Below are 72,089 nucleotides of genomic sequence, written 5' to 3'. Positions count from 1 at the left end.
AAGTTGTGACCACTCCATTTCTTGCCACACACAAGTGCATTACATAATGCCTGCATGTACTTTCCTGACATGAATGGGTTACATCAAGTCTTGAAACTGCAAAGCATTGCCCCCATCAGTCCTCTCAGTACTTTGATTTATTCGGCGACGCCGTCTGAATTCGTTTTCGTTACCTATGCCACGTGACTTCAGTTTGCAAATCAAACTACTTGATAACGCATTATAGATAATTTATCAAAATGGAAGATTTATGCAACACTCTGCCTGATTGGACGAGAGTGTCAATTTCTTTCACTCTGTTGATTGTGCTAGGCTGAGTGAAATGTAGACAAAGCGTTTATCCTAAACGACGCTGTTCACAGTTTTAAAGCTAACTTTGGCTCAGTATATTTAGCAAGAATATTGATATATCACAAAATGATAACTAAGTTTAATAAATATGATAAAAACATGTTCAAATACCAACATATAGCAAATTAAAGAAAGAGCAGAATACGGTCTGTGTATCACATGAATAAGGGTGTGATAAGAGTCTTTTATGTAGAGAAGTGCTTTTTAAAAGATTAGAATATTTTTCTTTAGTATGGTATGCAAATATTGAACTCAGTTGAAATCTGTTTTATTATATATATGCTATATAATGACTGAATCTCATTACACTGAAATGAAAGTACGCTACAGTTTATCTGTGTGATATGACTACGGTCAAACTTTGCTTATGAAACAGATATATTGAAATAATTACAATTGTATGTTTTGCTTGACCTTCACTTTTTTTTATAGGTGTGACGTCATTGTCCAAAGGTTCATGAAAAGCGAATATGCTATTTGTTAAAGCGGGATCAGTTGGCCTATTTTAGAAATAAAGAAAAATACTAAATAAAAAAAATCCTTTAATTGATTTTTTCTCATGTATTCTAACCAAACTTGATTTGTAGCATCTTTATTAGGCCCGCAGCCAACTTTGTTCAGCTGGGACATTTGACCCCTTTTAGGGGCTGCTAGAGCTAAAACTAGAAATGCCTTTATACAGCGTCTCATGAACAGCTTGGTGGATCTGGTCTGTAGCATCATTATAAGGTCCTCTTCCAAATTTATTTATATAGGAACTTGGGCCCTATTAGGGACCACAATAGCTAAAAGTAGATATGCCTTTCTTCGCATTAAAATGCATAAAAACACTAAAATGTAATGGATTTTTATCAAACTCGATGTGTAACAATATCGTAAGGTCTCCTGCTATTTTGTTACAAATGGGGATAGGGACCAATTTAGCTAAAAATATAAACACGTTTAATGACCTCTTCTCATGAACCGCTTCATGAATCTTCATCAAACTACTGCTGTAATTATTCGTCTAAGGATAAACGAAACAAAATTGCAACCCTACGAAACCTTTGCGAAAAATTAAAAGAGAACCATTTAAATTGTTAAAGTGCGGTGTTTAGTTTTGCAATTTGAAATATGTTAGATGAAAGATGAATGTTAGATGAAAAATTCATAAACTTCTTTCCTTATTACAATTCGCCGACCATAATTTATAAAGATATTTCTTGTTTTTAATGAACGTTCTTGTGGTTAAAGTTCATCAGTAGTCAACGAAATCACATATTTTTATGATGTAACATAGGAAGTTATCTTATTATAGATATAGATATAGATATAGATATATATAGATACAATTTTTTCCAGTCTCCTTTGGTACCAGTCATCATTTAAAATGATGTCTCAACCATAGTAATACATACGTTATGCCAAAGAATATGGTAATGTTTCTGCCGTTTCAGTGTAAAGTAAACATTCACACATGCCTGTTCGTAAATTATATAACTGTTATGCTTGCTCACAAGATGATTCATGCTGTTAATTTGGGTTACATTTTATACCATATCAGCGTGGAAAACCTTACGCTAGAGCGTATTTATAACAGATTGATACATCCGTTACCGTATTGTAGAAATATCACAATCTAATTCATTTTCTTTTTTTGGAATGCTCTTAAAGACAAAGTTCATTGTCATATTTTAATAGCTGATTTCCCTTTAGGTAACAAATATCTATCTATGTATATTCTTTATCAGCATCAAAGAAGGAAATGATGATACGTGATCGATACATACGTTACTGAAATATTTAAACCTAACTCCTACGTCAGCATACGTCATCAGTGACGCAGGGGTTTCAAGTTTACAAGCTTTTTAGGCCGCCAACTTTTAATTTTGATAACCCTTTATCATGCTATATATTTTAAACAAATTCAATTTTGAGAATTGTATGCTATAGATATAATAAGAGAATAATATCACACCATAATAAATTTTCATATCTTATATTTTTTACATATAAGATATGCTTATTATTTTCAAATAAAATCATTACATATACAAAAATATTAATGTATGTAAAAGTAAAGATACAGCTGACGAATACGAGTGATACATACGTAACCAATAGTAACGTATGTATAATTTCAAATAAAAAGCAATTTTTGTGGCATTCGTAATGTAGCAATAAAATTATTTGATTATCATGTTCGGAATATACAGGATATGAACAGATAGAAAAGTATTTTTCGCATTATGTTTAATTTTGAACGAGTGCCATTATTTATCTCCAAAGTTGATTTGACAATGTAATTCAAGTTCCATTTGATCTGTAATTCATTTACATCAATCTTAATGCTTCAATTCATTAGTACAGGATGGATTTTATATCGTTTCGTAGAATTTTGAAGATTACATAATGCAGATTCTTATTTTTGTACAGCAAGAGGTTACATGCCAGTGTAATTGTGCAGTAACGTATGTATTTGCTTTGGAAAAAAAAGCTATTTGTTGTCGCGATATTGTTTATGCTACTTTTCTGCAATTCAAATGATATGCATAACTACCTCGACAGTGTTTAAACATCTTAAAACAATTTCTTTATTATAGTTTTAGACCAATATACTAGTAGAAATTTAGGACGTACATAGATTTCAGGGCAGTGTCATAGATGACTGAATTCAAATAGACCTTTACAACGGACACGGAGTTGTAAATATAAATGTAGATGTACTATGTACTTTTGGTCAAAATCCGGGGGATTTCTCAAAACATAAAATTCAAAACTAGTCAGTTTCAATAAACAGCGGCGTCGCAAATAAAGTCACAAATTGGGTCTTTATATAAGCATGTTATATACCATATTTGGTGGATAATATGTCATTCCATGCTGAAGTTGTTAGCCGAAAACTGTTTTTCATCTATTTGTATTAACCATGTAGTTGAAATTACCTCGAGCGGCCCCAAATATAATCCAAGCTTTTCTATCCTAGTAAGATTCGTGGAAATATTTCAATCTTATTGGGAGTTATTGAACTGATTTTTTCTGTTTTAAATATTACTATTTCAGTGTTTATATCACACCATGATTATATTATACTGTGTTCAAGTCAACTTAATTGAATAACCTTCTTGATTGAATAACCTTCTATTCTGTTCTATTTTAAATATTGGCGACATTGACTAAGCGGTCCCACTAGTTTCTACAAAAGCTTGCTATATACAGAGTTTGGTGACAATTTGTCAATTCGAACTTAAAGGTGCAAAATAAAGACAAATGAATAGACATAAATCTTAAAAAAAAGACTACACATTTTGTAATATAGTACTAAACATCATGATAGCCGTGCAATATTCCCTTGAAATCAACACAAGAACAGAGAAACAAATGATTGTTTCTGTATTTTCTTAGACTGACATGGGGGTCATTTTGTCCTACTTTCAAGTTTATCGTTTTTCTGTAATCGGTCGGAAATTCTTCGGGATCACGTGATTTTAAAATTGTTTCAAACGAATATCCGTTTAAAGACACGCGACAAAATAAATGTATTTCCATGATGGTAATTATACACGACTTGCACGAAAAAGATGAAATGTACACAATTTATGTTTAAAATTGACAGTGACATATATTAGGCCAGGACAATGTGTTTAATGTCTAAAATCTTATTAAATTAATGTAGCCATATGTACATAAATCAGTGTATTTAGGTAAATTTCAATCACATTTTGTTTCGGCAGTGTAAGACAGTTATTCATTTATATTCTTAAAACTATACTGAAAAGAGATTAACTGAAAAAGTTTGCAGACGAAGTTGTAAAAACACTTTTATTCGGGAAGGGCCTGAATTGCCCTCCCGCAAACTTGTAGTATAGCTGTTTATTACCTGTATTATAAGAATGTTTTTCTTGAAGGTTTTGTGAGTTACAAAATTGTTGAATTCCATGTGCTAAGTTTGTAAAAATCACGTTATCGTTTGGGCATATAATATATTTTGCATCTATTTATAAATTATAGCCTCGTTTCGGAGGATTCTTCCGAAAAAATCCGAAGATGCTCGACGGGTTCGTAAGCAGTCGGAAAACATACTTTCGGTTTGACATAGGCAACATTTTTTGTTTATTTGTTAGTTATTCTTGAACATATTCATGACCATTTGGTCAGATCCGATGCAGTGGGCCATATTTTCAGTAAATAGGAAGTCTCAGCTACAGACTCTGGTTTTCATATAATACTCGTTCGGGTTTTAGTAATGGACCTTTAAGCTATAGACTGGACACCATCTGCTCTGCTTGACGATCCGATTATTGAATGATTTTTCTTCTATTTTTTGTGTAACATTTTGACCTTGCAGCATTTACCCTAATGCCATCAACACTGCCAAAACAAAGCAAAGTTCCGATCGTGATTTTAGCCACAACTCTCCAAAATTCCTAAATGTAAAAAGGTATTCTTAGATCACTGCACACAGTGGAGTTTTTCAAGAACACCACATTTAGTAATGAACCTTCTGGTTGCAAACACAATTCGAGCCTTGGTTTTTCTTGAAGCTACCTGTGGGCAAGGTTTCACTCTAATATAAATTCTCTGAGAGCGACACATTTTTTTAAAAATGTTTTTTTTTTAGCGATAGTGATATTGCCATTGACTCTAGCGCCCCAAACACTATCCCAAGCTAGGTCTCCAAATAAATTTGCTATATACTACTTATCGTGAAAATTTGCAAATCTGAAAAGATGTTGACCAGATCTACCTTACCCCAAGCTAGTAATAACCAGGCATTTTCTATAGCGGAACTATTTTTGAAGTCTTGTACGACATGCAACTTTTCTGGGATAAACACAGTTTCATTGAAGTGCATTTCAATACGTAATTATATAAAAATGGCTTAATTCTTGGAGTGCAAGAAAAGAGATAAAATAAAAATTGAGATATTGGTACCATTTTATAACTATGACTTTATCACTAATAACGTCACAATATTTTATAAAATTGCATAGTCCATAGTGCAAATGTAGTACTGTTTTACTATAAACTAAACAGATTAAAGCCACGAAGATATGGCTGGACTGAAGTTCGTGACTGGTTTGCTAAAACGTTATGATTTATAATAAATATTTTGTTAATTATAAGAACGAGGAAGAAACTCTTGCCTTATTTCTTTAAAGATAAAATGCACGTCACGAGTCTCGCTTTTTATTATGTTAATTAAATAGTTGAATAAATTCAGTAAAAAAACTCACTTATGTAAGATTATCTATGTATTTCACCAACATCTGTAAAATTCAAGTATTAAGACCGTCGACATTTCTCTTTCAGATAATTCACTCATATGAACGTTTATCAAAATTATGTAATTCTGTATTACGTTGAAAGAATATACAGAATTTGAAATTTCCACCGTTTCATTGAAATCAATGATAAATAGAATGAAAAGTTGGTTGCTTCGATGAATTCTTAAAAGTTTGTGATTTTGAGCAGTGTAGTTTATAAAACTTCTAGAGTGTATGTTTCATTAAATGGTAATGCATGAAACATCGCTTGTACATCGCTATAGCTAGCAAACTACGGGAACCCACACATATATTTTCTAATTAATGTTGATCTGAAAGCGACACGTGATAAGTAGAGTACATTAGCAATTTTGAAGTTACGTTCAAAATGTTGAATTATATTTTACTCGTCCATAATACTTTAAACCGCCGACCTGTGTAGATCTAATTATTTTACGAATCTGTAGGGACTACACTCTCGTCTCTTATTAATATTCAATAAAGAAATTGTCAATATAGTTATGATATCTCCATATTTTAAAGTGCTGTTGTTAAAAGAACAATAAAATGCATAGAAACTCATTTTGGTAAGATATTTAGCTTCCTCTCACAAGATGTCAGATCTTCGAAATATACTCAGCATTAGCAAGCTGTATACTTTACAAATTTTGTTATGTGATAGAGGTAGCTCTTCCTTCCACATGCCCATGTAAATAATGGAAAGTTTATCCATTGTGAATATTGTTTTATTTTTTTTATAGCAAAAAACACGGTTATTTTAGCGTTATACTGTATTTCACATATAAATGACGTCATCAGTGACGCAACAACTAGAAACGCTAATAACGTTATTTTCAAATACTTGCTTGTAGATGTATAAGCATTATTTATCTATCAAAATATTTAATTACAGAAAACCATACCAAGCCCTTTGAGAGAAATTTACATTCCTAATTTTAATATGCACATTTAATAAATGCAGTTTGTATAATCAGTAGATCTATGTTGTTTAAATGCTGGTATATTTTCAGCTAATCTAATAAACATACTGACACAGTCAACCGCGCAACTGTTCCCGAAAACACTTTGTTTTTTAAACACTGGTGTAGTCACGTATGTATTTTGAAAACCCTCAAGGAAAAAGTGGTGATGTTTTAAACGTATCATAACTTTCTTCAGAGAAAATTTTCTGGTTGATTTTTTTTTTGTGTTTAATCTAGGTATGTTTTATTTTGGAAATGAAAGCACCTCACTTGTATACCTCAAAATTGCTTTTTTTTTTTTTTTTTAGATTTTTTACGACCTATATGCGCCTCATTAGTGATTTTGGGTGTATATCTTCCCCCAAAAAAGCTTTTAAAATGTTTGAATTAGTATATACCATTAGGAGAATGGCTTGTGGAAAATAAGGTGTAGTCCTTATCATAAAAAGATGTTAGGAGTAGTGTTTTCAACTCATAATATTAAGATTTAGATTCGTTTATTTATAAAGCTTATGGACTAGATGTGTTGATAAACGTATTTTATGACACAGCTTCCACCCCTGAAATTAACATGTAGGCATATGCTTTAACACAAAGTGGGAATTCTAAAAACATTAGAAGCATAAGCACCACTTGTCAAAACACAAATGTAAAAGCACATAGTGTAAACCCTCTAATACCAAATAGAAATTTATAGATAGTTAAATGTTCGCGAGGGATACTATATTAAATACTTGTTAAACTTTTGGCTTTCAGTACATCACGTGTCTGAAAGACAGGCGGACACCTTTTAAAATTACTACATTGAGCAAGAGATAATTATAAACGATCACCAAAATATTTTTGTAACAGAATTTTACTTGTCTCTGAAAAGAGCGAAGAAAAAAAATCGCTTGAAGAAGTGAACTGCACCTTATCCTCTTATTTTCGTTCACTGTTCCTTGCCATCAGACAAAAAACTGTGTAATTTAAAATTACGACTTTTAATCAGCTCCAGACTAACCATGATGGAAATATATATTGAAACTTTACTTCTAATCAGAAAAATAGCTCACAACTTTTTGAATAATTAGGAAAAAAGACCATTTTTTGCTAATCGCACTATTCCTTATCCCGTGTTTACCGGAGGATTTTCCATCGATTCAAATCCCATGACCAGCATTCCAGACAAATTACAGCACTGTTTCCAAAGTTAAAGGTACCGATAGATAGAAAAAAAACAGTGGAGCAGCTTGATAGCCATATGTCATTGTCTAGAAATCCTTGAAAAAGATAAAAAGTAAGAAAAACTCACATTTTCAGTTTTGGCCGCCATTTTGTTTCGGTGGTAAGGAGTAGAACGAATACCCCACTTGTATTCATTTTCATGAAAACTTTCGTGAAAAAGAAGGAAGTTTTCACGTTAATAATGGAGGATTTCATGAAAACAGAAACATATCATGAAGACTAGTCAAATATCATAACACGAAATTATGCTAGTTAGTCCACTTAAAGACAAATTGGACAGTTTTCTATAAGTATATAGGCAAAAATTTTCCTACGGACAGAATTTCTTTAAACTTTGTGTATTGACTGAGAATCAAGTGTGTATTAAAATCATAGGTACTCGGACTTGAGCTTGAATTATCTGCCCTTGAAAATAGATTTTTTCAGTATTTTTCGACTTTCAAGGGCAGATAATTCATGACCAAGGTTGGGTACCAATGATTTGTTTTATTTCATGTGGCAAATGTTCTTAACTATGAACATGACAAAATGATACCGCAAAATCCTAGTCCATAATGGTTTTCATGAGACCAGATAAATTTTCATTAAAGCATAATTATATATGGCATAAAATTGCCACTTCTTAACAAAAGTTTTCATGAAAACTTTTCATGATGCGAATATTGCTTTTAACCTTACACACACGTGTTTTACACTCTGAATCAATATATAAGAAATTCATGTAAAAGATAAAGCAACTTTAGAAGTTTTTTTTTATTGAGGCCCATCTGAACTAACTTTAGAGTAGTTCACACAAGAATGTTTCTAAACAAATCAATGCTAATGTATTTTAAGTTCTAGCATCTCAGTCAAGCAAAACCAATATAATTTTTTGATCTGGTTGTCCCTAAAATCAGTCAAGCAGAACCATTTGAACAAATTTGAGCGAGAACCTTACTAGGATGCTACAGACCAAATTTGGTGATGTGTCTTTCCTGAGAAGTCGTTTAAAGGTTTTTTCTATTTTTAGCCTCTAAAATCAGTCAAGCGGAACCATTTGAACAAATATGAGAGAGGACCTTGACAGGATGCTACAAACCAAGTTTGGTGTAATTCTGACAAGTAGTTTCAGACAAGATGTTTATGTAAATTGTGGACGACAGACCATCCTCCTATACTAATAGCTCACCCTGAACCTTTGGTTCAAATGAGCTAAAAATGGGCTCCCAGAAGTACAAGACAGAAGAAGCTTTCCGAATTGTTTGTTTCTATTTTTAGTTAAGTAGACTAGTTTTTGTTTCCATGAAATAAACAACAGCTTTTCTCAGAAATTAAAAAATATCATGAAAAGTTTACATTCATGAAAAGTTGAAATTTTATCTGGTATGTTGTGGCAGTTTGAAGCACTAATTAGCAAATTTTCAGGTAAAGATATTTATCTTGCATTCATGAAAAAATTTTCTGTTTTCACGATATTTTTTAGTTTTCATGAAAACCTTTATTTTCGCGAAAGTTGTGATGAAAACTAATAGTTAAGTGGTGGCAGTTTTATGCCACCATAGTTGTTCATAAAAGTTGCGCATGAATAATGTTGTTATTTCTCCGTACCTTGATAGTTTCACCTGCAGTGCATATTGCATCGTACGTCTTAATTTTTTATTCATACAGGTACTTTTACATCAGTTTGCATATAAACATGTATTGCAAAAGTCTGCCCTAATAGTAGGCCAATATTGTTCATAGATTGCAACTTATGAACATTCATGCAACAGAATAAAAATATGTACTTTATTTATGTCATATATTGTAATAACAAATATTCATACAAACTGAAAAAAAAACTGTAAGAGATCTATGCGTACGTTACATCTGCATAAAGCCATCCCCAAGCTTTATACATCCTTTTCCCGCATAAAGCTCTCCGTTACCTTTATGTAAAAAAATATGTACATATCATTTTGAACCAATCGAAAGACATTCCGCGTACATTTCCTTTACTCCTTTTTCAACGTCATTGTAATAAACAAACAAACCATCACCTCACCAATATCATCACCATCGTCGTCGTCATCGTTATTTGAGAGTGTCTTTATTAACATATTTCCCCTTGAGTTTTCAAAACATACGTTTTATATGCCTTAAGGTTGCAATACATAGTTTGCAGGGCATAGAAAGTACAAAGTCAAGAAAGTCGGCAATTATTTTCAGCTTAAACCTTTTTGTCTTCATTTTTCCCCCAAATAATTGACCAAGCATGTTGTTTTGGCTCAGATAAGTCTTTTTAAGAAACTGATCCGTTAATAATTTTTGTTTTCTGTGAACTTTAATATACAGTAAACTGCAAATGTATTGAATAATATTTTAAATAGTTCCAACTCGAAGGTCGTATTTTAAGGCCCAGTGCCTATAAAGGGGGTTATTGTAAAACACAGGCTACATAATGTTGAACAGTAGCATATTAAAAGGGTCGCTGACCAACTAAAACGAAATGATTACCTTGTAAAACATTCAAAACACGGAGAAAGAAACACAATCTATGCGATTAATATCTATGGTTACAATTAGATTGGTAACAAAAGTTAGTAAATGCGTAATTGATCGTGTGGAATGTCTTCTTCGCTATGCACATAGCATACCTAGGAATATATACATTTAGTTCTTCCTACAATTGACCAATACCTTTCCTCTATGACGAGAAAGTTTCAAAAGTTCATAAAACTGATTCAGCATATTAATCTTTATGACATTCAAGTCAAGTTTGAAGGAATTCCCCATGGGGTCAAAAAGTAGGCCACATGGGTCAATCGTAGAAACACCTTTACTAAAGGTATCTATAGGTTCACTTTTCAGTCAAAACTTCATGAAATTGATCAGTATATTAGTCTTGATAATCTACAGTTACTTTTCGAAAATTTGTCACGTGGCTCCAGAAACAAGGTAAATGTAATTGGGTTAAAATCAAATTTGTTACGAGTATTTTATTTGGTTGGGGTCAGTTCTTTATAGCTTGATGGTAGATAGCATGGCTATAAAAGGGGAAAGTTCCGATGAAGGGATGCTACCGGACATTATTTTTGCACCACTATGCGGATAACTACAGTCCATTGTAGATTTAAATGTTTTTCACATCAAACCTCTCCTGTTTTCGGGTGATGAATCTCTGTCATCCGTTCTACGAATTTTGTCTGCATGTGAACTGTACTTACATGCCGATTTCTATGGCAAGCACACACTCCTAACAGAAGCCAGGAACCACACAGATATCACTAGTATGGACATCAAATTTTTATTCAGTTTCTGGTTGGCGAACCCTTCTGATGAAAGTGCCAATGAAGAGTTTTCTACATGTGTGAAGAGAGAGGCTAAAATGATGTGCGAAAACAGGAAATAGTCGTCTTTCCTTCAAGTACTGACTTTGCCGAATGTGACAAATAGACCTATTTATTCAGCTTATCCCGAGACATCATTCAACATTCGTCTATTATATAATGGACATATTAGAATGCGAAATCCGTCCTCAGATGCCACTAGAAATAATGCTCCTCTCGTGATAATGTGGACTCGGGACGGTAACCTGGACTCAAATACAGGAACTACATTTGTCCCAAACCACTTCTGTGCGTTTGTTGAGGCTAGTAATGAAACAAACCTTAACAAGAAGAGAACATGTTCTGAAATGCCCCAAAAGATATCAGAGAAAAGACATAAACTATCTAGTTTAAAACAGTCGACAGTGTTGTCATTCTTCTCAAAAAGTGATGTGCCAAACATGGACATAAACTGCTCAATAAATTATGACCCCATCAAGCCGGAACAAGACAAGCAGGTTCAGGGTAATACAACTGAGAAACAGTAATTGCTCGAACAACCTAAAATGATAAACACAAGATTTCCAAAGGTCACAACAACAACTGCAAGACATCAAGTAATGTTGTTAATTGTCAAAATAAAGACACTGCCGATGGAAATTGTGTTTTGCAGGGGTCGTTGTTACAGTGCACTCAGTCTGATTCAGTTTGCAACAGACAGTGCTGTAAAACAGACGTTCCGTATCAACCTCTAGACGAGACTTTGCTGGAAGGATCCGTTCGAATTTACAAAAAAAAAAGAAAAAAAAGAGAACATTTCTTCCATAGTGGTTTCAAGAGTTCCCTTGGTTGACCTACTATTGCACTAGAAATCGGATTTTCTGCAGCATTTGTAGAAAAGGTTACAAATTGTCATTATTAACATTTAGCAGTAAATACGAAACAAACTTTATTGTTAAAGGATTTAATAATTGGAAGAAATGTCCGGTTAGCTTCAGAGAACATGAAAGCAGCAGCACACATAGAGAGATAAAAGAAAAGTTTAATTTTATTCACAAGGCAACAAATGTCCAGAAAGATGTAACAAAGCAAAATACAGACGAAAAAGCTATTCACCGGGAGTTTCTGGTACAGCATTTGAGTGCACTTAGATATTTAGCTCGTCAAGGTTTAGCTATTCGTGGTTAAAAGGAGTGAGTGAGTGAGTTGGGTTTTACGTCGAATCGACACAAAATGGTCATATATTGCCGAAAGATGGGAACTTCGAACAATTGCAGTGTGTTTTAGGTGAAACGTGTCCCCAATATCAACAGTGGTTTAAATCAAGAGACTACCAGTCTCCAACAATACTGAACGAACAAATAAAACTGTTAGGCAATACGTTGCTTAGAGAAAAAATAAAACAAATATACGGTGCTAAATGGTTTAGCATCTTAGCAGACGAAACTCGTGATATCGCACATAGGGAACAATTATCAATATCTATTCGTTGGGCTGATGATGATTTTGTAGTTGATACCTCAGCACAGACAATCTATTTGTCCATCAAGGATGTTCTTATACGTCTCTCGTTGTTATTAGAAAACTGTCGTGGTCAAGCATATGATGGAGCACGTAACTTCATGGAAATTAATGGAGTCGCAAGGAAAATTCAAAATGAATTTCCGAAGACAATTCCTGTACACTGGTTTGCGCATTGTTTGAATCTTAGTTTACAAGACTCGTGTCGTGACCTGAGATGTGTGAGAGACGCACTTAATCTGGTAAAGGAAGTGGCATCATTGATAAAATTCTTACCGAAGAGACAAGCGTTATTTGAAGGAATCAAATAAAACCATTATGCCCAACGAGGTGGACAGTAAAAACGTCTGCTATTTCGGCTGTGCTTCAGAACTATAATGAAGTTATAGAGACAATGGACGAAGTGAATGAAACTGGTAACGATGAGTATTCAAGACGTGCAGGTGGTGTAAGCTGTCTGATGCAAACGTTTTCATCTTACTTCGGTTTGAAACTGGCTCATATGTTATTTTCAGCTACAAAACAGTTATCAACATCTTTGCAGTATAAAGACTGTGGTGTCAGCGATGTTGATGCTGGACTTCAAGTTGTTGTCTCATTTTGCGATCGACACCGCACTGACGTCGCCTTTGATACGTTTTATGACCAGGCTGTGTCAGAGTATGCGTCCTTAATAGAGCCCCCGTAACTGCCGAGATACAAACGTGTTCCTAAACGATTAGACCAAGGAATTGAAAGCGTGCGTTTTGATAACACTAGGGCCTATTACAGGCAACAGTATATTGAATCAGTTGAAACTGTAAAAGGCCAGGTCCAGAAGCGCTTGCAAAGTAACGAACTGAATACAATGCAGGGTGTTGAGCAGTTGTTAATAAATGCAGCAAACGGGACATTTACAGGTATTCTGGAGTCTGTTAAGACAAATTACGGAATTGACATTGACATGCAAAAGCTTGAAGCTCAACTTCGTTTGTTAGCTGTTCTTATCAAAGGTTCCTCTGATGTCAAGTGCATAACCATTATCAGAACTATATGCGACGTTCTGCTAATGATTTAAGGTGGAAATTCGTTTATGTCATGTGTTGTCCAGCTTTTAAAATTGTATTTAACTGTTCCTGTGACAACTGCAACTGCAGAAAGATCTTTTTTCAGCGCTGCGCAGATTGAAAACTTATTTTGCGTTCAACCATGACGCAACAGAGACTTAACAATCTAATTCTCTTGAGCTGTCACAAAGAAGACATTGACAAACTCAATTTACGATATGTTGCAAAAATGTTTGTTGGTAGTAGTATGGAACGCATCGCATATTTTAGTTCTTTTGACTAAATGTAAAGATTAATAAAAGTTTTACCCATACATCCATTGTATATTATTCGGCAAGAATCCAGGTATAAAGGGCGGGTTTTATCCCTGCTTGAAACAGCTATACTGTGTGAATTCGAGAAAATAGTTTCCTATTGAAACTGTGCATATGACCGTAGGGATGAAAGGCTCCCTGATTGTACCGGAATTAGGGGCAGCCTACATGTCATTTTCAAAGTTGTTTATCTGTTAATGCTACAATCAATTTCTCATTTCTTAAAATAGGCCTATATTGCAGTTTTAAAACGAACAAAATGGGTCATTAGAAATGCATCAGAATAACTCAATGATTGCTAAAACACAGGGGCTTGAGGGGGCCTATGGCACATTTGACCCCTGGACAAGGCTTTGTCATGAATGCACTGGTGATCCCTTGCCAGCCCTCGGGTCCCCCTGTCGAAAAGGTAATGTTGCGAACGTCAGTGAACGCGACAAAGCTAGCGGGGAATCCTTATGCAAACACTTCGTCATACTTAAGATTTTTCAAAAATATTTAGTGACCTTACACCGCTTCTGCTATCAGGTACATTTCAACACGTTGCTTACCCCGTAAAAGTCTAGTCATTTCAACTTTCCAAATTATTTTGTAGAACTATAAAACGTTTTATTAAAATGCTGTTTTAAGACACACCGCATGACTTTACAGATGGACGCTACACTTGTCCACTTTAGTTTTATCACAGTTCTCATTTTTTTTCCAGTAACATCTGTTATATCTGTCGTCTGTACAGTTTCCTCTAATCCTCAATGGTGTACCCTTTGTTGCTATGTTTCCGGCAAAATCATTGAGTGTATGGTTCATTATGTTGTTTTCTTTTAAATATAATATTTACATGAAAATTTGGCCTTTACGCTCTCCTGTGAAAATGTGTTGTTACTGGCGCATTTAACCTGTTTCACCTGCCGCCAGTGGTTTGTCGATCACTTTTTCCAAGCGGTGTTTCCCATTTGTTTGCTTTGTCCTCGTTTGATGTTTTACCATTTTTGTGTGAACGCATCTTTACAAACGCTGCTGTTGGGTTTTGTATTAAGAGAACTTGTGACGTGGCAGTGCCTATATCACGGACGTTGTCTTAGCTTTTAAATAATAATTTACACTCACATGAAAAGCAGTATGCACATTGTGCATATGTTTTAGAAAAAACACGTTGTTTTAAGTAAGGTTGTGAGTTCATACAGGGTTAAAAGATTTTATTTTATGTGGAATATATCAGTGAAATAAAATTGATATTTCCACTGTTTCAAAACAGTGAAAATATCATTTTTATTTTTCACTGGTAAGGAACTACACTTGAATGTGAAAGAATATGAGTTGTGGAAACTTCTTTGCAAGCTATATTTAAGTAAATATACGGATGTGCATATAAATACTACAGGAACATAAAGATATACGCACCACAAATATAAATTGTACAAGAAATCTGAAAACTTCATAGAACTCTTTGACAATATATCGCCATGACACAATGCACGTGACGTTTCGCAGGTGAATTTGGTATAATATTGTTCAAACCGTTAAAATCACATTTGTTTGTTTTACATGTAAGTTCGAAATATATTTCACCCGTGAACACCATAAATTACATTTTCATATTGCATAATATTATGTTGTTCACTCGGTGATTATTTTTTTCATTTTTCTATGTCAATAGAAAGTTACGACGTAATCACGCCAGTACTGCAGTGTCATCTTTTCCTCCGTATATGCTGACGATAGAAACTTGTCAAAAGAACAATCTGTGATATGATAAATACATTCTAGTTTAACTGATCTTGCCCAAAGTTATTGAAATCTACATAGTGGCAAATATTACGATTTAAAACTTGAAGTTAAGCAACTTTGTAATATATTAGTATATCTATATCGATCTATCATTCAGTCATGAATATGAATGATGATTAGTCCTTGGAACACTTGATCATCACTTTCATGCAATCTTTTGTCGCTGCCTTTTCGAATGCCTCATTAACCTTTTCTAAAGGGAATACGTGCGATACCAGTGGCTTTATGTTTACTTGACCTGAAAATTAGAATAGGTCTAAGTAAAGAACTTAACATCGTAAAATACATGTGTAATTATGCTAAATAGCTTTAGCAAACATTTGTCCTCCTTAAATTTTTAAAAATGAGCCTACAGAATTTTGACCACAAGAAAAGGTCCAGAAGAATTTCTTTCTAATTACAAAGGAAACGAAGACATCCTTCACTAAAATGGGAGGCGTCGGAAGTTACAAATCCATCCACCCAACCAACCAAAAGCCGCATTTTGTTGATGATTTTGTCATTTCATATGTAACTTTAGAAGTATGTGACACTGGAATAATTAGAATAGAGAAATCAAAATTGTAAATACATGTATAAGATATACATCACGGTTGAGTAACTTTCTATTCGGGTCTGTTCAAAGTAAACGTGAAGACTGAAACACACTTTAACCTATGCATGTCATACACAAACTGCCTTAGTATGTAGCTATTGCAAAAGTCTTTGCTACTCTGTACATAGATATGTCAAAACAGCCAGCCTCAAATGCAAAGAAATGGTCAATATCAAAACATGGCGTGCAGGTATTTACATTCCTTATGTTGCTATAGTAAATTCCATCATCAAACTGATGTACAAAATATTATTTATCGAAACAATCTTATTTGACTTAAATGATACGGGAAACAATAAAAAAGTGTGACATAAATGAGCTCCTGTGAGTTTTAAAATGGATGAAAATGCGTCTGTGCACAGTTCATTCTAATGGCAAGTATATCTATGTATAGTATTTATTTATACTTTATCTGAAATAATTTAGTGATATGTGCCGAAAGATAGTTGATATTATTATATATATATTATAATTCATAGAATGAATGTGCTTAACTGTAAGCCGCATGTTTTCAATGCAAACTATTTGGGAAATCATTCAGTCGGAGAAATTTCACACGGTTCGGTGAAATAATCTCGTTATCAAATGAATAAGTAACTTGCATATTTGCATTTCATGCATTAAACTTGTCACAAGGAAGATGTGGTCAACGAGAAATAATTTCAATATTTTTCTTCCAGATTTTCATTTTGTATTTGAAAACTTCATCTTGGTTTTACAGGTTGCAAAGGCTGTTTCAATATTTGCATAGATACGCAACATTAAAACACGATCGTCTCATTTTGAACTTTTAAACATGTATGCACATGACAAAATACTTTATATGGTATAATAATGAAAAAAGAAATTAGACTGTAAAGGCAATTAAGCAGTTTACTAAGGCAATTTAGTATTCCCCTTTACGTCGGACGGTCAAGACCATCTCCATTCTTAATTGTCTTATCCTTACTTAAAACGTAAGCGTGATTATGTCGCAATGTGTATTCTTTATCCCATGACTTACCCGAAGCTTCTCTTGTTTGTTTTTCTTGCTGAGTTTGACGTCATATCGACACAATTTCATATGGCGATTTTCCAGCTTTTGATGGTGGAGGAAGATCCTAAGTACCCCTCCGTGCGTTATTTCATCACAGGCAGGCATCTGGGTAGAACCACCAACCTTCCCTAAGATAGATGGATTGCTTCCTCACATGGAAAATTTAACGCCCCTTGCGATGCTCGAACCCACATCGGTGCGGGGCAAGTGGTTTGAAGTCAGCGACCTTAACCACTCGGCCAAGAAGGCCTTCTTACCTGAGCTACTACTGTAAGTACGGTTCCGTTTAAATGACAATGAATTGAGCTCTGCCCACATTGTACGACTAGATAGTAAGCAAACTTTACAGACGCCCTGTGGCTTACCTGAAGGCTACACTGCAAGCATGAATGGGAAAAATGAGAACCGCTACGTCATGATTTACCTGAACTAATCCATTGAAAGAACAGTTAGGTAACGTTGATAACCAATACGCCATTAGTGGAACCGTAAACACCGTAATTTCCGTCCGTTTTCGTATTCCCCGTAAACGGTATTTCGGCATTCTCCGTTAGCCATGAAAAATGTTTCTATTATGGCCGAAGGATGCCGAAATCGTATACGGAGGATACGTAATCGCGCGGAAATGACGGATTGTCATTACGAGTTCATTACTTTAAACCAACATTGTAAGCACAAATGAGAAAAAAATGAGAAACCTGAAGCAACCATATCAAGTGCGATAGGGTAACAGTGTGCATTAACCATTACTCCACGGATGTCAACTTCTCTTCCGACAGCGGCAAGGATGGGAATGGTAATGGTGTTTTGTCTAAGTCCGGCAAGGACCACATTTCCCCCACTACGTGTTGCCTTAAAATGCGAGAATACAATACATTCAGTTTTGTTTAACAAGAGGACCATGATGGTCCTGAATCGCTCACCTCTTCCCACATGATCCAGTTTTGAGTATGATGTCGTTTTTTCTATTATTTGACATAGTGACCTAGTTTTTGAGCTCATGTGACCCAGTTTTGAACTTGACCTAGATATTATCAAGATAAAAATTCTGACCAATTTTCATGAAGATCCATTGAAAAATATGGTCTCTAGAGAGGTCACAAGGTTTTTCTATTATTTGACCTATTGACCTAGTTTTTTAAGGCACGTGACCCAGTTTCAAACTTGACCTAGATATCATCAAGGTGAACATTCTGACCAATTTTCATGAAGATCCATTCAAGGGTATGGCCTCTAGAGAGGTCACAAGGTTTTTCTATTTCAAGACCTACTGACCTAGCTTTTGATCGCAGTTGACCCAGTTTCAAACTTGACCTAGATATCATTAAGATAAACATTCAGACCAACTTTCATACAGATCCCAAGAAAAATATGGCCTCTAGAGAGGTCACAAGGTTTTTTCATTATTTGACCTACTGACCTACTTTTTGAAGGCACGTGACCCACTTTCGAACTTGACCTAGATATCATCAAGATGAACATTCTGACCAATTTTTATGGAGATCCATTCACAAGTATGGCCTCTAGAGAGGTCACAAGGTTTTTCTATTTTTAGACCTACTGACCTAGTATTGACCGCACATGACCCTGTTTCGAACTTGATCTAGATATCATCAAGATGAACATTCAGACCAACTTTCATGAAGATCCATTGAAAAATATGGCCTTTAGAGAGGTCACAAGGTTTTTCTATTATTTGACCTACTGACCTAGTTTTTGATGGCACGTGACCCACTTTCGAACTTGACCTAGATATCATCAAGATGAACATTCAGACTAACTTTCATACAGATCCCATGAAAAATATGGCCTCTAGAGAGGTCACAAGGTTTTTCTATTATTTGACCTACTGACCTAGTTTTTGATGGCACGTGACCCACTTTTGAACTTGACTTAGATATCATCAAGGTAAACATTCTGACCAATTTTCATGAAGATTTCATGAAATATATGGCCTCTAGAGAGGTCACAAGGTTTTTCTATTTTTAGACCTACTGACCTAGTTTTTGACCGCATGTGACCCAGTTTCGAATTTGACCTAGATATCATCAAGATGAACATTCAGACCAACTTTCATACAGATCCCATGAAAAATATGGCCTTTAGAGAGGTCACAAGGTTTTTCTATTATTTGACCTACTGACCTAGTTTTTGATGGCACGTGACCCAGTTTTGAAATTGACCTAGATATCATCAAGGTGAACGTTCTGACCAATTTTCATGAAGATCTTTTGTATTATATGGCCTCTAGAAAGGTCACAAGGTTTTTCTATTTTTAGACCTACTGACCTAGTTTTTGACCGCACGTGACCCAGTTTCGAACTTGACCTAGATATCATCAAGTTGAACATTCAGACCAACTTTCATACAGATCCCATGAAAAATATGGCCTTTAGAGAGGTCACAAGGTTTTTCTATTATTTGACCTACTGACCTAGTTTTTGAGGCACGTGACCCAGTTTCGAACTTGACCTAGATATCATCAAGGTGAACGTTCTGACCAATTTTCATGAAGATCTTGTGAATTATATGGCCTCTAGAAAGGTCACAAGGTTTTTCTATTTTTAGACCTACTGACCTAGTTTTTGAAGGCACGTGACCCAGTTTCGAACTTGACCTAGATATCATCAAGATGAACATTCTGACCAATTTTCATAAAGATCCATTGAAAATTATGGCCTCTAGAGAGGTCACAAGGTTTTTCTATTTTTAGACCTACTGACCTAGTTTTTGATGGCACGTGACCCAGTTTCGAACTTGACCTAGAATTTACCAAGATGAACATTCTGACCCATTTTCATAAAGATCCCATGAAAAATGTGACCTCTAGAGATGTCACAAGGAAAAGTTTACGCACGCACGGACGGACGCACGGACTGACGCACGGACGACGGACGACGGACGCTGCGCGATCACAAAAGCTCACCTTGTCACTTCGTGACAGGTGAGCTGATAAATTAAAAATATGAAGGGTTAACAATTTACCGTTAGCAATAATACCAGACAGAACATTTCCTTGCCGTTTTTCAATCGCCATTTCATCACGATCAATTATAATTAAGTGTAAACTTTACACAAACCTTTAAATTTTAATAAACTAATACGCTTTGTGGTTTTACTTACTGATACTTATAGAATTAGTTGGAGCAATTTTATCCCTTTTCAAAAATACTTACTAGAAAAGCGGTATGAATACTAATTTCTGCACCAATACAATCTATAGAACAGTCATACATCTCTCCCAAAGCGTTGGTCACCATGTCTGCCGCCTCCTTCGGTTCCTTTGATGCAACATTAACACAGAAATGTGCTCCAACTTGTTTAGCTACATTTAGGCGGTTATCATGCTTACCTTTAGAGTAAATGTAATATGAATTCAGTTCAAGTACATGTAACATCTTCGATATAAATCTAGCAGACGAAGTAATATGTCAAAAACAGTTTGTATTTTAATGTATTATTGTTAATACATAAACCAATCAAATGATAAGTTATAAATTCTACTTGTAAGTATGTATATTTTGCACTGCTGTCATTTTTGAACATCATCAGTCAATGATATAACTATATTTAGTTTAATAATAATTGCATATCTCATATTTAGTGTTTACCTGTAACACAGATCTTTGTGGCACCACTTGCTTTGGCTGCCAGTACAACCATTATACTTATTGGTCCTGCAAAATACAAGGTCATTCACGCCTATCAGTGGATATTAAATACAAAACTTCATGCAATTTGGTCTCTTAATCATTTAATTTCTTAAAAACTTACAATAATATATATGCTTCTTTATCAGCACATTACAACTGAAAGAAAATTTGGAATCAATAATTTCATATAATTTTGATATACAATACCTTTATACACTTACCGTCACCAAGAACAAGGACTTTACTACCAAGACACACACCAGCACGGCGACAGGAATGGATAGCGATAGTAAGTGGTTCCATCAAAGCACCTTCTTCAGTATTCACGTGATCTGGTAGCCTGGAATTAATATCTATTCTTACATGACCTTTCTATACACTGTGGGTCCATAGATTATCCTATACGACCGGCCTTAACTTCAATAACATAATTTGTTGGGATAAATGTCAAAACTTAAAAAACAAGTGACCGAGTATTACAGTGGCAATACAGAAGTCCGCCTACCGAAGGAAAACTTTGTTAGTGTTCGTCCATTGTGGTTGTTGGCAACAGCGCTAGGACTAAAATGCTTCAAGGCATTTAGGAGCTAAAAACAAGAACTTTTTTACTGACATTGACCTACAAGCATAGATCATGTACGCGACACATTATATCTCATCATGCGGAACATTTGTGTGCTGTACTAAGATAATCCATCAATGCACATTTATAAAGTTATGGAGCGGAAACAATTTTACCTGATCTTCAATAGTGACCTTGACCTTTGGCCGACAACCATGGGTCATAGATCAAGGTAAAGATCCAAGGCCGGGCCGATGGGCCCGTGTCCCCCCCCCCTCCACCCCACACCCAGTTGGCAGAGAAGTGACCGATACTTATCAAAGGTGCACCCAACTATTTCGGCAAAGGAATAATATTCTCTCAAAATTTAGACCCAGAAACGCACCAGATGCCACCATTGCATACCTATATTTCAAGATTCCCGCCCCCCCCCCCCTCACCACCACCACCACCTCTCCCATCATGCGGGCAGTAACCCCTCCATTATCTACAAATTTAGACTTAAAAATGCACCAGAGGTAACCATTTCATACCTTAAATTCAAAATTTTCCAGGGGGAGAGCCCTCTGAACACCCTAAAACCAGGGGAGTACCCAGTAAATGCCCCCTGAGGCCACCATTTCATACCTGTATTTCAAAACTTTCCAGGGCGAGACCTCCCTGACCCCCCCCCCCCCCCCCCCCAACATGGACAGAAATCCCTCCTCTCCGCTCCCGTAACTACCTGCTCTCGGCGCTATGCGTCTCGGCGGTGACGTCTGCGTTCTAGACTGGTGCCCCCGCCCCCTTACCCCCGGTCAAATATTTCTGAGTCCGGGCCTTCTTCTTCTTCGTACGCGACTACACTGACAGACCAGTAACCTCAATGAAGCTTGTGGTTTTCCGAAGATCCTCAATGCATCCATACAGTTTCTGGTGGATTGAGGTATCTGTCGGCCAAGTTGCAGCTCGCTCCTGGTCATGCCTTTTACATCTCTGAAGTATATGCACCGTAGTCTGATCTTCCTCACCACATGGACAAGTTGGTGATGGATGGTGCCAGTCTGTATTTCTTGTACATGTGAGCATTGAGCTTGTTGTGCCCTGAGCGAAGCCTGACCAGCATCACTTGTTCAGACCGATCAAGGAGATGAAAAGCATCTTCTTCGATCCTTGGTCTCGTTAGTGCCTTGATGATGGTGACTTTCTCTTTGTAACTCACAGGTGTTGTTGGTTGTTCTGACTGGTCTGCCTCTTAATTGCCTGCAAGTCCACAATGGGATGGAATCCACTGAAGTGCTATTTTGCAGGTTATACTTAGACTCTGTATTCTTTTGGCTAGCTGCGGAGCTTTATTGTTGATCAGAGCTTCCATGATAGACTGTGCATCTGTGAGAAAGACGACTGAGGAGCTTTCTTCTGCCGACTCTTCAACCATTGAGACGGCCTTCGTGAGTGCTTCAGTCTCTGCCTTGTAATTGCTGCAGTGTTTTCCTGTGGCTGCATGTAGTGTTTCTCTCTTGCCAGATGGGTATTGAATGAAAACTCCTGCTCCTCCATCTTTGATGGCGCATGTGGCTGATCCATCTGTATAGACATGAGTCCATGTTTCCGGAGGATAGTCTTCCGGGCCTGAACAGGTGTGTGAGTATATATAATCAAAACACTGATAGCACAGTACTGATGGAAGGTGATTTATGTTAGGACGTGCATGAAAAGAATCCATTCCAAAAATGGCACAAGCGCTAACAGCGCTTTGATAGAAACCCAATACATATAGGATTTGATTTTGCTAACCATATCATCAATATGATACAGCGCTTTGGTGATATATACAGTCAGGGGCGTACCTAGGCATACGCCGATACGCCTGTGCGTACAATTAAACTCGACACCGGGAAAATGAAAAAGCTTAAAGTGTGAAACAATGCAATAAAATGTAAAGCCTAAAGGGAGTTAGGCGGCTATTTCAAATTCTTCGTTTAACAATATCATCTGCATGAGATTTATCAAATTTGTTTTTGAAATAGATTTATTTGTTCCTGTAATTATCTTGGAAAAGGTAAGTGTAGATTCCTTGCAAGCAAAAGACACGGCAAATACAGCCAGAGCCGCACATCGCCAAATAGGTCCGCTTTAATAGAAACACATGCACACAGGCACGCACGCACACAAACAGACAGCGATGACAAAAAAGACCTCCCAGGGACGGCCAGTGGTAACACCTTCGATATTTTTCTCCATTCTATTTTTTTTCTGATACTTTTATTATCCCCGTCATAGGTGTGTGTGGGTCGGAGAACCATCCGCACTCCACACCTTACAAATTATATATATATGTATATGTAGGTATATGCAGAATATATGCAAGTCTGATTCATGGCATAGTATCATTATGAATATACAGATATGACAAAATTGTCATATTATATCGACATTATCTAGAAACAGTGCTTCATAATGAAGTATATACATATATGAAAGCGTAATCTGTCATGATATATAACATGTATCTAGAAACATTGCGTTTGCAAAAAGTAGTATATACAAGTGTGAAAATGCTGTATGATGACGCTTAGCATATAACGCTGAATTAGTAAAAGTATCAAAGAGCCTTAAAGTATGTGTGATATTTCTTGTTCAATAGTCTGGAATTTTACTGATTATTTTTGAAGTATAAAATACTCTGCCTGAATAAAACAATATGAAAACAGTGGCAGCTAATTAATTAGGTTGTTTATTATTTTCCATTTTGCCTCAATATGTTAGTAGTTTGTTTTTTATCGAACACTTCTTTATTAATATTAAATTTATGTTGTAGAAAATATTTTATTTTATTCACTGATAATAATCTACCAAGATTTTTGCTTGAGAATATGATTCTTTTAATATATATAGAGATGTTAAGTATTCAGTAGTACTTTTTGCTCCGAACAAAAAGCTTATTTTGTCTGATGCTAAGGAAATATTTTTACTCTCCAACTGCCTCTTAAGATCTTGAAGGAATGAACTCGTGGGTATACATTTCCAAAACAAATGTTCTATTGTTTATGATTCACTCTTGCAAAAGTCACATAGATCATTATATTTCAACCTTAATGTTTTTAAATACTTATTAACTGGCAAACTACGATGTATAGGTCTATATTGCAGCCATTGTAAATTGATATCCCTTGTTACTTTAAATGGCATATTAAAGACATACTTCCATTCTTCAAACTCGAAGTGAAATTCTGAATTCCATTTTGTCTGACTTGTTGGGGTATCAGAATATTATAGATGTCTTTACATCCTGATTTTGATTTTAGTATCATTCCTATAGGAAAAGGAATAAAAGGATTACGCTGAGATTCTGTTTCTGCTTCTTTTAGTGTAATTTTCTTACTGTAGTTCAATATAGCTCTTTTTATTCCAAGATAATGTAATGTGTTCACATGTATATTTGTGCTATTCTTAAACTCTTCATGAGACATAAGCTTGTTCTGTCTATACATATCATTAGTATATCTTATATCATTCTCATACCAGAATTTGTAAAACAGACTTTGTTTTTCAACAAGAATGTTATGGTTGTAACAGATTGGACACTTCAAGAATTCTGTCTTAGTTTCCACAGGAGTAAATTTTAGAAAATAGGAATATGATTGCAAAACACTTTTCCAAAATTTGTTTGTTATTTTATGTTTCATTTTGTCTGCATAATGTTTCCCACAATTAATCTGTTTTTGTTTATCAAATAAATTATCTGCCCAATTTGCTTGTGTGGTTAACAATCTTCTTATACAGGTTATTTTCAAACTTTGAATAAAACACTGGACATTTGTCATTTTAATTCCTCATTCAGAGTAATCCTTAATTATGACCGATTTTTTCGCGTTCATGCCATAAGAAGTTAACAAAATGTCATTAATTGATTTCAGTATTTTGTCATTAGGATCTGGGAGAGAGATAAACAAGTGATTAAAGGCTGGTAACAATAAACTTTTAATAACTGGACATCTTCCAACTGGAGTAATGTATCTCCTACTCCAAAACTTAACTGAATTTTCTAAACTACTCAACTTATCTTTATAATTTAGTTTAATCATCTCTTAAGTCAATGTGAAATTTAATGCCAAGTAATTTAAATTCATGTTTTCCACAAACTAGCTTGAACTTCTTAATAGACTTAGTACTAACGTTTTTGGAACCAAACCATATTACACGAGTTTTTTCCAAAGCTGATTTTGAGGCCTGAAATATTTGCAAAAAAGCCCAAATTTAATGATTCACTTGTTCCATCCAGAATTACTGATGTATTATGGGTAAAAATTGATAATAATTATCCTATGCCATTTACATTTATACCTTTTTTTGTTCCTTTTTATTTTCTTAGTAAAAAAATCAGAGCAAAGAATAAATATATAAGTTGACAAGGGGTCATCCTGACGGCAGCCACGGCCAATATTAAAAGAATATATATATATATATATATATATATATATACAAATAATGTCTTATTTGAGACACTTTCACTTAAATACACTATCAACATGTGTTTACAAATATTTAAATTATATTAGATTAATAAGCTTTGAACAGTGTTCAATCACTTACGAAGGCAGAACAATGCTTGAACACCAGTTTCTGATTGATATAGATAAATTTGTGACATGAACTATGGTTGTAGTGGATTTATAAGTTGTTCTTTTGAGTGTAACATTATACATGAAAATACCTCAAAATGTTAGCGTAACTTTTAGACATTTAAGCTCTAGCTTCTTGAATGTCCAAATATCAACTGTGAAAGAGCACATTTAAGGAAATTGGCCTTTTGTATATATATATTTTTTTGAGGGCTAAACAATTCTTGCTTGACTGTTGTGCAGATATCAAATCCATCATTATTCTCTATGTCGGTGCTTTTCTTCTTAACACACATTAAGGTGGAAAAGAATAGTTCCTTTCTTTTTCAAAGGAATAAAGCAACATAAAATAAAGCAATTACTGACTTCAGAGTGTGTACGTTTACCTGGAGGCTGCCCATTTTCTTTTTACCAGTCTTAATTTCCTTTTCAATACTGCTATTTGCAATGCTTCCAATCATACTTTCTACTTTTGTCTCCTTTGCTTTACTCATTGTTGAACACTTAATCCGCTTAATCCGCTGTGATAGGACAAACACTTCTCACTATTTTATTATTTAATCTCAATGTAATATATATCCAGTGTACACATAATCCCAACAGTATAACAGTACTATAGTACAGGGGTTATCTCAACTGTCAGCAAATCCGAGTGTAGTCATAGCGTTCAAAACTGAACTGAACATACCAACGACTCCCCTAGGTAGAGAAGACGTTATAAACTCTCTAGCGAACGATCTGTCTTCAGTGACTGTGAGACTTGCTGCTCCTCGTCTTGACCGCGGAAACAAGAGGATGAAGGTATTCGGAAGAGCCTCACACTGGCGATGATCAATGAAGACTATCTTACGGAAACATAGACTCATGTCTATACATATGGATTAGCCACATGCGCCATCAAAGATGGAAGAGCAGGAGTTTTCATTCCATACCCATCCGCAAAAGAGAAACTCCACATGCAGTTACAGGAAAACACTGCATCAATTACAAGGCAGCGGAGACTGAAGCACTCATGAAGGCCGTCTCAATGATTGAAGACTCGGCAGAACAAAGCTCCTCAGTCGTCTTTCTCACAGATGCACTGTCAGTCATGGAAGCTCTGATCAACAATAAAGCTCCGCAGCTAGCCAGGAGAATGTACAGCCTGAGTATAACCTGCAAAGTAGCACTTCAGTGGATTCCATCCCATTGTAGACTTGCAGGCAATGAAGAGGCAGACCAACTGGCTAAGCTAGGAGCTCAGTCAGAACAACCAACAACACCTGTAAGTTTCAAACAGAAAGTCACCATCATCAAGGCACTAACAAGATCAAGGATAGAGGAAGATGATTTTCATCTCCTTGATCGGTCTGAACAAGTGATGCTGGTCAGGCTTCGCTCAGGGCACAACAAGCTCAATGCTCACATGTACAAGAAATACAGACTGACACCATCACCAACCTGTCCATGTGGTGAGGAAGATCAGACTACGGAGCATATACTCCAAAAATGTAAAAGGCATGACCAGGAGCGAGCTGCGACTTGGTCGATAGATACCTCAATCCACCAGAAACTGTATGAGGCATTGCGGATCTGCGGCAAACCGCAGGTTTCATCGAGGCTACTGGTCTGGCTGTGTAGTTGAGTACGAAGAAGAAGAAGCAAATCCAAAATTTGACAATCTCTCACAATAATTCCCAGTCAATCAGCAATCAAAAACCAGCTTATATCTCCAAAACTTAAAAAGCTTTCCATAACATTTTTTTCACACCAGGCTCTCTCTACTTTCTGCTACAATATCATCCAAATATTATCCCTTTTCAACTCTCGCAAACTTGTAATTTTTGTGGAGCAGTGATTAGCCAAACATCACTAACCAAAAGCCTGGGGGAAGGGGGAAGATCAATATCATATATTGTTTATAAAGAAACAATTTTACTGATGAAAGCTGGTCCTATTGACAGTATTTCATTTAGTTTTTTCCCCAGGTGCTCCTCCTTGCATTATTTTATTACGGGCGGACACCCCGGTGCAACCAATGATGTTAGGTTTCTTCTATGTTAGCCTATATTATATACATATCACACACACACTTTTGAACCTAGGGCAATAATTTGAACAAATATGGTAGACATTACAAATCTGATATCACACGCCAAATATCAAGGCTCCAGCTATTATTGATTCAGATAAGAAAAGTGACCACACACCCTGGCAGCCATGGTTTTTGACGAATCGGAAAAATTTGAACAATCTTGGTAGAGGGTCACACAAGAACTATTTGTGCAAAATTATTTTAAAATCGAGTTTCCAGCAGTTTCACATAAACAAGATTTTTAAAGTTTCCACTATATACATTAGGGAAATGTGACCACGCCCTCTGGTAACCATGTCTTTTGACGAATCAAAATAATTTGAACAATCTTGGTAGAGGGTCACACAAGGACCATTTGTGTAATATTATTCTAAAATCGGACAGGCAGTTTCATACAAGAAGATTTTTAAAGTTTCCTCTATATACATAGGGAAAAGTGACCATGCCCTCTGGCGGCCATGTTTTTTGATGAATAGGGATAATTTGAACAATCTTGGTAGAAGGTAGCGTAAGGACTATTTGTGTGAAATTATTTCAAAATCGGACCATCCGTTTAGGAGGAGATGTCGTTTGAATTTTTTTTCTATTTTTAGCTCTGGCAGCCCCTATGTGCAACTAAGCGGAACCGTTTGAACAGATTTGATAGAGAACCATCCAAGGAACATCATGGCCAAGTTTCATCAAAATCCATTCAGTGGTTTTGGAGAAGATGTCGTTTAAACATAAATGTTGACGACGGACGACTTGACGGACGGACGGACGACGGACACAGCATGATCACAATTATACTTTACCATGAGCACTTCGTGCTCAGGTGAGCTAAAAAGCCTGCGCATACTATAACATTTAACGTCAATATCGATGTACAATTCAATCTATCAATCTACATCCAGATCAGGATACCGAAATACCAAAGCAATTTACGTTACGCAGTTTGAATTTTCGTTTGCAAAAAATAAATGTTGTTTACGTTTACTAGAAAATGTTTACTTCCGTGTGAGAAAGATATATCAATGATTATTTGATAAAACCTAACACATTGCAATGAATAGGTAGACGTGTCAAAATGCGGATGCAGAAGTCATGCATGAAATTTAAACATTACGATGATTTCAAAAACGATAACAACAAAAACTAGAATACCCTTGTGAAGACAATCCACTCTCTCTTTCTCACCTACTCCATCGCTCATAGTTTACTAGTATATGCTGCTCGTCTATCTGGCGTACAGTTCAAAGTCATCCAGGTACGCCCCTGACAGCTATGCATTCAAACCCCCTATGTGAGAGCATGCAGTCGATAAAACTTTATTCGTAGTAAATTACTGCGCCATTGGTATATATTCAAAGTATGTTGAACTATTTTTTTACTGGGCATGGGTACTTAAATGTTTGCGATCAAGTCCACGGCTGCCTCAAAAGTGGTGGCAGAGTAGGCCAATTTTTTTCCGGTCTGTAACGATAATGACGTCAGAGGTGGTAAATTATTCCGCATTGATCTACATTGTACAGCGGATAAATACGAAATAGTTTTGAGACAGTCTATTCCTGATTAAATTCTGCGCTGTTATATAGAGAAGATAAATCACCTTACAAAAATGCTTGAAGGCATTTATAAGCTAATTAATGAACTAAAAGCTATTTTTACTTTAATTTCAATAGTGACCTTAACCTTTGACCATCAAGCATGGGCCATGTATGAGACACATTGTCTGGTGACGAGGAACATGTGCTTGCAGTGGTAAGAAAATCCTTTAATGCATATAAAAGTTATGGAGTGGAAACAAACTTTTACTTAAGAAATAATATATCTCATTTAGTGATTTGTCGCTGAATAAATCATTGTTTGGAGTTCAGATGCGAAGGAATTTTATCACGAGCAAATCACTAAATGAGATATATTATTTCGATTGTAACACATTACCAACACAGGCAATCGGCGTGTGACTTTGACCCCTTATGAATGATGGACCCCCCACCCTGTTCTCTACAACCCAGATCCCCAACATAATAACAGAAAAACACATTTCCAAAAAAAAAAAATGCTATATATAAAAAAAATAAAGGTATGGTACTTTACGGCCAAACATTAAGGAAAAAATGTTGCATCCAACGTTGGGAAATTTCTCTCAAAACATCAGCTGCCATGTTTATACGGCGACCCGGAACTGGTTTTTACTACGCAGCCTTTTTGCGATTGGTCGATTCTGGAGGTGTGTTCTCCACGTGAGCTGGTATAAACATGGCAGCTGATGTTTTGAGAGAAATACAGCGTTGGGAAATTGACTCGATGCATCGTTATTGACGGAAACTGGACGGAGTAATTATAGGTAAGCGACTAATTATTTATGTTTCTAAAGGCTGGCCACGATTGTGCTTGGAAATAACGAAGGGAATAGGTGGCTGCCATTGACTTGTCTATTGGCCCGAGAAATATACGGGTTAGGTCACATCGTGTACGAGATGATATTTGTCAAAGAATAGCGTCTCGCTGCATCAAAATGATGCAGCCTTGAGACCAAAGTGCATGTTTACCGTTAAGATTTATGCTTTATGCGTTGATTAAGACCAGATTTTCAAAAATCGACCGAAAATTGTGTACGCAGTGAGATCGTTACTGAGGCCATTCCATTTTTTCCTTAATGTTTGGCCGTAAAGTACCATACCTTTAAATTTTTTTATATATAGCATTTTTTTTTTTTTTGGAAATGTGTTTTTCTGTTATTATGTTGGGGATCTGGGTTGTAGAGAACAGGGTGGGGGGTCCATCATTCATAAGGGGTCCAAGTCACACGCCGATTGCCTGTGATAACCAAGGATTGTAAAGTAGGCCTACATCCTTGACAACATTCATTAAATATTTGCCCGTTTTCAATTAGTTTCTTTTCCAGCGCGTCCGCTATACCGTTTGACGCGATGACGTAATAACTGTGACATCAGAAAAATGAACTGTTGTATGAAAATTCACAGTTTTCAGCCTTCTTTGTTTAATAGGAAAATGGATCGGATCGTGTTAGAATTCATGTTAAACAGTGACCTTGACCTTTAACCGACAAGCAAAGATCATGTGTTAACACATTGTCCCATCATGGGGAACGTTTGTGTCTAGCACTAAGATAATTCATCAGTCCGGCGATTATGCATATAAAAGTTATGGAACGGAAACAATTTTTACTTGACCATCAATAGTGACCTTGACCTATGACCTACAAGCATAAGTTCTGTACATGCATAATAAACATATAACCCTCTATTCACAAACCAAGTTTTATGAACCTAGCTTGAATACTTTTTGAGTAATTAAAGGATCCAGATTTGCGGACGGACAGACGGACGGACAGCAGTCTCATAGTCTCCTCCGGTGTTGCACCGGCAGGGGACTCAAATTAACTAAGTGAAATCTTTTTCTTGTGTCTTGAAAAAATACTTTTTGATTTGTCGGTCAGTAGGGATATAACATAACCAACGATCGCATTTTACTCGAGTATAAACATTATTGCTTCACAACATCTTAGAAAATATCTGTTTGAGGTATACATAATATCCAACACAGAGTCGGTGCTTTACCTCCTGAAAGATTGAAATTTAAAATAAGGTTATAAACAAAAACAGTTACAATGAATAAAAATATGTTTAATCAAAACCTGCCACATACTTGTAGCAATCAGCAGCCCTGTGTATAAAATATCTTGTCATGCTTCCCCATTTCGGTGGTACACCACATACTTTCACATCTTTGCAGAGATTGTAGTCCCCTTTCTTACAGACTTGACACGCCATACACCCAAATACAGGTTCCAGAGCTACCCTATCACCTACAATTACAAACATTTAAAGATCTGAATTAAAAAAGATAAAAAAATGGTTGACATATCTCGGGGGAGTGGTAGCGGCGTGAGGGGGCGTAACAAGTCATATTTTAACATTTCAGTCAAGGACTATTTTACCGACTTTAAAGGCGGCAACATCAGTTACTTTACAAGACAAACGTTTTTCATAGTCTCGTATGAATCAAATTTAAGAGATGACAAACCCTCCGCAGACATACTATGTGCTATGTACCCTCAACAGGACTGTACATACAGAATATGCTTACCAACTTTAACGGAACTAACACCTTCCCCAAGCTTGCTGATGACACCGGCTGATTCATGACCGATAGGCATGGGTTCTTTAACACTTTTGCTTCCTAACATCCCTGTCTGGTATAAATGTAAATCTGTGCCACATATCCCTACATGCTGCATTCTCACCTGAACCTCTGTAAGCAGACAATTGATTAAAATGGACTTCGTTAGCAGGAATGTGGCTATGTGATATATACAAGCTTTTTTTCTATTATATTATTGAAAATGTGTTCACTGTCAATGACAAAACCGGAATAAAAACCATCTAGATAAATGTATTGTTATCCAACTCTCTTGAAAAACTGAACATTAAAGTTTGCCGCTTCCCTTTATGTTGATTGTTTCTAACCTATTGTAAGCTATGTAAGATTTGGTTTTCATATAAGATCATTCAGCGCTAGCTGCAGGGTCAAATAATTATTTGTACAATATTCTTTTTACAGTTCTAATGTATTTATCAATTTATATCATTTAAGCATCGATCATGTAGCCACTAAACTTGGCCTTACCCATGCAAACTAAGAGGTTATATGCAACTTTGGACTAAAAACCCCAAGTGCCTCTCTGGCATAGGTATTCATTTTGGCACAATCACTGACATGAAATAAATCGACCACAGCAGCGCTGAGGATAAAGATATTTGAAATCAGAGACCATAGACACTCGGCTAGGATTGCCCCTATTCTAATGTAAAATTTTCATTTGATATTTTTATTCTCACATATGAAAATGTCAAATGATTTCTTACCCTATATTCGGAGAACAAAGGCAATAAGACAAGTACATTGTATATATAAAAAGTATCTACTGGATTTTTTTTTTCAAATGTAAAGTGCTTTAGGAAAGAAAGCTTATAACTAACAGCTAAAATCGTTATATGTGTACTTACCCCCTGGTCCAGGCTCTGGAATAGCCATGTCTTTCTAAAAAGCAAAGCAGTTTTCCTTTGTGTCTTTTGAAGAATGATAGGACAATATTTTGAAAAGATTAAACGTCTAGCATGTATAAATTTGACAGAGCACACAATACAAAAGTGTTGAAATGCAGTTAAAGTTAATGACCTCCCGGTTGGACCTCCATGCATAAACATGCAAGTTTGTCAACTGCACAGTTCATACTGAATACAATAGTTAATTTTTTACACAAGCACAGATGTGGTAACACCCTCGCCGCTGTTGTTACACCCTCACTGCTGTGAAGGGGAGTAGAATTCTTTTATATATGGAAGCCATCCAGCTGACTTCTGGAAGTACACTGATTTACCTAGGTGCTAGCGCATGCCTGAAATAATGCCTTGAGGGCACATGCGGACTTCCTCCAACATACGTCCCCAAAAGTCTATCAGAATGTACATTCTGTAGTTTAAATTTAGAACAATTTTTAAGGAACTAAAATGATATTAACCTATTATTGCTGATAATGATCAAGACTAGTACTAAATGAAGATGTAATAACAATGCATTTTCTCTTACCAACTGAAGATCTTCCTTTCCATGAAGAACGGCTGACAAATTTTTGTCTGTCATCTTTATTAGCAATCACACGTTAACAGAAAATATATATATATATGTGTCCTTTTCTTCCTTTCAGTCCTAAATGAGCTATTCAGTTAAGCGTACGTGCAAAAAAAATCTATACTTTGTCAACAAATATGTTATTTATACTGGGTTAAACATTGGCCTTGAACTACTGTTGAACAAGTTCGCCCAAGCGTTTATATGTGCGTAAGTCTGTGTTAATTGATGTACGGGTAATGGTGCGTGCAAAAAGGCCCAGTTTTACCCCACTGCCAAGTCATTCTATAAACGTAAACGTAAACGTAAAATACGCGGAGTGTCTCTACGATAAGGACATAGACACACTCTTTATGTGGGTGAGTAGAAAAAAGAGCTGGTGATACTTCCGAGGCCGCGCTAATGACCGGAATTACACGAGAAATGTAAACAAAGACAGAGGGAGAGTTTATTTTTACTTTCTGTAACAAATTTAAGTCCTTATTAAAAAAAAAACAAAAAAAAAAACAAAAACAAAAAAACAACAAAACGGGCAATGTTATTCCACTCAGAATCGGTTAAACTTCTAATGTATGCAGATCGATTTGCAGAGCGAAGACATTTCTTGACGTGAGAACTTTTGAAAGTTGTGAAATAGGACCGAATTAAACCGAAAGTGGACATATGTCTATCGCCCAAATTTACACAAGTCAGAGATTTCAAAGTCATCGTTCGGATGTTGTTGAAAAGAATGTTTTATTATTGTATAATCTACGTGATTTGTTGGCGAATTACTACCGCCTATTTGTATTTTTGGCAAAGTGGAGGAGCCAGCGACACAGACTGGGAGGCGCTTAGAACCAGAGTGGGAGCCAAGGCACATTTAATATCAGAGTGTCAACGCTTTTAAATTATTAGCAAACGATCTGCTTATCTTAAACTGCATTTAGATATATATCTTCTTCCTGTCTCTATTGTTACATGTGTAATGGAACTCGAGCATAGCTGTCATTAGCTGTTGCTGTAAGGGACTTTCCCATACGACAACAGTCTTCATAACCAACGAACTTTAGAATTTAATTGAGTAGTGAAAACATTTTGGCAATCGATATGATTACAAATTTTGTTTATTCTGGGAATTACACTTTGCTTTGCTGTGCTTTTAGTCACGCTTTTAAACTTAAAGGTTTTACTGATGGACTTGTAAAAGCCTTGTTTTAATAAAAAAAATATGAAACAACATCACTAAATTTTACAGCTAGAAGTTATTATCCTACATATCTGAAAGGTAACAAACAAATTTAAAACGGCATGTTTTGGAGATATTTATTCCCCGATTCAAATCGAAGGAATTTTGTTTCGTCATTGTCCGTATCCGGTCGTTCTGAAGCCATAAAAGTCACATTGAGTTATAAGTTTTGTTATCGTTTGTATATACAGCTATAGAACGACAGAACGACAGAGAAATGGACACGGACAATGTCAAAACTATATCCCTCCAATTCTAACGGGGAATAAATATCTCAAAAACATTACATTTTCAATTTGATTGTTAATATTCAATTTGATTGTTACCTTTCAGAACCTGTGTGATACTAATTTTAGCTGTAACTTTTTGTAATCTATTTTCATATTTCTTTGGTCAAATTGTACTTGACTACTAATGAACATGTTCATCCATAAGACTTTCAGTAAAACTTATACTTGACTTAACACACAACAAAGCAAATATTCAAAATAACAAGAGCTGTCCGTAAGACAGCGCGCTCGACTTTTCTCAGTGCTTGACTCTGAATTAGAGCTTTGCCAGTAAAAAACATTCCAAATTAAAAAGGGATATAACTCTGTCAAAATTCAAATCAGAGTTATGGGAATTGTGTCTCCTGGTGTAGACTTTGATAATAAATAACTTTTTTGAGTTTCAAGTCATAAGCTTTAATAGCAACAGAGATATTTGACTTTATCAAATTTTTTAACAAAAAAATCTAAGTTAAAAGGGGCATAATTCTGTCAAAATTCAAATCAGAGTTATGGGGATTGTTTCTTCTAGTGTAGACTTTGATGGTAAATAAGTATTTTAAGTTTCAAATCAAAAGCTTTGATAGTAACAGAGATATTTAACTTTATCAAAAACTTTAACTAAAATTCTAAGTTAAAAAGGGGCATAACTCTGTCAAAATTCAAAACAGAGTTGTGGGGATTGTGTCTCCTGGTGTAGACTTTGATGGTAAATAAGTATTTTAAGTTTCAAATCAAAAGCTTTGATAGTAACAGAGATATTTTACTTTGTCAAAAACTAACCTAAAATTCTAAGTTAAAAAGGGGCATAACTCTGTCAAAATTCAAAACAGAGTTGTGGGGATTATTTCTCCTGGTGTAGACTTTGATAGTGAATAATTATTTTAAGTTTCAAGTCAATAGCTTTGATAGTAACAGAGATATTTGACTTTATCAAAAACTTTAACCAACGGCGACGCCGACGCCGGGGCGAGTATAATAGCTCTACTTTTTCTTCGAAAAGTTTTGCTAAAAAGGGTTATTTCAACCATTGCGACATATCATACACTACTGAGTTCAATTTCAAAAGTCATTAGCCATGAAAATTGTTGTCGAATGGGAAATTCCCTTTACACTGGAAATATCATATACAACTAATGACCCTACGTTCGAGGGCCATCACACATATACCAATAGACAAGAGGAAGATATATATCTACATGCAGTTTAAGGAAAGCAGATCGTTTACTAATAACTTGAAAGCGTTTAACACCTTGATATTAGATGTGCCTTGGCTCCCACTCTGGTTCTAAGCGCCTCCTCTGTGTCGCTGGCTCCTCCTCTTTGCCAAAATTACACATAGACGGTAGTAATCCGCCAATAAATCACGTAAATTATACAATAATAAAACATTCTTTTCAACAACATCCGAACGATGACTTTGAAATCTCTGTCTTGTGTAAAGTAGGGCGAAAGACATAGACATATGTCTACTTTCGGTTTAATTCGGTCCTATTCCACAATTTTCAAAAGTTCTCACGTCAAGAAATGCCTTCGCTCTGCAGATCGACCTGCATACATAAGAAGTTTAATCAGTTCTGTGTGGAATAACATTGCACCCCCCCCCCACACCCCCCTTTTTTTTAAATAAGGACTTAAATTTGTTACAGAAAGTAAAAAATGAACTCACCCTCTGTCTTTGTTTACATTTCTCGTGTAGTTTCGGTCATTAGCGCCGCCTCGGAAGTATCACTGGCTCTTTTTTCAACTCACCTCCATAAAGAGTGGGAGCCAGTGTTTACAACCCGTGCATTACGAATGGTGCGACATGGAAGATAAACTACGAGTTGTTAAACATGCATAGTACCATGAATACCGTCTCGGTAGCCTAAAGATAGAACGCCAAGGTCATTGGTTCGCTCTTTGGCCTCGTCATAAAAATGCTAGTAGTTTCCTCGCTAGGCACTCAGCATCAAGAGGATAGGTCAAGGACTTGTCAGCGTGTGACTGGGTGGTGTATCATGTGACGTGTCTACGGCGTGATATTCTAACGCTTGACGTCACTGTGCTCACTGCTACAAGTAGACAAGTAGACTCCGTCGTTTATATGACCGAACAATTGTTGAAAAAGACGCTACTGAAAACGAACACACACACGCGCGCGCGCGAGCGCACACGCACACACAAACACAAACACACGCTATACATAGTACCACTTTGCCTAGTCCAACTCATGATGTGATTATCGCTTTCAATTTCATCACGTCCCAAATTTGCTGTAATTAGATATATATCTTGCTAACATGTAGACGAGTGTTTTAGGGTAGTCTCTATACGAGCTGAACTTTTAGATTTATGCATGAACATACTGGATTTAGCAGTGTAAAATAATAGCAGACTCGGTTTAAATGAATCTGTTCATGACAGGTAATGGAAAGTGCAACACACTTCACACCAACCCCACCTCCACCCGACTTAAGCTGAATTTTATTACACACATATTGAAAGGACTCCATAACTTTAAAGGACAAGAAAATACAGCACTGAATCCAAACACGGAATTACTTTTATGCCTGTCCCTAGTCATAAAAAAGGTTGTTGTGATAGACAATAAATAAAGGATATTGCACGAGTGTCTTCATATTAACGAGTCGCTGCGAGGCTCTGCCGATTTTATCAATTTTATTCAACGAGTTTGATAAATGCAATGAGGAAAGACAAAAAAAAATATTCTTTTTACCAAATGTTAGTTTTCCCTGCTGAAACATAAAAATTCCTTCTTTGTTTACTTATTTTAGAACAAGTTGATTCGACTAACGTTCCTTCGAATGAGGTAAAATCAAAGCTTTATTACACTATTTTTATACCAAAATTATGACTTTATTTCACCCCCAAGACGCCAAACATGTGATAAAATCTAAAAGATGTTTCGTAGTCGGAGTCGTAAAAGCAGTCGTAGTCGTAGTAGTCGGCGTCGTAGTAGAAGTCGTAGTCGTAGTAGTCGGCGTCGTAGTAGAAGTCGTAGTCGTAGTAGTCGGCGTCGTAGTAGAAGTCGTAGTCGTAGTAGTCGGCGTCGTAGTAGAAGTCGTAGCCGTAGTAGTCGGCGTCGTAGTAGAAGTCGTAGCCGTAGTAGTCGGCGTCGTAGTAGAAGTCGTAGTCGTAGTAGTCGGCGTCGTAGTAGAAGTCGTAGTCGTAGTAGTCGCGTCAAATAGCTAATTTTAGCCCTTTCAGGGGCCATAAGTCTGGCCCCCATTATGGGATCTGGCCGGTTCAAGAAAGGAACCAAGATTTTATGGTGACACAAGGTTTGTGTAAGTTTGATAAATTAAAATCATAAATGAAGCTGCTATTGTGCAGACAAGGTCAAAACAGCTAATTCTGGCCCTTTCAGGGGCCATAACTCTGGAATCTATAATGAAATCGGCCAGTTTAAGAAAGAAACCAAGATCTTATGGTGATTGAATCTATGTGCAAGTTTGGTAAAAATCAAATCATAAATAAAGCTGCTATTGTGCAGACAAGGTTAACATAGCTAATTTTGGCCCTTTCAGGGGCCATAACTCTAGAACCCTTGACAGGATCTGGCCAGTTCAAGAAAGGAACCAAGAACTTATGGTCATACAAGTTGTGTGCAAGTTTGGTTAAGATAAAATCATAAATGAAACCACAATTCCACAGACAAGAAATTGTTGACGGACAGACAGACGAAGGGTGATTATGTGACTGGCGAGCTAAAAACATTACTTACTCAATGCTAGCCTTCACAGCTGCGATGAGGTCAGGATCATTGTCAGAGTCAGCAACATCAATATCATTACTGCTGATGCCACTAGACATATTTGTATCATACAGATTACACTGTGATTCATATGCTGTGCCTGTTATAAGTATCCCTTGTGGTTCTGGTATATCTGGCAAATCTAAAGTCCTTTGTCGGGATGAGCCCTGATGTGGGATAAGATCAGAGCTTGTTTCAGGTATACTCTGTTCTATCTGATTCAGCCCTGGTACAAGTACTGGTGCACACTTTTTGGATGGACTTTTATCTGGTCTAGAAAGTGGTGTACTCTGATGAGTTGGGCTGTGATCTTGTCTCATAACTAGTGTGCCATGTTCTGTTGAAATTTGATCTGGCATTGTTACTGGCAGGTTGTTTTGGAATGTACTCTGACCCAGCACTCTTGCTTGTGAGCTTGTTTTGGCAGGGCTCTGCTCTGACCTTGTTACAGTTGCACTCTGGTTTCTTACTTCAGAACTTCTCTTTAATCAAAATACAAAACAGGAATTTTTATCAGTCCAACTAACAGGTATACTTCTGACTGTATAATTAGATAGTACATTATCGCTAAAGGCAATGAATACCCCCAGAATCTGCCTTGATATATGAAATAATGAAAGTAAAAAATGTATTTTTTTGTGAAAATCCTTAACATAAGGTTAAGTTATGGAACAAACACATTTAAGCATAGCAAATGACCTGGGTTTTACAGGCAATTATAACTGATGCGAGTTCTATGATAATTTTCCTGACACAAGGTAAAGCTTTTAAACAGTTTTTGATCCTCATATGTGATGCTGACCTTCTGTGCTCTACATATCATCATGGTGAGGCAAACAATTGATGATTGTTTTCTGAAATTCATTCTAGGAGTTTGGAAGATCTGTAGTAGACAGTCACACAGTATTTGACATATGTGATGCCAAGTGTTATCAGACACAGGTGCTAATTAGGTGCAAATATTAATCCTGGCTTCTAGAAACATTAATATCCCTAAAATTAGATTGTTTCTTTAGAAAATATGCTTAACAGTATTTTTTAAGGTTAAATAAAATCTATGATAATGAATTTAACCTATAGGAGTTTTGAGACATTAAAACGGTTAGTTTTTTTCGGCTGACATTCACACTAAATGACAAACTCATGTGATTACTAGCAAAATCTGTTGCTGAAAGAGATATATACAACAACTGAGCTAGAATAAATTAGTATAAACTAAACTAACAGTCTTTGGTACAGAAGGAAACAAACAAATTCTTAAAGCAATACCTCTCATTGCAATTCTGAAATTCTCATTATAAATCGGCTAGTTCTTTCCAACTTTTTTGTTATCATTTGAAAGAAAATCTTTATAAATTAAAGAAACAAACAAAATCTACTAGATAAGTGTCAAAAGGACACATGTGCCCCTCTACATGTCTGTCACTGAGTGGCCATTGTACATACTAAGCACAGTACATGGTGGATGTATGTTTTTCTCAACAAGTGTCAAAAACACAGTCATGTGTAAAAAACACAGGCTCTAAATAATCTTGGCATTTCACATAATGAGGTATATAAATAGTAAATATGATGCCTACCTTGGACAGGGACAATCTATTTTGACCTCTTCTGTTAAGACTCACTGTTGGTGTACCCAAATTTACAAAATGAACCTACAATTAGCAAGAGCTGTTAACTTCTATATCTGTGATTGAAAAGAATGAAAATGCTTGCTTCAGGTGTTTAATTACCACAAATCAAGTTCTTATATTTCATGTATTTAATAGGTTATGTCTGTCACACCTTTATAATTATAAGTAATAAACTGCCTATGATGTAATTAGTAAGTTTCCATGGCAAAGACAAAAAGGATGTTTGTTCAAGTTCCACCACTAGCACTGGGAGTTTTGACAATTAAATTATTAGTTATGAAAAATTGACAATATTTTTCTACATACAATAAGGTGTAGACCAACATACTTTTTATTTATTCATAAAGCTACTCTGAACAGCCACATTAAACATAAGTACCTACTACTTCAACTCTTTTTTAATCAAAAGGATGAAGGGGTTCTCATGTATTTTCCCCTCAATACAAGCAAGTACAAGAAGCAAATTCGATGAATTGGTATCCCCCGCCGAAAGGGTTTGTGGTGAGAAATGGTAAAAAAATATATCCGGCAAAAAGTTAAGGATGTTACTAAGAAGTAAATAATTTCATTAGTCAAAATCAATTTAACAGAAAATGAATACTTCATTGGGGTGATGGGGGGCAGTGGGGGTGACGGCAAAAAAGTACAAAACTTCACATGTTGATTATAAATATTGATGGAAAATAAAAATGAAAAAAAAGAGAAGGGGGTCGACTGCAGACATGTAGTTTTCATTAAATCAAGGGCAACCATAGCTCGTTGAACATGAAATGCACCCCCAACCCCACCCTCTACCCTTGTTGCATTCAGTAATTGCACAAGGAACAGAAATTATATGCTCACTGTAAACAAAAGTTCTACTGTTCTGGTCCAATCTGACCTTGACCTTTAACATATCAAGAGATCACAGAGTGATCTTGGCACTGACCATTGAGCCATTTTTGAATGTTCCAAATTTCAAGGCTAGCTCAAGATCAAAATCAAGGTCAAATTTCATTTCGGTACAAAACACTGCGCATGTGGTCCAAATTTGAAAGCTGTGGCTTGAGATATGTGAAAGTAGGTACTAGGTAAAACTCAATGTCAAATTTCAATTCGGAACACAAAAATAGGCATGCAGTCCAAATTTGAAGCCTGTAGCTTTAGAAATGTTAAAGTAGGTCACTCTCAAGATCAAAGTTCATTTCGGTAAATATAGCTATGCATTTGGTCCAAATTTGAAGGCTGTAGCTTGAGAAATGTAAAAGTAGGTCACTAGGTCAAAATCAAGGTCGAATTGTATTTGGGAATACAAAACTATGCATGTGGTCCAAATTTGAAGCCTGTACCTTCAAAAATGTGAAAGTAGGTCACTAGGTCAATAACAGAGTCAAATTTTGTTTTGGTACACAAACCTATGCATGTGGTCCAAATTTGAAGGCTGTAGCTACAGAAATGTGAAAGTAGGTCACTAGGTCAAGATCAAGTAAACTCATGTCAAGGTTCATCTTGTCACTCAAAACAATACATGTGCTCCAAATCTGAATGATGTAGATTATAGACATGAAGGTTCTAAGTTTTTCCCTATATAAGTCTATATGAACCATGTGACCCCAAGGGTGGGGCCATATTTGACCCTAGAGGGATAATTTGAACAAACTTGGTAGAGAACCACCAGATGATGGTACATTACAAATATCAAAGCCCTAGTCTTAGTGGTTTGAACAAGAAGATTTTCAAAGTTTTTCCCTATATAAGTCATTGTAAACCATGCGGCTCCAAGGGCGGGGCCATATATGACCCTAGGGGAATAATTTGGACAATCTTAGTAGAGGACCACTAGATGATGTCATATACCAAATATCAAAGCCCTAGGACCTGTGGTTTTGGACAAAAGGTTTTTCTCAGTTTTTTTTCCTATATAAGTCTATACAAACCATGTGACCCCTGGGGTGGAGTCATATTTGATCCCAGGGAAATAATCTGAACAATCTTGGTAGAGGACCACTAGATTTTGCTACATACCAAATATCAAAGCCCTAGGCCCTGTGGTTTTGGACAAGAAGATCAGAAACCATTTAACTGTTCCTGGCAAATGTGACCTTGACCTTTGACCTTCAAAGGGGGACATAATAACTCTAAGTGAAATTGACCAATAAAAAAAAAACAAGAGGGCCATGATGGCCCTATATCACTCACCTGTTATCATTGCACTTAAGGACAAGTCTTCAAGGTCAAAAGATCATAATAAAGATCAATCAAAGGAATTATGAGAAAATATAGTTGAAATTTTCTTAAAGTAACTTTAAATAAAATTATTCTCAATTCAGGCCTGTAGTTTCATACAAGAAGATTTAATTTTAAAGTTTTCTATATGGCCATATAGGGATAATGAGTGTCTCTTGTAGGCTGCCATGTTTTTCGAAGAATCAAAATTATCTCAAGGAATTTGGTAGAGGGTCATCCAAGGCACATTTGTGTAAAATTATTTTGAAACGGACAAGTAGCTTTTGAGAAGAAGATTTTCAAAGTTTTCTGTATAGCCATAAAAGGAAAACAAGCCCCCCTCCCCCACCCCCCCATCAGGGGCCATATCTACAGAACCCATAATGGGATCTGGCCGGTTCAAGAAAGGAACCAATATCTTGTGGTGATACAAGTTGTGTGCAAGTTTGGTTAAAATCAAATCATAAATGAAGCTGCTATTGTGCAGACTAGGTCAAAATAGCTCATTTTGGGCCTTTCACGGGCCATAACTCTGGAACCCATTTAGGGATCTGGCCGGTTCAAGAAAGGAACCGAGATCTTATGGTAACACAAGTTTTGTGCAAGTTTGATTAAATTCAAATCATAAATGAAGCTGCTGTTGTGCAGACAAGGTCAAAATAGCTAATTATGGCCCTTTCAGGGGCCATCACTCTAGAACCCATAATGGAATCTGGCCAGTTCAAGAAAGAAACCGAGATCTTATGGTTATACAAGTTGTGTGCAAGTTTGGTTAAAATCAAATCATAAATGAAGCTGCTATTGTGCAGACAAGGTCAAATTAGCTAATTCTTGCCCTTTCATGGGCCATAACTCTGGAACCCATAAAGGAATCTGGCCGGTTCAGGAAAGGAACCAAGATCTTATGGTGATACAAATTGTGTGCAAGTTTGGTAAAAATCAAATCATAAATAAAGCTGCTATTGTGCAGACAAGGTCAAAATAGCTAATTTTGGCCCTTTCAGGGGCCATAACTCTGGAACCTATAATGGGATCTGGCCGGTTGAAGAAAGGAACCAAGATCTTATGGGGATACAAGTTGTGTGCAAGTTTGGTTAAAATAAAATCATAAATGAAACCACTATCGTGGAGACAAGAAATTGTTCACGCACAGACGACGGATGAAGGGCGATCACAAAAGCTCACCTTGTCACTATGTGACAGGTGAGCTAAAAAAAAATGACGGGCATCATTGCAGTATGTTGGTTCATGTATATTTCAAGTTTCATGAAATTCTACCTTCTAGTTACTGAGAAATGGCAGCGGACGGACAGCACAGACAACACCATTCAATACCCACCTCCGGATTTCATTGGCGGGGGACAAAAATTCACCATCACCAGAAATACATGAACGGGCCAATAAAAATTTATACCTCTTCTAAGTCATCATCTGCATCAAGACCCTCACAACGACCATCATCAGTTGCCATAGCACCTTCACTTCCAGGAGATTTCTAAAGATGATGAAATACGCAATTAAGTGCAATATCATTTTACAGCTACCTTACTATTTTCAAAAATCTGGTACCTATAATTGATAACAAGCACTGCCTAATAATTAGTTGGTGTAAACCTTGCATAGATCACAGATAGATTAGAAATAAAAGCAGTCAAAGATCCAAACAAGGTACAAAAGAGCTTATTTTGGATGTATTCCTGTCATGAATTGAGCCTTGGAAAAAGAAAGATTTTATGTCTTTTCTAGGGTCTGTTTCACCTAGAGCAGTTAAAGGTAATTAAGTAAGTCTGAACTTGTTTGAGCTCTAAATTTAAAACTTGAGTATTTCAGTTTGTCAAAGTTAAAGGTCACTGTGACCGTTGGACCGAAAATGGTCTCCAGTAAGAATGCTATACACTGCATAGGCTGATTTCTTGTGGTCAGTAAGTGACCCGTATTGTATTGTGGGTTCAGTTGGTCAAAGGTCAAGGCCGTAGTGATCTCTGAACTGCTTGGAGAGTTTTACAAACTTAAGACATCTTGGTTCTTAGTATTCCAGTACATACATAGTTCTCCTACTTTTTTTTTGCCCCCCCATGAGTGGTGGGGGCATATAGATTTGGTCTTGTCCGTCCGTCCATCCGTCCGTCCGTCTGAAGTTCGTGACGCCCTAGCTCGAAAAGTATTTGATATAAATTGATGAAACCTTGCATGAGTCTTTATCATGATATGAACTTGCGCACCTCCTATTTTTCGTCTGGCTCCACCCCCTATTTTCAGAGTTATGGCCCCTGAAATAGTCAAAAATGTACATTTTGACCTTGTGACATGCCTAGCTCAAAAAGTATTTGATATAGATTCATGAAACCTTGCAGGAGTCTTAATCATGATATGAACTTGTGCACCTCCTATTTTTTATTTGGGTCCGCCCCTATTTTTAGAGTTATGGCCCCTGAATAGTCAAAAATATACATTTTCACCTTGTGACACACCTAGCTCAAAAAATATTTAATATAAATGGTTGAAAACTCGCATAAGTCATTATCATGATATAAACTTGCACACCTCTAATTGTTTGGCTGGCTCCACCCTTTATTTTTAAAATTATGGCCCCTGAAATAGTAAAAAAATACACTTTTTCACCTAATTATATACCTAGCTCAAAAAGTATTTGGTGTAAATTCAGGAAACCTTGCTGGAGTCTTTATCGTGATGTGACCTTGCACACTTGGCATTCTTCTTGAGAATCTTAGCTCTTTATTTCAGAGTTATGGCCCTTGAAATAGCCAAAATAGTGGATTTTTTGTTTGTGATGCTCATAGCTCAAAAAGAATAGCGCCTAGAATAATGAATCCTTTTCATAAAATGTTTGTTGAGGCTATACCCCATTAAGACTGCAAACATTTGAATTATTGCCACTTATTTGTGACAAATGTACCAGTGGGGGGCACACCCTGTGTCCTACAGACACATTCTAGTTTCATTATGAAATAAGTCCTTCAGAATTCTTTTTTTTTTTTCAAGACTGAATGCTCAACATGGTTGTTAAAAGGATGTTGTGCATGTTGGTGTATGTATCTAGTCTTGTGGGTATTGGGACTCTGAAGTTCATCAAGCAGTTCTTGTATTTGTCAGAATTGTTTGCATTAATGAGACTGTTGTGAGTCAAGGAGGCAGTTTGTCAGCAAATGTGATGCTCTTGGGCATCAAAAGTATTCTTTCATATTCTTTCCACAACCAAAATAAAAGTAAAAGGCAATCCATTTTGTTTAATCCTTATAATTTCAGTAATGACAACTTTTTTGGAAGGTTGGAGTGTGTCGACCTTCCAGCAACTGTTGTTTCTTACAATTAAAGGGATTTTGAAATAAATGCTTAAGTGTTCTTTTGTTTGTGTCACATGTAAAAGATAGCTTTATGGGTCATAAATCAAGAGAGATAGAGGATAAAGTTAAAAATACACAAACCAGGTGATTTATGCAGTTACTTTCAGTTTTAAAGTAATTTGGTTCAAGTCCTCCATTTAATCAGATTATGTGTCACGAACAAGACTCAGCCATTTAGTTTGGAGGGTCATGAAGTTTAAAAAATTTCAAACCATGTCTGTATATCAGAAGTCAGTTTGGAAAGATTTTGGCGTTAACTGAAATGAAGGTTGTTTATGATTTGAAACTTTGTATCATGTCTACTTTATTTGTATGTTTCAGACCAAAACCCACATTTGAGGAAGCTATTCGAAAGTGGAAAAGTTGTAAAATTGACAGTGCAGACCCAGTTGTCATTCTCATTAACAGAAATAATATCCTGGATTCAGTAGAGAGAGCTGTAAAAAAGCACAGTTTCAGCTGGCTTAAGCAAGTGAAAGTATCTTTTTCTGGTGAGGAAGCTGATGATCTAGGCGGTCCTAAAAGAGAATTTTTTAAGTAAGCATTTGCCTGTCTTCTGGTTTTGCCTTCCTTCAAAGGAGGGGTATGTTCCCTTCCCTCCAAAGGAGGGGTATATTGTTTTGCAAATGTCGGTTGATTGGTTGGTTGTTCTGTCAGTCGGTTAGTATATGGACCAATCCATTTACAGATGATAACTCATGAATGCTTGGGGCCAAGGGTCATGGAGGTTGGTCATAATCAGCAAATGACTCCTAATGATTTGAGATCAGTAGGTCAGAGGTCAAGGTGACAGTGACCCAGAAGAGTTAAAACAATTTGTGAATGATAACTGAAGAATGCTAGGGCTAGGGTCATGTAAGTTGGCTGGCAGGTTTGTCATGACCAGCAGATGGCCGCTGTTGATTTTGAGATCAGTAGGTCAAGGTCACAGGCACCCGGAACAGTTAAACAGTTTCCGGATGGTAACTCAAGAAAGCTTGGACCTAGAATCATTAAAGTTGACAGGGAGGATGGTCTTGACCAGCAGATGACCCATATTGATTTTTAGGTCAGCAGGATAAAGGTCAAGGTCAAATTGACCTTGATCAGTTAAACCATTTCTGGATGATAACTTGAGACAGCTTGGGCCTTGGACCACGAAACTTAATGTGGAAATTGATCTTGACCAGCATGTAACCCCTAATGATTTTGAGGTAAATAGGTCAAAGGTCAGGGTCACATTAACCCAGAACAGTAGAACTGTTGTGTATAGTGTCCAAATAATTTATGTTCCTTGTGCAATTACTGAATGCATCTTGGGGGACACTAAAGTCTACTTTGTTTGACAACTTGCTGCCGGGTATAGCTTTGAAACTTGATACATTTTTTTGTCATCATCTTAGATGAGTAAGAAGGCCAAGAACCAGATCTCTTCTTTTAACACATTGTCCGGCACTTGTAGACTAGCATTTACATCCAAGGTGGTAATTTTGTTGAAGGAGTTATGGCCCATTTTTAGCCAAAAATTTGTTGTGCATTAAATTACTGTAGAATGGTTGAATGGATAAAATTCAGCATACCCCTATGAATCCTTAATGAAGTCATTTTATTCTAAAAAATATCGTGTATATTTGCCGAAATGGGACAGCTATAACACAAGTTTTATTTTGTTAATGAAGGCAGTGTTACAGTGTTATTTTTTGACGAAAGGCGAAAGATATTTGAAATTTGTATGTGAAAATGAAATGCAAATGCTTGTATTTTAGCCTACTGATGAAAGAAGTGAAGAATCTTGTTGGTGAAAATGGAAGTTTACAACATAATCTTAGTAAATTAGAAGCTAATGTCTATTACTCGGCTGGAAGATATATAGTTTGGAGCATATTACATGGTGGTGGGGCTTGCAAGTTCCTATCAACAAAAGTATTGGATATGCTTCTAGGATATAACACAGAGCTTTCCATAGATGACATTGCAGACGTAGATTCAAAGGCTTTTATAATTCAGGTAATAGTTCATATCTTTTCCTTATTTATGGAAATATAAGTTATGAACTCATAATACTAGTAGTCTGTAGCTGTCTCGTCAATTCTTCCAGAATTTCAGTTAAACATAGTCTGTCAACACTGCCTGTATACTAGTAGTAGCCATTTTATATGAAAATACCCAGTATTAATTATATGGGGGGCTGTGTAGGAGTCACACATATCTGTTAGTCCACCCCTCTGTTCATCCGTTTTGTTATCTGCTACATATTTTGTAAACCCCTGAGAATTTCATACAGTAAACTTCAGTTGTTCTCTTCATCAACAACACATGAAGAGCCAGGTCACTATGCCCAAAGTCAGTGTCAGACATTGAGAAAAATATTACTTAGCTTTATTTCGGTGTTGGTTCAACATCTTCTAAATGCCTCAAAGGATTTTCGAAACAAGAGCACGGCCTTGTGGGTGCAGATGCTCATTTTAATGTATTTCCTCTTTATAGTAGAAATATTGTCCTACCTATGATATTCTTATTCCAAAAGGGGTTATAATTCTTACAAAAAGCAATGTAGAGTCACAGCACTGGCTGTGCAGAGTCAGCTTTAAATGGCAAATAGCTGCTTCAAGTTATAAAAGAGTAACTTTGACAGTGAAGGAGAACAAAATGACATAACGCACAACTTACGAAGAAATCTGATATTTTCTAAGTCCCAAAGAGACTATAACTGTTGTGAAAAGCAGGATTGAGTTGTGTTTCTTGCTGTACAGAGTTGATTACAAGTTTTCAAGCATTAGCTTTGATAGTTTAGGAGAAAAGTTTACCTAAACACAAAACTTAACCAGAAATCTGATTTTCTAAGTCCAAAAGGGGCCCTAATTTTGGCAAAAAGCAGGAGGGAGATATGTTTGTTGTTGTACAGAGTCAGCTATTGATGGTGAACAAATGTTGTCAGTTTTAAAGCAATAGCTTTGATAGTGGAGGAGAAAAGTTGACCTAAACATAGATCTTAACTAACAATCTGATATTGTCTAAATCCAAAAGGGGCCATAATTCTTGCAAAAAGCAAGATGGAGTTCTTTTTCTTGCTGTACAGTCAGTTAATGAAAGTTAACAAATGTCGTAAGTGTTAAAGCAATAGCTATGATAGTTTTAGGGAAAAGCTGACCTAAAGAAGACTTAACCAGGCAGCACCAACACAGATCAAGTCATTGTTGTTTTTTTCCCCAAAAAATCAGATGAGCTAAATGTAGCATATGTTTAAAATTTCATAAACATTGCTTGTTAGGAAGTGAGAGAATACATTTAGAAGTATTACAATGGGTGAATTTTACCGACAACCTGTTTTAGCATTCACTAACAGTTTATGACCATGACTGTTAAAAAGTATTACCAAGTGAAGTGGAATATACATGTAAGTTTTTGAACATTTTAAACATGCATCTTCTAAACGTTATATATTTAATTGATATATTCATAGTAATTTTTTTAAACCAAACTTGCATTTAAGCTCTCCGAAGCTGAAACCGACAACCAAATGCCAGTTGACTGGATGTTGGATATTGGGTTATCACCACCCTTCAAAGTTGAGAAAAAGGAACATCTGATTAAATTGGCCCTAAAGCAATTACAGTACTACAGGTAAAATAAAATACATTCCTACATGCCATTTGAGAGTTTATGAAAAACACAAGGTTCTGTGTAGTATTTGGAGGAATCTTAAATCAAGGATTAGACTTCCTTGTCTTTTTAGCTCACCTGTCACGTAGTGACAGGGTGAGCTTTTGTGATCACCCGTCGTCCGTCCGTCCACAATTTCTTGTGAACAAGATAGAGACCACATTTTGCAAGCCATTTAGATCAAACTTGTACAAAACTTGTATTGGCATGATATCTCAGTTCCTTTTGAAAACTGGCCAGGTCCCATCATGGGTTCTAGAGTTATTGCCCCTTAAAGGGCCAGAATTTGCTACTTTTGTGCGTCAACAATTTCTTGTCTGCACGATAGTGGTTTCATTTATGATTTTATTTTAATCAAACTTCCACACAACTTGTATCACCATAAGATCTCGGTTCCTTTCTTGAACTGGCCAGATCCCATTATGGGTTCCAGAGTTAAGGCCCCTGAAAGGGCCAAAATTAGCTATGTTGACCTTGTCTGCACAATAGCAGCTTTATGATTTGAATTTTACCAAACTTTCAAGTTCAAGGTCACACTTAAGGGTCAAAGGTCATATATTACTTTGCTTTGTGTATAATGCTCTGCATTGCAGTGCTCTGGTTTTTATTTGGCAGATCTCTTTTTTGTTCACTAACAATAATTTTTTTTTTGAATTTTCAATTACTTCCCTTTTATGTTACTATTAATAGCTTATTTTGAAACTTTTTTATTATTGGCCGTAGGGAAAAACAGAGACCACTTTTCTGTGGCACAACATGGATGGTACCTGTAATGTTTAGGTGTTTTTAGCTCACCTGAGCCAAAGGCTCATGGTGAGCTATTGTGACCGCTCAATGTCCGGCATCCGTCGCGCGTTGTCCGTCGTCCGTCCGTCAACATTTCCTAAAGAAATCTTCTTGAAAACCACTGGGCAGAATAACACCAAACTTCACAGGAATGATCCTTGGGTGGTCCCCTTTCAAAATTGTTCAAAGAATTGAATTCCATGCAGAACTCGGGTTGCCATGGCAACCGATAGGAAAAACTTCAAAAATCTTCTTGTCCAAAACCAAAGAGCCTAGGGCTTTGATATCTGGTGTGTAGCATCATCTAGCGATCCTCTACCAAAATTGTTCAAATTATCCCCCTAGGGTCAAATATGGCCCCGCCCCGGGGGTCACATGGTTTATATAGAGTTATATAGGGAAAACTTTGAAAATCTTCTTGTACAAAACCACATGGCCTAGGGCTTTGATATTTGGTATGTAGCGTCATCTAGTGGTCCTCTACCAAGATTGTTCAAATTATCCCCCTAGGGTCAAATATGGCCCCGGGGGTCCCAAGTTTTACATAGACTTATGTAGGAAAAAAAGTTTAAAAATTTTCTCGTCTGAAACCACAACTCTTAGACCTTTGATATTTGGTTTGTAGTATTGTCGTATGGTCCTGAACCAAAATTGTTCAAATTATAACCCTTCGGTTAAAAGAGGCCCTGCCCTGTAGGGGTCTCAGGTTTTACATAGGAAAAATTTTTTAAAAATCCCCTTGCCTGAAACTGGAAAGGCTAGGCTTTTGATATTTGGTATGTTGCATTGCCTTGTGGTCCTCTACGAAAATTGTTCAAATTATGCCCCTGGGATGAATAGAGGCCCTTCCCTGGGGGTCCCAAATTTAAGATAGAATTATATAATGGAAAAGATACACATCTTCTTGTCTTTAAGTTCAAGGGCTAGACCTTTGGTATTTGGTACGTACCATTGCCTAGTGGATCTCTTACAAGATTGTTCAAATTATGCCCCTTGGGTGAAAAGAGGCCCTGCCCTGGGGGTCACACTTGTTTTATGAGTTATATAAGAATATATACTTCAAAAACATTCAGATCATATTTCCTAGACTGTTGAATTGTAATTACCTGATGACCCCAATTGATTAGGGGTCACTTGACTGTGACCTTGACCTAATGACCTACTTCCTTGTTTTTTAAGATACAGACTTGAAATTGGGATGGCATGTACAGGTTTGCACACCAATCTTAAATCTGACTTTCATTGACCGTGAATATGACCTACATACCTCCGTTCTAATATTTTAGCATCAGTGTGCCATTGTTAAACATGTGGCTTGTATCACTCAGGTGAGCGATTTAGGGTCATCATGACTCTCCTTTTTTGACATTTCATCCACAAACCCAGTCTTCCTTGCCCCAGCCATCATCGCGCACTAATATAAAAAAAAATTGCTTGCCATCTTTCCTCCTCCCCCAACATTATGCCCCACTTTTGCTGTCTTACAAAAATTGGCTACACAGTAACAGATTAGTAGACCAACTGTGTCCTGTTCAAAAATGGTATGTGATAGTATTTTGTTTTATTTGTATTGCAGAATACATGCAGAACTGCAGCAGTTCCGAAAAGGACTTGAATGTTTCGGATTTTTGGATAGTATTAGAGAATATACAGATGGAATTAAATCTCTCTTGTGTGCAAGCACTGAAAGATTAAGTTTTGCCATGTTTACAGAAAATATACAATACAACTTTAGTCCTGTGGGGTCCAACTATAGAAGAGAAGAAGAGAATTCAGTGTATGCTTTAGAAGCATTCATACAGGATTGTTGTGGTAATGGCTCATAATGTTTCAGTTACCTCACATAGCGAAGTTGTCTCCAGTTTATCCAAATATTTTACCCGAGATCATTTTTTTCAGCTCAAATAACTTCTTTTCTGAAAATGATCTCTAAAATATTTATTCAGTCTACATACTTTGATGCAGTACACATGTATCTAAAATAGATAGTTCCTTCTTGAAGTTTATATTTTTAGTTAAACTGACTAAATTCTATTTAGATTTTCAATATTTTAGGTATTTTTCTAGCTTTCTTATTATTACTCCTCTGTAAAGAGTAAATACATTTTTGTTTGATAACATGTGTTGGTAAGATTCAGTTTTGTATTAATATTTAGTGTATCTCTAATATTAGAGATTTTTATATTAGTCTTGAACTTTGGAACATTCAAATATGGCTTGGTGGGTGCCAAGATCACTCTGTGATCTCTAGTTATTCTGAAAAAAGAAGAAAAATATATTCTATGAATCTTTGGCCACTCCTTCATGAAACTCTGGACTGCCATAAGAATCCTTGCTTTATGAAGGAAACATTTCGCTTGTGGAGGTCTTTAAGGTTTTACATCGTTTAATTTCTGTGCAATTTAACTAATTTTGTGACATCGAAATAGTGATGTTGGATAACTTCATTAGATTGGAATTATTTTGGTGGAGTGACAAATCTGGACAAAGTTATGAAACACACAATGCTGTTCAGAAATTTAAGATGTTCATGATATATGCGGTACCTTAAGCAGGTGACATTAAAAGGATATTTCAGTTGTTCACTTTTTTTTCAGATGATGAATGCGAAGTTGTTGAATCTGAAGTTTTAGCATTCTGGACGGGAACCCCAGAAGTCCCACTACATGGGTTTGATAAGAAGTTAGAGGTAAACTTTGTGAATGGAATAGATCTCCTTCCCATAGCACATACATGCGACATGTCATTGGACATTCCACGTGGTTTGACTCCGGACATTTTTAGAAATAAAATGGTTACTGCAGTCCAGTGGGGGGGACAATTTCATTTGGTATAACTGTAGGATTCAGTGAGCTGTTGGATGATTTCTTTCTGAGCCAGCAGCATGTTTTCAAAGCAGAAATACATTAAAATGTTTGTCTTTGTTCAGAGACTGGAATTGCTCTGCTGTTCAATGACTATAGTTTTGTTTATAGTTTATAAAAAACAGGATTAAAATTAAAGTTAATTTCATGAGAGTTTCTTTACATTGTTACTCAAATTTATGTTATTGTCTGTTCATTTGAGTCAGTTCCCTATATTTCATTCTGTTAAGCACACTAGAATAGTCAAGAACTGGAGTATCTACTTAACTTGCACAGAATGTAAGAGTTTGATTGCTGGTCATCTCCAAAGGAAACTCTAGACCACCAGGTCAATGTTTAGAAAAACTTACTGAAGTTAATACAAGCTGTTAAAAATTAAAAAAAGAACTGGCATCACATCATTCGATGGTTGGTAGACACATCTTGTTGATAATGCATCTTTTCACTTTTTGACAGTTTATAGAATGTTTGGGAAAAATTATGCTGATTTTGTATACAAGTAATTTAAATTTCTTGTTTAAACAGTTCAAGCTAACGTTCCCTGTGAAGTAAATGAAAATTGTCAGAATATCAATTGAGTGTTGGGAATGTTTTATTTAATTGCACAATACAAGCTGTTAAAAATTAAAAAAAGAACTGGGATCACATCATTCGATAGTTGGTAGACACATCTTGTTGATAATGCATCTTTTCACTTTTTGACAGTTTATAGAATGTTTGGGAAAAATTATGCTGATTTTGTATACAAGTAATTTAAATTTCTTATTTAAACAGTTCAAGCTAATGTTCCCTGTGAAGTAAATGAAAATTGTCAGAATATCAGTTGAGTGTTGGGAATGTTTTATTTAATTGCACAAGTGGTACAAGATATTAAACAATGTTAAATGTACAGTTTCAGTTCATGTTATGCACATGTTTTACAGGATTGTGTTAATGTGTTAAGAATTTTCTAACAAATTGAGCTGATTCTCTTATGTTTAAGTTTGTTTTAAAACTGTATGGGATACAGTGTAATGCTAAAATATCATGTTTCATTTTATGGACAATAAAGATGAGAAATTTGAATGACTACAGCTTTTTTCAAGACATTTACAACAATTAGCTACCTACAACATCACCTTTGTAGATTAAAAACATGTATAAAGTTTGTTTAAGGATTCAGTTGATATTTCATGTTTTGAAATTTTATCACCACCAAACCATAGAAAGAGAGGTTTTACATGAAAATTGAACAGGAAATATGAGTATTAAGTTTCCTTAAACAAAACGATTTGTCAGCTTTAATCTAAAAAGGACCACATTGAGAGGCCATACCTCCTGATAGTTCAGCTACTTGGAAAACTCGCCACTTTCATAGAACTGCTACATATTACCGTTTTTGCCTCAACTATTTGAAGAAGAGTTTTAGCTATTGTACTCTTCCTGTTGTCAGCGTCATACACTGATTATAATTTTGCATATAAAAAAAGTAAAGAAAAACGTCAACTTTGTTGCCTGTGACCTTGATTTTGCACACTACAAAATTTCTTGTAATTGTAAATATTTATTCAAAGTTACTTCAATATACACACATGCATGAAAACCCATATTGTTCAGTCACTGTAAGTGACCTTGCCCTTAATTAGTGGTTTTAAGTGTTACATGAAGCAAGTCAATTTTTATGGAGACTGTTAAGTTACTTGAAGATCCATCCAAGCAATGTACAGTTACTGAATACACCCCAAAATATTATCTGTTTACTTTGATCTTGCACATGATGCACAGACTTATTACGGGGAACAAATGTCCTAAGTGATATTATATCCCTTCATGAATGGTAGTTATTGACTGGACATGAAACTGATGCTCTAAATCTGTGACCTTGACCTTTGAGCTAAGAGTTGGGATCTTGCACATGACATCTTATAGGGAACATCTGTTTGTGCCAAGTGATTTTAAAATCATTTGATGAATTGCATAGTTTAGAGTTGACAAAAACAGACTATGTTTACCTTGGAGCTGGCATTCTTGCTCTGCAAATGTCTGATTATGGGAAAACAGATATGCCCAGTAATTTCAAAATCCCTTCATGAATGACAGTTTTGGACCGGGCACAAAGGGTCATGTATATGATAGAGAGGTTCATCATGACCAGCAGATGACCCCTATTGATTTTAAGGTCAGTAGGTCAAAGGTCAAGGTTACAGTGACCCAGAACATTTAAACCGTTTCCAGACAATAACTTGTAAACACTTGGGCATAGGATCATGAAACTCGATAGAGAGGTTGGACATGGCCCCTATAGGTTTTGAGGTCTGTAGGTGGTCACCTTGACCCTGAACAGTTAAACCCTTTCCAGACGATACCTAACCTTGAGAACGCTTGGGCCTTGGATCACTGAACTTAATAGGGAGGTTGATCATGACCAGCAGATGACCCCTGTTGATTTTGAGGTCAAAGGTCAATGTCACATTGAACCAGAACAGTAGAACGTTTGTTTACTTTGAGCAAATAATTTCTGTTCCTTATGCAATTACTGAATGCATCAAGGGGGGCATTTTGTGTTTTACGAGCTCTTGTTTTAAGAAAGACTGGACGAAAAGGTACATGTATGTGTAATTAAAATAAAACAAAAACACCCTTCACATCAACTTTTCAAACCGTGTCCAAGGAATAGTACCGGTATCGAGCGTTTCATCATGCATGCTCTTATCAATATAGATGACGTCGTGAAAATATATCATCAATACTTTTATTTAGTAAATCTAAATACAAGTCTATATGAACCATGTGACCCCCCTGGGGGCCATATTTCATCATAGGTGAATCATTTGAAGAATCTTGGTAGAGGCCCACTATATGATGCTACATAATAAGTATCAAAGCCCAAAGTCTTATGGTTTTGGACAAGATTTTCAAAAATATTTCCCTATATATGTCTATATAAACCATGTGACACTGGGGTGGGGCCATATTTGACCCTAGGGGTATAATTTGAACAATCTTTGTAGAGGCCCACCAGATGATGGTACATACTAAATATCAGCCCTAAGCCTTATGGTTTTGGACGAGATTTTCAAAGTTTTTCCCTATGTAAGTCTATATAAACCATGTGACCCCCGAGATGATGTTGCATACCAAATATCAAAGCCCTAGGCCTTGTGGCTTTGGACAAGAAGATTTTAAAAGTTTTTCCTTTCAGTTGCCATGGCCATCAGATTTCTGCATGGAATTAATATTTTTGAACAATTTTGAAAGTGGACCACCAAAGGATCATTCCTGTGAAGTTTTGAGTAATTCTGCCCAGTGGTATTCAAGAAGATTATTTTACAAATTGTTGACAGACGCACGACGGACATTGAGCGGTCACATAAGCTCACCATGAGCCTTTGGCTCAGGTGAGCTAAAACTGACAACTAGATTATCCATGACAATGTCAAACCAGGTATTTGTTGACAAATTACAAACTGACCAGTGTTAAAAAATATTCATGGTCTGGATAAGCTTTTAAATAACCTTCATTCTCAAATTAATTTAATTAAATACTGGCAATTCTAATCAAAACAAAGCAGTCTGAAAGACAGCTATATCCCCCGCCGCTGTTATGGATAGTGGCTCGAACTTATGCCCTCGAGTTGTAATCTGATCTAAAGCCAACATTGCTGACTCGCGAGTTCTTCACATTGTCCTGGTGAGGTGATCATTTGACCCAAATATCATGATTATACTTCAAAGATGTTTAGGAGAAACAGAGCTGACATGAAATGGAAGGCTCAAACCTTTGACCTTGAGTTGTGACATTGACTTTTGAAGTTGTGATATTGTGAGTTGTGACCTTGACCTCAAGCCAACATGGCCGACTCATGGGATCTGCACATTGTCTTAATGAGGTGATTATTTGACCAATGTTTCATGATTATCCTTAAAGGGGTTTAGGAGATACAGAGAGGACATGAAATGGAGGACTCAAAACTTTTAATCTGGAGTTGTGACCTGTACCTCAAGCCAACATGGCTAAAAACCACATGGAAGTGCATCAACACTTGAACCAAGTTGTGAACACAGGACGCTGGCGCAAGGGCGTGCAGGATAGCTCTCCATATACTTTGTGTAGTAGAGCTAAAAACTGCTCTACATATGACTTGAAGCTTGAAAAATGTACATGTGCCAATAATATTTTTGTTATGTAAATTCAGTAGGAAGACTTATGAAAACCACCTCTACGTTTGTGACATTTTTTGAATTACAAACATTTCAGTGTCTTGAAATAATGTTGCAAACTGTTCTATATCATCATGCAGAAAAAAAGGCAAAGCTTTACCACAAAAAATATCATTTTTGCCAATTTGCCAATAGTGGTTCATTCATATATGAAAGAAAAATCATGATAGTGTGGCTCTTTGAGCTGTTGTTTATTCATTTAGTTAAAAAAAGACGCAACTAAAGTTTCCAAGCAAGAGCTATCCGTAAGACAGGCAATGCTTGACTACCTATATTGTTGTTCCAGAAGCAGCAAAATTACTCAAAAATTGTTAAAATATCTAGAGTTTAAATTCCGTATCTGCATTTGTTTAACAGAAAGTAACTTGCATGCTAAACTTTAACTAGAAGTTTTGAATTTCAAAACGGGACATAATTTTGCTATTTACATGTCAGTTATGGGACTTGATGCCATCTAGTAAGTTAGTAACCTACTTCATAAACCTGAAGACATGTGGTCAATTTCAATTTAATATTTGCATTTGTTTTTTATATAGTAACTTGCATGAAGAACTTTAACCAGGATTTTCAAAGTCAAAAAGGGGTATAATTGGCCCAAAAGGCATGTCAAGAGTTATAGGATAGATGCTAACACCGAATTTTATAACCCTGAAGAAACATGTGAAGTTTCAAATCAGTATCTGTATTAGCACAGAACTTTCTTAGTCCAAAATGGGGCATTATTTGACCAAAATACATGTCACAGTCCTGGGACTTGAGTTAGTGGGGTTGGTAATTTACTTAGAAAAGAAAAAATATGTTTCAAAAGATACGTATCTTTAAATGATAGCTATATGTACTTGCATGCAAAATTTTAACAAAGGTGTGACGTTGACGCCAGTGTGAGTAGTATACCTCTTCTTTTCTTTAAATATGACGAATCTAGGTCAAATAGTTCTTCAGTTATTGAATGGGAATGAATTGTGACGGACGGACAGTGCAAAAACAATGTCTCCCCTAATATCATGCATTACCTTTTTGACAATTTATATGAATTAATATGCTACAACTATGAAACTTGGCAAATTTATAGCAAAAAACAACACATACATACTATAAATGTTTTCAGTTTATCTCATTTATTACTGAAGTGTAAAAAAGTCTCTTCCTTAAACTTTTCTGAACACTTATATTTTAGCTTAGATGCACTGAAGTTTTGGAAAGAGTGAATGCAGTTATTTAATACAGTATTTATACATATTGTATCAGCCACAAGTAGAGAGATTTTGCATCCAAACATGTTCTTGGCATTTCTTTGCCATGGTTTCCCATTAACTGTTGAAAATGCTCAGCACAGTTGTCTAGGCAACCGAATTCTGGTGGCTTTGTTGTGAACAGCTCTAACTCGTCAATATCACTTTCTGCAACTGGATATCTAAAATCTGAAGCACCTGGAAAATGAAAATACAGAAAAGATTGAAAGCAGTATTATAGAAGAACCAGGGAGAATATACTTGTACCTTGTATTTAGAGTTTTTAAAAATACATACCCTTAAGGAAATATGATCAGACAATTTTTGAAGAATTCTGTCCTATATAACTCATGTAAAAAATATGTAACACTCGGGACATGGCCCCTTTTCACCCACGGGGCATAATTTGATCAATCTTGTTAGAGAGCCACTAGGCAATGCTACAAACTGAATATCGAAAGCCTAGGCCTTGAAATTTCAGTCAAGAAGACTTTTTAAATACAATTCCTACGTAAATCTCTGTAAAACTTGGGACCCCCATGGCAGGGCCTCTTTTTAACCCAGAGACATAATTTGAAAAATCTTGGTAAAGGACCAATAGGCAATGCAACATACCAAAAATCAAAAGCCTTGGCCTTGCAGTTTCACACAAGAAGAATTTTAATTCTTTTCCCTAGATAAGTCTATGTAAAACTGGAGACCCCCTGGGGAGGTGCCTCTTTTCACCCCAGGGACATAATTTGAACAATCTTTGTAGAGAAGCACGAGGCAATGCTACATATCAAACATCAAAGGCCTAGTTCTTGTGGTTTCAGACAAGAAGATTTTATAAAAAAAATTCTATTTAAGTCTATGTAAAACTTGAGACTTCTGGGACAGGGCCTCTTTTCACCCAGGGGGCATAATTTGAACAATATTTATAGAATACCATTGAATGATGTTACATGCCAAATATTGAGGCTCTATGACTTGTTGTTTTTGACAAGAACATTTTTAAAGTTTTCCCTATATAAGTCTATGTAAACCATGTGACCCCCTGGCCGGGGCCATATTTGACCCTAACAGAAAAATTTGAACAACCTTGGTAGAGGATCATTAGATGATGCTACATACCAAATATAAAAGCTCTACGGCCTGTGGTTTTGGACAAGAAGATTTTCAAAGTTTTTCCCTATATGGAATTCAATTCTTTGATCAATTTTTAAAAAACACTAAGGAACATCCCTGTGAAGTTTCACCAAAACTGGCCCGATGATTTAGGAGATATTGTATAAAGGAAAGTGGGGACGGACGGACACCTGATTGATATTGAGCGATCACAATTCCTCACAATGAGCCAGTTATCACCAACTACCTATATGCCAAGTTTAAAGTCAATAACTCAATACATATAACGAGTAAAAAGTTATGATTCAGACATGAAATAGAATGGACAATTTGACCTTGGAGTAAAATTTGTGACCTCCATTGCTGACCTACTGAGCAGCCTTAAGTGCTCTGTATATTGTCTCATTGCCATATACATATATTCTATGTTTAAAGTCAGTATCTTTAATGTTCATAAATTAATGCTCTTGACACAAAATTTTGGAAAAACATATACATTAATAAAATACGCATCAAAAACCAGCCTGAGAATTTTGTTTACAATCAGCTACATAATAATTTCAACAAACCAAATAATTCTGGGTAATGGTACAACAGATCTGGTTTTCCCTCTAATGTGTGTTCAGCTGAATGCCGAACTCTATGAGTGTTCCATTCTGCTCTGATTTGATCCAGCTCCCTTTGAATAATTCCATTGAAACAGAACCTTAAACACTCCCTGCAAATATATCATTTCAAGTGCATTCACTTCTGCTACATACAACACATTACACTAAGAGCAATCATTAAAGGTGACTTATGAACTGGGCAATATATCAAATCAAACAAAACATAGTTTTCTTAAAATACTTTCTTTCCACACGAGTTACAAAAAAACCTAAAATTCTCTCTTTCCACACAAGTTACAAAGACTAAAAATACATTCTGCATGCCAACAGGCAGAATGTTGAGCCAGCCAGCTGCCTTAAACAGTAACATTTATTATACTATTTGGCGATGTCAAAACTGATTTACACTAGTACCTGTATTTGCATATGTAATTTTTTTGACCAGTGATAAATATATGTATATACCATAGAAGTTGGCAGAGATACATTTGATCTAGAGATTCAATCTGTAAAAATGGGCAGATGCTTTAGAAATACGACCGTAAATGTGGGCAGACTAACATTAATGAAATTCAAAGGAATCTGCCCAGATTTACGGAGGCCTATATCGTATATATATGTATCTCTGTCCTCACAAACTCCTTACCAGGTAGAGATAGTTCAAAATACACCAAGAAATTGTATGTAACATGCATGTTGTACCACAGAAAAATGGTCTCAATTTTTCCCCATGGCCAGTATTAAGAAATTTACAATATAAGCTATTTAAAGTAAAACAAAGGGAAGTAATTCTAAAACCAAGATTGCCTTATGGTGTTGAACATCTGTGCCAAGTTACATTAAAATCCCCTTATGCATGACGACATGCCCCAGACAATGTCATTCTTGTACCTGACCTTTGGCCTGTAAGGTCGACCTTAACCTTTGACCCAGGGACCTGGTTCTTGCAGATGACAGGTAGGCAACATAATTTAAAGTATTCCTTTACTTAAAACTCTGAATCACAGCCCTGAACAATCTAGACCAGGGCACACAACATATCTACACTTAATAGTGATCATAATATGTAAATGCTTGTTTATTTTATTCTTACATGCTCAATAAAACATGATAGTAACAACTATATTGAACTTCATTCATCAGAGTAGTAATAAACTGGACAGTCTGCATGCCAACTGTTCTTTATCACAAAATATGAAATGTTTGGCCTCCTTTGTTTAGCTGACAGAGAACCAAACCATGTTAGAATCAACAAGGCAGTCTGAAAGACAGCTAAATCCCCCATTCTTGTTAAGGACAGTGACAGGTAAAGCTTTGACCTTGAGCTGTGACCTTGACCTTGAACATGGCTGACTCATGAGATATGCACATCATCTTAATGAGGCGATTTATTGAAGTAGTTTCATGAAAATCCTTCAAGGGGTTTAGGAGATACAGAACTAAAACCTTTAACCTTGAGTTGTGACCTTGACCTTAAGTTGACATGGATGACTCATGAGTTCTTGATGAGGTGATTAATTGGCCCAAGTTTGATGAAAATCCTTCACGGGGTTTAGGAGATACAGAGTGGACACAAAATGGAGGGCTCAAACCTATGACCCCAAAGTTGTGATATTGACCATGGCTGACTCATGACTTCTGCACATTGTCATGATGAGGTGAACACTTGACACAGCTTTCATATGATTCCTTCCAGGGGATTAGAGCTGATACAAAATGGAAGGCTCAAAACTTTGACCCCGAAGTTGTGACCTTGACCTTGAGCCAACATGGCTGACTCTAAATATCCAAACATCGCCTTTATGACGTGATCATTTGACTAAAGTTTCATGAAAATCCTTCAAGGGCTTTAGGAAATACAGAGCGGACACAAAATGGAGGGCTCAAAACTTTGACCCTAAGTTGTGACCTTGACACTGATCTGGCATGGCTGAGTCAAGAGGTATGCACATTGTCTTGACGAGGTGACCATTTGACCCAAGTTTCATAAAATTACTTCAAGGGTTTAGGAGATATAGAGTGGACATGAAAATGGAAGGCTCAATTCATTGACCTGAGTTGTGACCTTGATCTTGAGCCAACATGGCTGACTCAAAAGATCTGCATATCGTCTGGATGAGGTGATCATTTGATCCAAGTTTCATGAAAACCCTTCAATGGGTTTGGGAGATATGGAGCAGACACAAAGTGTTACAAACAGACGGAAGGACGGACGAAGACCAGTCCTGTAACTCCCCACCAATCGTGGTGGGGGATTAAATATAAACTGTCTTTAGGTTTTCCAACAGAGATGCCGACTAGATCTATCAGAAAATATAGCAAAGGGAAATATCTAATAAGTATCGATGCAAGAGTTCTATTTCTTGTGTTTGTAATTCTCCTTATTGCTATTCATCAGTCAGTGAAGATTGTAGTAGATCTGTTTCAAGTATAGAATGTTATGGAAAATCAAGTCAAAGTGTGATAGATGCATGATGACAGCAAGACATCCTAACATAACTTTTAGATAACCGGACTCCAGTATAGTAACAACTTACACATGTAAGTCATTTGCTGTGGACAGTAAACCTTGGTCATCCATATCCCCGAAAAAGTCCATCCAGAATCCAATGCACATTTGTCGTAGGTGCCTCCACCATGCTTCAATCCTCTGAAATTTATAATTCTACTATACTGTATAAACATGTAAAAAAGATTTTAGAAGTTTTTCCCTATGTAAGTCTATATGAACCATGTGCCCTCCGGGTCGGGGCCATATTTGACCCTAGGGGGATAATTTGAACAAACTTGGTAGAGAACCACTACATGACGCTACATTACAAATATCAATGCCCTAGGCTTTGTGGTTTGGACAAGAAGATTTTTAAACCATGTGACACCCAGTGCGGGGTCATATTAGAACCTAAGGAAATAATTTGAAAAATCTTCCGTCCAGGTCTAAAGTAAAGGTCACACTTAGAGGTCAAATGCCAAATTCAAGAATGACTTTGTCCGGAGCATTTCTTTTTTATGCATGGAGGGATTTTGATGTAATTGGCACAAATGTTCACCACCATGAGGCACTCTTGTTTTTAGAATTATGTCCCTTTCTTGTTACTATAAATAGCTTATATTGTAACTTATTTATTACAGGCTGTAGGGAAAAATTGAGACCAGTTTTCTGTGGTACAACATGCATGTTACATCCAATTTTTAGGTGTATTTTGACCTATCTCTACCTGGTAAAGAGTTCTATGTGGACCTATATAGAATTTTTTTTTTTTGCTATAAATAACTTATATGATACCTTTTTGATAATCGGCCAAAAAAAATGCTATATGAAAAAACCTATAGATTTTTACTTATACAAATTTTAATCCAAGTGTTTTGTTATAACATCTTGTATATATAGTAAAAAAGTGTTTATTACATTATTGACAGCTATCAGTTCATAATTATGTTATACTGCAGTAGAGAAAATACGGTGCCTTCCAGTAGGGGACTTTGTATTGCATGTACTTCATTCACTTGTTTAAATAGAGTTACATAGTGTTTTTCTTACATTTCCCATAATGCTTATCTTGAAAAATTAACATCTGCAATTGATAAAGTATCTTGAGTTTCTCACCAAAAAGTGTCCAATATATTCACTTTATCCATTATTGTTTACATGAATCTGTTCTTCTGTCATTCAATTTATATGAAAGGATGGAAAATTTCAGAGGAGAAACTAAGCAGCAATACATATATTAGGATATTATGATTATAAATTTTACTCCATATTTTCAGCCTTCAGTCAATGTACTTCAGAGGAACTTTTATCATAGAACTCATCATTTATTCATGCTCTAAAAGAATAGAGGCAATTACAAGGGTTGTAATAAGATTTTTCTGTCCCATTGCATGCATAATATCAATTGATATCAACATTTGGAGACATTGTTATTACAGCCAAAGGTTATTCCTTTCCTGACATCACACTTTTGGAGACCTGTACACATGTATTATTGATAGATTCACACCCTATGGGATGCAGTATGGAAGCAAGTAGACAAACTGGTCATTGGCCAATTGATTTTGAATAAGAACATTTGCAGGAACAAAATTTCATGTAGTTAGTGCATGGAATTACTTCAACAGTCTGTTTACGCTATACTTACTAATGTGCACTTTCATCAAGATGAGTGATTCTTAAGAAAGAATGAGATACTGTCTGATAGTTAATGGCCTGCAAGAGAAAAAACAGAAAATAATTCAATAACATTTATCTCATGTGTAATTGTACATCATCAGAAAGAATCCATGCCTGTTTTTACAACAGCACCTTCTACATAATCATCACCTGCTTCAGACAGTGAAATATGTGTTCCAGTTTTGCAGGCAAATACTATGTACCTCTCCAGAATGTCATATCTCAAAATAAGAACATTCACTTTTCACCTGGACATCAAATACTTAGGTAATATCCCTTTTCCCATCACAGCATCAGGCAAATACCATGCATCCTTATCCAGTACAACATTTCTTTAGGCAATGTACCCTTTGCCAGTATAACATATACTACCTTTCTTCATTGCAACAAATATGCCCCATGTGGTTCTGGGACCGATTGTGTATGAAAAGAATTTGAACCACTGCCTTACCCTTGCATGATTGTAAGAGGCGACTAATAGGGTCTTAACACTTGGTTTTGCTGTAACTGTGTGATTCCAGCAGGTATGCAAATTTTGATTCCATACCTCATGTTTTTATTTCGATATAAATGAGATGTGAAACCAAAATATGTAGTCCTGTTCGGCACCATATAACCTATACTGTGTTGGTGCATCTTAATACCCAAATAAATAAATTGCAACAAATACGTTGGCAAATACAATGGACTCTTCTCCAGAATAGCTTATCAAAAATACAGTACCTTTCTCATAGATCTCTTACCAGGCAAAAAATACATCTCCAGGACAGCATATCCTCAGGCTTTTTATTTTCTCCAATACAGCCATCCTTAGGCAGTTACTGTGAACCCTTCCCCAGGACAGCATGTCTTAAAACAATGTACACCAAATTATCCTCAGCCAAATACTGTGTACTCTTCTGTACAACAGCATACCTCAAAGCACCATTCTCCAGGACATATTATTCTCAAGAAATGCACTCTTCTCAAGGACAGCATATCGTCAAACAACACACCCTTCTCCCAGACAGCATATCAAGCAATATACCTTTTGCCTGGACAACTATCACAAGGCAATTTACCCTTCTCTATGACAGCATTTCACCAGGCAATATACTATTCTCCGGGACAGCATAATACTAAGCAGTATACCCTTCTTCAGGACAGCATATCACTATGCAATACACCTTCTCCAGGACAGCATATCCTCAAGCAATGCACCTTCTCAGGGACAGCATAGGACTAGGCAATGTACTCTTCTCCAGGACAGCATATCACTAGACAATGTACCCTTCTCCAGGACAGCATATAACTAAGCATTGAACCCTTCTTCGGAACAGCATATCACTATTCAATACACCTTCTCCAGGACAGCATATCCTCAAGCAATGCACCTTCTCCAAGACAGCATAGTACTAGGCAATGTACTCTTGTCCGTGACAGCATATCACTAGGCAATATACCCTTCTCCAGAACAGCATTTCTCTAGGCAGTATACCCTTCTCCAGCACAGCATTTCACTAGGCAGTATACGCTTCTCCAGAACAGCATATCCTCAAGCAATGCACCTTCTCAAGGACAGCATAGTACTAGGCAATGTACTCTTGTCCATGACAGCATATCACTAGGCAATGTACCCTTCTCCATGACAGCATATCACTTAGCAATATATCCTTCTCCAGGACAGCATATCATCAGGCAATATACCCTTCTCAAGGACAGCATATCACTAGGCAATATACCCTTCTCCAAGACAGCATATCACTAGGCAATATACCGTTCCCCAGGACAGCATATCACTAGGCAATGTACCATTCTCCAGGACAGCATATCACTAGACAATGTACCCTTCTCCAGGACAGCATATAACTAAGCATTAAACCCTTCTTCGGAACAGCATATCACTATTCAATACACCTTCTCCAGGACAGCATATCCTCAAGCAATGCACCTTCTCCAAGACAGCATAGTACTAGGCAATGTACTCTTGTCCGTGACAGCATATCACTAGGCAATATACCCTTCTCCAGAACAGCATTTCTCTAGGCAGTATACCCTTCTCCAGCACAGCATTTCACTAGCCAGTATACGCTTCTCCAGAACAGCATATCCTCAAGCAATGCACCTTCTCAAGGACAGCATAGTACTAGGCAATGTACTCTTGTCCATGACAGCATATCACTAGGCAATGTACCCTTCTCCATGACAGCATATCACTGAGCAATATATCCTTCTCCAGGACAGCATATCATCAGGAAATATACCCTTCTCAAGGACAGCATATCACTAGGCAATATACCCTTCTCCAAGACAGCATATCACTAGGCAATATACCCTTCTCCAGGACAGCATATCACTAGGCAATGTACCATTCTCCAGGACAGCATATCACTAGGCAATATATCCTTCTCCAGGACAGCATATCATCAGGCAATATACCCTTCTCAAGGACAGCATATCACTAGGCAATATTCTCTTCTCCAAGACAGCATATCACTAGGCAATATATCCTTCTCCAGGACAGCATATCATCAGGCAATATACCCTTCACAAGGACAGCATATCACTAGGCAATATACCTTTCTCCAGGACAGCATATCCTCAAGCAATGCACCTTCTCCAGGACAGCATAGTACTAGGCAATGTACTCTTCTCCATGACAGCATATCACTAGGCAATGTACCCTTCTCCAGGACAGCATATAATCAGGCAATGTATCCTCCTCGAGGACAGCATATCTTCAGGCAATATACCCTTCTCAAGGACAGCATAACACTAGGCAGTATACCCTTTTCCAGGACAGCATATCACTAGGCAATATACCCTTCTCCAGGACAGCATATCGCTTGGCAATATACCCTTCTCCAGGACAGCATATCATTAGGCAATATACCCTTATCCAGGACAGCTTATCATTAGGCAATATACCCTTCTCCAGGACAGCATATTATCAAGCAATGCACCTTCTCCAGGACAGCATATCACTAGGCAATGTACCCTTCTCCATGACAGCATCTCACTAGGCAATGTACCCTTTTCCAGGACAATATATCACTAGGCAATGTACCCTTCTCCAGGACAGCACACTAGGCAATATATTCTTCCCCAGGACAGCATATCACTAGGCAATATATCCTTTTCCAGGACAGAATATCATTAGGCAATATACCCTTCTCCAGGACAGCATATCATCAGGCAATATACCCTTCCTCAGGAGAGCATATCATCAGGCAATATACCCTTCTCCAGGACAGAATATCATTAGGCAATATACCCTTCCCCAGGACAGCATATCATCAGGCAATATACCCTTCCCCAGGACAGCATATCATTAGGCAATATACCCTTCCCCAGGACAGAATATCATTAGGCAATATACCCTTCCCCAGGACAGCATATCATCAGGCAATATATCCTTCTCCAGGACAGCATATCATCAGGCAATATACCCTTCTCCAGGACAGCATATCATCAGGCAATATACCCTTCCTCAGGAGAGCATATCATCAGGCAATATACCCTTCTCCAGGACAGAATATCATTAGGCAATATACCCTTCCCCAGGACAGCATATCATCAGGCAATATACCCTTCCCCAGGACAGCATATCATTAGGCAATATACCCTTCCCCAGGACAGAATATCATTAGGCAATATACCCTTCCCCAGGACAGCATATCACTAGGCAATATATCCTTCTCCAGGACAGCATATCATCAGGCAATATACCCTTCTCCAGGACAGCATATCATCAGGCAATATACCCTTCCTCAGGACAGCATATCATCAGGCAATATACCCTTCTCCAGCTCAGCATATCACTAGGCAATATACCCTTCTCCAGGACAGCATATCATCAGGCAATATACCCTTCCTCAGGAGAGCATATCATCAGGCAATATACCCTTCTCCAGCTCAGCATATCACTAGGCAATATACCCTTCTCCAGGACAGCATATCATCAGGCAATATACCCTTCCTCAGGACAGCATATCATTAGGCAATATACCCTTCTCCAGGACAGCATATCATCAGGCAATATACCCTTCTCCAGGACAGCATATCATCAGGCAATATACCCTTCTCCAGGACAGCATATCATCAGGCAATATACCCTTCTCCAGGACAGCATATCATCAGGCAATATACCCTTCCCCAGGACAGCATATCATCAGGCAATATACCCTTCTCCAGGACAGCATATCATCAGGCAATATAATATACCCTTCCTCAGGACAGCATATCATTAGGCAATATACCCTTCTCCAGGACAGCATATCATCAGGCAATATACCCTTCTCCAGGACTTCATATCATCAGGCAATATACCCTTCTCCAGGACAGCATATCACTAGGCAATATACCCTTCTCCAGGACAGCATATCATTAGGCGATATACCCTTCCTCAGGACAGCATATCATCAGGCAATATACCCTTCTCCAGGACAGCATATCATCAGGCAATATACCCTTCTCCAGGACAGCATATCATCAGGCAATATACCCTTCTCCAGCACAGCATATCACTAGGCAATATACCCTTCCCCAGGACAGAATATCATTAGGCAATATACCCTTCTCCAGGACAGCATATCATCAGGCAATATACCCTTCTCCAGGACAGCATATCACTAGGCAATATACCCTTCTCCAGCAAAGCATATCACTAGGCAATATACCCTTCCCCAGGACAGAATATCATTAGGCAATATACCCTTCTCAAGGACAGCATATCATTAGGCGATATACCCTTCTCCAGGACAGAATATCATTAGGCAATATACCCTTCCCCAGGACAGAATATCATTAGGTAATATACCCTTCTCCAGGACAGCATATCATCAGGCAATAAACCCTTCTTCATGACAGCGTATCATCAGGCAATATACCCTTCTTCATGACAGTGTATCATCAGGCAATATACCTTCCTCAGGAGAGCATATCATCAGGCAATATACTCGTCTCGAGGACAGCATATCACTAGTCAATATACCCTTCTTCATGACAGCATATCAACAGACAATGTGCCCTTCCACAGGACAACATATCATCAGGACTTGTACCCTTCTCCAGGACAGCATATCATCAAGCAATATACCCTTCCCATGGACAGCATATCCTCAAGTAATACACCTTCTCCAGGACATCATAACACCAGGTACTGTACCCTTCCCCAGGACAGCATATCACTAGGCAATGTACCCTTCTCAAGGACAGGATATCACTAGGCAATTGCACCTTCTCTAGGACAGCGTATCACTAGGCAATATACTCATCTCCAGGACAGCGTATCACTTGGCAATATACCCTTCTTCAGGACAGCATATCATTAAGCAGTGTACCCTTCTCCAGGACAGCATGTCATTAGGCAATGTACCCATGTTCAGAAAAGCATATTATCAGGCAATATAACAGTCTCCAAGACAGCATTGTAATATCTACATGCAATAGAATTAAATGTGTCATTTGGCTGCAATAAGCTTGCTGTTAAAGCTCTTTCTAGGACAACAAGCTAATATTTATCATTCCTTTAAATGAAAATTCCATAATGGTTAGTTGTAATGCCCAGCTGTACATGCTTGTTTCAGTCACGGGATAGTTCCAGGAAAGATCGTTTCAGCCACAATAGGAAGCCAAAGAATGATTAACTAGACTTGAAAGAGATGTGTAGACATTTTAACATAGACCTTTCTCACACTAATTTGCTAAAGCATCTAAACATGGCTCTCTAATATAACAAAGGGTGTTTGTCAGATTATGATCTTGATATGAATTGATGAATATTTTATCAAATTGTTTTTGATATATTGTTTATTTTTTTGCAAATATTCAAGCAAATTTAGGTAGGATTTTCCCTCCATTGCCATAGAAGCTACTTTTCAGCTCTGTATTGATAGTTAGAACTGATATAGATACACTTAATTGTTAACATTCTGTGAAATCAATTTATAATAGTATTTCGTGACTTTGGACAAAATGGCTATTTTGTTGAGATATGCATTTATGCATTTCTACTTTTGAAGATAAATTAATGAGATTTTTTAAACTTAATTTAATTTCATGGACTGGTTCATCCATGAACTCCATGAAAATTAGTCCCCAATGAAAATTAATGATTCCACAGTATGATGTTCAGTGATATGGTTTTCCCTCTTAGCAAAGATCCAGTGTAATGCTGACAATACAAATATTGTTCTTTACACAACTTAGCCTTAAATCTTTCCTGCAAAACCTCAAGCAGCAGTTGAATCAGACTGGAAACCCCAGAAAAAAGGAATCCAGTTTATGATGCAATTGATGTCTCTTCTAAATTACAAGCAGTAATAAAGAAATAACCACAAGAGAGGTGGTTAATTAATTTAGCCATTTATTCATAATCTTTCCAAGCTTTTAATAAGATCATACATATTTTCAAAATCGTTTTCAACTTGTTCACCTTTATCTTTCAAAAAAGGAAACAGAATCGACAATTTTGAGCTTTTACCCCACATGCTGACAATTAACTGAATCAGACCAAGTCTTCTGTTATTAGCTCGACTATTCGAAGTATAGTCTAGCTATTCTACTCACCATGGCGTCGGCGTCGGCATCACACCTTGGTTAAGTTTTTGCATGCAAGTACATACAGCCATCAATTAAAGGCATATAGCTTTGAAACTTATTTTTTCTTTTTCTAGGTCAATTACCAACCTCTCTGGGTCAAGTCCCATAACTCTGACATGTATTTTGAGCAAATTATGCCCCCTTTTGGACTTAGAAAATTTTGGTTAAAGTTTACATGCAAGTTACTATCTCCAAAACTAATGCAGATATTGATTGAAACTTCACGTGTCTTCGGGGTTATAAAACTAGTTGATTGCAGCAAGTCCCATAACTCTGACTTTCATTTTGGCCAAATTATGCCCCCTTTTGGACTTAGAAAATTCTGGTTAAAGTTTTGCGTGCAAGTACATACAGCTTTTTCTAAAAGGCATATAGATTTGAAACTAATTTTTTCTTTTTCTAGATCAATTACCAACCTCACTGGGTCAAGACCCATAACTCTGACATGTATTTTGAGCAAATTATGCCCCCTTTTAGACCTAGAAAATTTTGGTTAAAGTATACGTTTACAT

At 36.6% G+C, this 72,089-nt stretch overlaps 4 protein-coding genes across 5 annotated transcripts; 1 reads left to right on the top strand and 3 right to left on the bottom strand.

The window, feature by feature from the left end:
- Positions 1–15,301: 15,301 nt before the first annotated feature.
- LOC123531222 (sorbitol dehydrogenase-like) lies at positions 15,302–34,040 on the bottom strand. The gene is made up of 9 exons (XM_045312020.2): positions 33,886–34,040; positions 33,303–33,336; positions 32,383–32,547; positions 31,942–32,101; positions 21,269–21,387; positions 21,006–21,071; positions 20,571–20,746; positions 18,093–18,246; positions 15,302–16,001 (listed from the first exon to the last, which is right to left on the bottom strand). The coding sequence occupies exons 1-9, from the start codon at positions 33,937–33,939 to the stop codon at positions 15,880–15,882; spliced, it is 1,050 nt and encodes a 349-aa protein (XP_045167955.1). The 5' UTR covers positions 33,940–34,040; the 3' UTR covers positions 15,302–15,879.
- Positions 34,041–39,147: 5,107 nt separating this feature from the next.
- Positions 39,148–44,511, bottom strand: LOC128548330 (uncharacterized). The gene is made up of 3 exons (XM_053522862.1): positions 44,435–44,511; positions 40,762–40,836; positions 39,148–39,663 (listed from the first exon to the last, which is right to left on the bottom strand). Exons 1-3 carry the CDS (start codon positions 44,489–44,491, stop codon positions 39,148–39,150), a joined length of 648 nt encoding a protein of 215 aa, XP_053378837.1. The 5' UTR covers positions 44,492–44,511.
- A 1,526-nt stretch (positions 44,512–46,037) lies between these two features.
- Positions 46,038–54,738, top strand: LOC123538774 (G2/M phase-specific E3 ubiquitin-protein ligase-like). Its single transcript, XM_053522804.1, has 6 exons — positions 46,038–46,159; positions 46,707–46,922; positions 48,131–48,371; positions 49,858–49,988; positions 52,390–52,625; positions 53,411–54,738. The coding sequence occupies exons 1-6, from the start codon at positions 46,038–46,040 to the stop codon at positions 53,647–53,649; spliced, it is 1,185 nt and encodes a 394-aa protein (XP_053378779.1). The 3' UTR covers positions 53,650–54,738.
- A 4,234-nt stretch (positions 54,739–58,972) lies between these two features.
- Positions 58,973–63,642, bottom strand: LOC123538777 (uncharacterized). 2 transcript variants are annotated; one of them, XM_053516754.1, is made up of 3 exons: positions 63,362–63,510; positions 60,786–60,934; positions 58,973–59,307 (listed from the first exon to the last, which is right to left on the bottom strand). In XM_053516754.1, exons 1-3 carry the CDS (start codon positions 63,439–63,441, stop codon positions 59,108–59,110), a joined length of 429 nt encoding a protein of 142 aa, XP_053372729.1. In that variant the 5' UTR covers positions 63,442–63,510; the 3' UTR covers positions 58,973–59,107. The 2 variants fall into 2 exon arrangements, with proteins under 2 accessions (XP_053372729.1, XP_053372735.1); XM_053516760.1 differs by lacking the exon at positions 60,786–60,934 and having other exon boundaries at positions 63,362–63,642.
- Between the last annotated feature and the right edge of the window lie 8,447 nt (positions 63,643–72,089).

The sequence above is a fragment of the Mercenaria mercenaria genome, chromosome 1 (assembly GCF_021730395.1).
Source record: "Mercenaria mercenaria strain notata chromosome 1, MADL_Memer_1, whole genome shotgun sequence".
In the NCBI taxonomy this organism is placed as follows: Eukaryota; Metazoa; Mollusca; class Bivalvia; order Venerida; family Veneridae; genus Mercenaria; species Mercenaria mercenaria.
The sequence above is the reverse complement of the archived record's forward strand: the minus strand, read 5'-3'. Positions and strand labels throughout refer to the sequence as shown.

What these genes read in the sequence shown, in the direction of transcription:
- LOC123531222 (XM_045312020.2), bottom strand. Translation starts at nt 33,939, where the DNA reads ATGACAGACAAAAATTTGTCAGCCGTTCTTCATGGAAAGGAAGATCTT. An exon ending in AGTCCTTGTTCTTGGTGACG is followed by an intron (nt 21,072 to 21,268) that starts GTAAGTGTATAA and finishes TGTATTTTGCAG; the next exon opens with GACCAATAAGTATAATGGTT. An exon ending in ACTTGATATGGTTGCTTCAG is followed by an intron (nt 16,002 to 18,092) that starts GTTTCTCATTTT and finishes TCTAATTTTCAG; the next exon opens with GTCAAGTAAACATAAAGCCA.
- LOC123538777 (XM_053516754.1), bottom strand. Translation starts at nt 63,441, where the DNA reads ATGTGCATTGGATTCTGGATGGACTTTTTCGGGGATATGGATGACCAA. An exon ending in ACAGCAAATGACTTACATGT is followed by an intron (nt 60,935 to 63,361) that starts GTAAGTTGTTAC and finishes ATATATTTGCAG; the next exon opens with GGAGTGTTTAAGGTTCTGTT. An exon ending in CCATTACCCAGAATTATTTG is followed by an intron (nt 59,308 to 60,785) that starts GTTTGTTGAAAT and finishes TTCATTTTCCAG; the next exon opens with GTGCTTCAGATTTTAGATAT.
- LOC123538774 (XM_053522804.1), top strand. Translation starts at nt 46,038, where the DNA reads ATGGTTGTTAAAAGGATGTTGTGCATGTTGGTGTATGTATCTAGTCTT. An exon ending in CCTAAAAGAGAATTTTTTAA is followed by an intron (nt 46,923 to 48,130) that starts GTAAGCATTTGC and finishes CTTGTATTTTAG; the next exon opens with CCTACTGATGAAAGAAGTGA. An exon ending in ATTCATACAGGATTGTTGTG is followed by an intron (nt 52,626 to 53,410) that starts GTAATGGCTCAT and finishes CTTTTTTTTCAG; the next exon opens with ATGATGAATGCGAAGTTGTT.
- LOC128548330 (XM_053522862.1), bottom strand. Translation starts at nt 44,491, where the DNA reads ATGGCAACTGATGATGGTCGTTGTGAGGGTCTTGATGCAGATGATGAC. An exon ending in CAGATGATGACTTAGAAGAG is followed by an intron (nt 40,837 to 44,434) that starts GTATAAATTTTT and finishes TGCTAATTGTAG; the next exon opens with GTTCATTTTGTAAATTTGGG. An exon ending in ATAGATTGTCCCTGTCCAAG is followed by an intron (nt 39,664 to 40,761) that starts GTAGGCATCATA and finishes TTTTGATTAAAG; the next exon opens with AGAAGTTCTGAAGTAAGAAA.